Source organism: Dermacentor albipictus, chromosome 1, assembly GCF_038994185.2.
Source record: "Dermacentor albipictus isolate Rhodes 1998 colony chromosome 1, USDA_Dalb.pri_finalv2, whole genome shotgun sequence".
Taxonomy (NCBI): domain Eukaryota; kingdom Metazoa; phylum Arthropoda; class Arachnida; order Ixodida; family Ixodidae; genus Dermacentor; species Dermacentor albipictus.
This window is the reverse complement of record NC_091821.1, coordinates 432,641,952-432,714,040: the sequence shown is the minus strand read 5'-3', so window position 1 is coordinate 432,714,040 and position 72,089 is coordinate 432,641,952. Positions and strand designations below refer to the sequence as shown.

The following is a 72,089-nucleotide window of genomic DNA, read 5'->3' as shown; positions in this document are numbered from 1 at the left end:
CAGAATATCGTCCACTTGTGTGGCGGTTCATCACCAATGTAATGAAGGGCAGTAAAGAACACTTCGAGCTATGCGGCCGTCGATGTTGTCGCGTGAGCCGTCTTAAATTTGTTGGTTGTAACTTTCGCTGGCATTACGATTGCCGCCGCGGAGCTGCTTGGCAGGACAGATCCATAAATGTAGGTATGCGTAGTGTCACGGTAGTTCTCGTACAAAAGTAGTACGTGAGCTGTTTAAGGGCTGGTGATGATAGATCAGCCTTTTTCGTGATGCCAGGTATTGTGAGGTTGATTTTTGACTCAGCGAGGCACCATGGTGGAATCGAAGGTCTCGCAGCCGGAGTGAAACAAGCTGGCAAGGATTCACCATGTGAGGTTATCACTTGGCTGAAAGAGGTGCGTGGTCTGTCCGCTGGTAGAGAGTCTTGATAAGGTGCCTTATATGGGTCCTGAGCTTTTCAGTGTCAATGTGAGTCTTGACAAGGTGGCTGGTCTCTTGCGAGTGCTATCGTAGCCACTGTTGATACACTATGAGGCAGGCCTAGACAGATCCGGAGCGCTTGAGCCTGAAAATTTCGTATTGTGCGTAGATTCGTTTTACCTGTGTTGGTTATTGCTGGCACGCTGTATCTCAGAAAGGCTTGAAAAAGCAACCTGTACAGTTGTAACATGGCACTTCTCGACATTCCCCAAGTCTTGCCAGGGAAAAACTTGAACAGGTAGCAGATGCCTGTCAACCGTTTTTTCACGTATGACACGTGAGGGCTCAATGACAAGTCACTGTCGATTATGACACCTAGAAACTTGTACGATCAAACATGTGGTATTATTTTGCCATTCGTCATTAAGCTGTAGTTTCTCATGGGTTTGCGCAAGCGGGGGAAAATAAAGCCTACTACTAAGGCATCAATAAAAACGCCACGGAATGACGTTTAGCGAACAGTGGGAAGAAGTTCTCGAAAATATGTGTGCGAACATAAATTCATATGGCTGAAAAACAACTTTTGTAAGACATTCCTTAATGAACTGTTCCAAAGCGTTATACAACCCGTTAACACTATGTTTGCCAGTGTCCCATAAGAATTCTACGATGCAGAAAGTTTATGTTCAGAGTAAAAAAGGGGTACGTTATAAGTTAGGTATGTGTAGGTAAAATTCAAATTGTTTAGACTAATCAAGGTCTGTGCAATAAATTACGTATTCAAGCACTGCACAGCTTATATGAATAAATTTTACGAGCAGCGTAGAGCTTTGGCCCCAGCCTAGGCATATGTTTAAATGCCCAATTAAACTTAGTAAAAAAGATCGGTGCCCTGTGGCACGTCTGTTTGTGAATGTAAATTTGTTAGAATAAAATATAGCTTTTACAAAGCATTTATTAATCCACCGTTTGAAAGTGTCATGCAGGCAGTATAAGTTACGGTTCCTCATGTCCCCAGAAAATTCAGTGGCACAGAAAGTTCACATTTAGTAGAAATGAGAAGCATCTTACGATAAATTTGTCCCGCGATTTTAACGTTTCTTCCTCTATTAGGAGAACTAAAAATGTTTATTTAACCCGTGTTTTTCGGATACTTTCATGCGTTATACGAGGTTGCGCTGGTTTCCTCAGCGACTTAAATATGCATCTTGTTTATGCTTCGTGAAAATAATGACCAGGACACAGATATAATGCATAAAAAGTTCAGTATATGCGGGTTAACCGGGTCCTTTGCAATAAGTTACGTGTGCGAAATCTCCGGAGGATGATTTCCCTGGCAGACTTACAAATGCCACCAAGATTTAATTTAACGATACTGGGGGGGGGGGAGGCTCTAGCAAAGCTTATTGCGAAATTTTTTTCTCGATCAAATAAAACCTCTCTAAAAAATTCCAAAGGGTCTCTTCGGAAGTGTTATAGGGACATTTTATACCATTTCTTCAGCGTCGTGAGGGACATGCTGTATTAGAAAAAGTTTATATTTTGCGAAAATTAGGGCTTTGGTATGGGTTATGTGTAGGCAGAATTCAAAGTGTTTGGGTTTAGTATGGCTTGCGTGGTAAATTTCACTTAGCAAATTCCGACACCCCGTAAAGCATGGGATTGAGTTCCAGAATGGGAAAAATTTTGTCAAGCCGTCAGAAACGAACCAGTCACGTACGCTCAACGTGTCAAAGTATGTGAGGATATGGACAGAACTTAAGTTCTCATTACAACTTCTGGAACGATACAGCTTCGCTGTAAATTGGGTTGTGATTGTGCAAGGTCCTAGAAGATTGCTGTCAATTGTTTGTTTGGGGCTGCTCAACATTCTACTATCTATCTATTGCGTTATAATTTGAAGTGGCGCTTGGTCAGCGTAAAATATATCGAGAACTTGCAGAAAGAAGTTATATTTTTCTGATTCCATTGTTCAGTGGGACAACATCCAAGCACGTTCCTGCCCGACAGGACAGCAGAGTGGCGTTATAGATAACCTTCATTTTTTTCAAGTCGCCGTACACCAATTTTTGAAATTCACTGTTTATGTGAATGTATGTTTATGCGGCAGGTGAAGAGTGTCGTTGATGCGGTAAAGGATTTTGCGTTTCAGGTTCGGTGGGTCGTTTTGAATGCGCCACCTGGGGATTATTCAGCTCTCAGTCAAAAAAATTTGTTACAGCTGATGTCACGACCGAAATGACGCAGTGCCACGCACGAGATTTGAGAGATTTTTCCAGTGTTCATTTACATTGCTGCTCTATAAGGTACTTAGCAGTTGTGAATCCATTGAGCTACTACTGTGTAAACTACATGGCGTTATCACTGCGGCGTCGCTGCAGGCATTGTAGGCTGTTGTCCACGCTTTCGGCATTGTTGTCCACCAACCGCATGACCGTGTACGCATCCTCTGTTGTGGGTGTCATTGCCTCAAACTATCATAATTGCCATGTAGGCTTTGTTTGTGCGGCCAGTGCTGCTTTTAGGGGCAGGAGAACGAAGGCACGCAAGCACATCGCTATCTTGAGAAGAACAACTTCTTGGTCATGCAAAAAATGTCCATCTTGTCCACTACAGCACCACACATTCTCTCCTTCGAAATACGTGCATCTAAGCAAGTGCTACCAATGTCTCTCTGGAGCGCAATTATCCAGAAACGTTGTTGCGTAATAGCTCTGTGGTATGCAGAATTCAATCAACATATCTTACAGTAATGCAATAGTTCTTGTGTGTACGCTATCTTGTTAATTGTACTAAATACCATGAACAAAAAAGAATAGGATATATTGGTAGTTAGTGCTGTAGACTCAGAAAATAGCATTGCTTTACTAACAAGGGTTCAAATCCAAAAGGCGGTGTTAGAGAAATTCAGTTTTTTCTTCAGCTATGGCAATGATGGTGCTGGACATGACGAGATGGCATGACGGTGACAAAAAGCCTCGTTGTGCGTCATTGAGGACAACAACGGTCCTCATCAGCACGACGGAATGGACGCACAGACAAAGCAAACACAATGTCAAGCACACACTGTCACAGTAAAAGGCTGGCAAATATTCCTTCACCGGCTTCTCTACGTGAAATGAATTCTGAGTTTATCCAAGCACGATTACAGAAAGCGATATAAGGACATTGCGGCGCAAGATCAAGGCCTGAATAATACTGCAACAATCCTTTTTGAAGTTATTTTTCTTTGCACATTTCAGCATTGGCATCAGCGGCACTGCGCCCCCGTTATCAACAAGATTATTCAGGTGTAAGCGATTGACGATAAGAAATGAATAGAATTGAAAAAAAAAATCGATATATTCCTGCCCGTTTTCGTAAGCTTCATTCCTATGAAGCTTAATCCCGGTACGCTTAGCAGTTTGCAAAGACGAAACCTCTTATTCTCCTGGCAAACAAATGGAAGCATGCACCATAGCACAAATTCGATAATTCCTTACAACGTCGCCAGGGACGTACAATTTTATAATATTACCTGCATGTTTCTCTTTTGGCACACTTCATTCTCTTCAATTTTCGCCTTGAAGCGCACGATGAGCAATAACGTCACGTTTTTAAAGCTCCAAAGCAAGATTAGCATAATTTTATTTACTTCTCTCAACGCGCCTACTTACGCTTCACGCTTGTTACGTTGCTGGTACATGTCCCTTAACATCCGCAGCATCGGCTGCGAACATCACTTTGTTGGTTCCTAATGCCACTCTTAATGTATATTTGTCCACATTTAGGGCTGCTATTCCGCACAGCATCTATTCGCTAAAACAGAACTTATCGTCCTAAAAAAGAAGAGAAAAGAAAAAAAAGTTAATCGACTTGGAATTAGGCGGTTAAGACCAAAGATATCTCTTTTCATTGGTACAAGATATTTTACCAGTGTTCTTATTTTTATTACCAAATTTAAAGAAGAACCTCTACATTTGTCCTTAGCATTTCCTGCTTGAACCTAAAGCCCTCAAACATGGTGTAGCACTGAGTGCCACACTTTCAGCGTGTTTCACCAGTGGGTGTCACATCTGGTAAAAGTGGCCGCTTCTCACAATGAAGCTTGCTTTATCTGCAGTGCTTTGGCAGAAGAGCCATTGGGAGTAGCATAAATGTGGTGATGCGGATAGGCACGGCAGACATGCGAAGAATCCATTAAAGAATCTCTCTCTTTCTCCCTATCTCTCTTCTCGCTATTTTAGTTGCAAATCTGTAAGTATGAATAAGTTGAGGTGGACGTGAAGTGTTTTTTTTATATTACAGGCTTTCTTATGGGTGCGCAAAGCACCGATCATAAAGCCCACCAAATTGTTCAGTTGTAAGAATTGAAAAATAGATAGTGTGCCATGCAAAGCTATGTTTCACGTTATTACTGAGTGTGTAAAATTCACAACGAACACACAGCTAATACGAGATGTCTAAGACGTTCTTTAGACAATTTAACTGGGAACTCAGTTAAATACAGCGATGTACAAGGACACCTACTGCCAAACCCTTTCAAGCTGTGTGCGCCAGTATTATTCTTGGCCAGCGTTATCGATTTCTTGGACTATGAATGAGTGACTGGGAGGAGAACGCGACTATAACGATTGTGTTGTGTGATTATTTCGCAGGGATGCATTGCAGCAGTGTATTTTATGCGACTCGTTATACTAAAATGTCGGGCGTAATTGCGAATGACAGATATACGGATATGACATTGGCATGCCCAAATTGAAGTTATTCTAGCGGTGAAACAGTGTGGTTTGCACTGAATACGAATCTTCCATAACTCTCGGAGGTCGATAGTCATTGTTTGGTCATGCGTCAGTGATGTGCCAGTCATGTGTCCATCAGTGCCAGTTGCATTGCAAAAATTGCCTTTTCCACCGTGAAAAGCGAACACATTGGAACGTTTACAAACACACCATGCTTCAGTTTTTCCAGAGTGTAGGTGGTGCCCGAATCCGCACCCAAGCGATGGCTCTTTCCACATATGCCAAACAGATCTCGAATGCCACGCTTTTGGTAACTGCATACACAAGAAGCGACTCAGTAGCCGGTGATACATGATATATGCCATGCCTTGGATATCTCCTATTGACACTTTCGGCAGAAACAGTCAGTAGAGTTGATATCGCCATGAAACCTATATGCAGCTATAATTGCACGCACGTGTGCAGCTTTGCAAACGTTGTTCGAAAAGCTTCCGTGTTCGCCGAGTGCCCTTAGGGCTGATCTCTCGGCGATTATATCCACGACCGCCTACGTGGTACCCTATTAAATGTACGAATTTCACGAAGAATCGATGTTTGCGGGTGATACACGAAAAATATGTGTCTGTAGATTTGTGCCAGTGTCGTACCAGGACACGGAAATTTTGAATCGTCGGGTCCTCGCTCACGTTAGACGCATTGTGCAAGCCCCGCGAATTCTGACTTCAGAATTCAAAGAAACACACGTGCATGGTCTCCTCTAGTGAGGCATGACCGCTAAGTGTGCTTCGATAAATTAATAGGCCACCGACTTCCTCATTATTCCCCAATTTCAACGCCTACAGTTACAGAATAGAGCAATGGGGCCATGGTCCAAAGAAAGAAGCTCGCCAAGTAGCCCCTATGCAAGCTCTTCACGTAGGCGACCCCTTCTCAATAGTTTCGTAAACAGCAACGAACGCGAGTCAACCCCCATCAATTCAGGGTCACCAGTTGGCGAACGAAATTTATCGACCTCGGCCCAGCTGAGCTGAAGCTAGTTGCTCAACGTACTAGCCATTAGTCGACGAACAAATTCCAATGGCCCTATTGAGAACCATTAGCATTGCAGCCTTCGTACTTGAACATCTTCGACCGGGAGATCCGGTTACACTCGCCTTGTAGGTGTTGAAAGCATCGCCAGCGTCCTTAGCAATGCCATTCCTATCGCACCGCACTCTGCGTATAGCCGATTGATTATTCTTTGATACAGATCAGACATAGCAATCTTGCCGCCATAAATTAAACTGGCACCACGATTGTTATATGCAAAATATTCGGCTGTGTGGCGCGTGAAAGATCTTTCAAGCGACGCACGCAAAGGGCCAAGGAGAAATTAGCCTGATATAAGCAGTTTCATCAAAAGCGTGGAGTGCTCTGGACGCCTCAGCAACACATGCTGAAGCAGCTTAGGAAGCTCCCCTTTCAGCTATTACAAACCAAGCAACTCATGACAGGTTTCTATTAGGGTCTTACATTGCCCTCCTGGCCAAACACTGCTTCTTGTAATTGAGATAGATTCTTTGACAGCACTTCTTCCCCGTGAAAGCCTGTGAACTTGTCACCTGCGTCATTTATGATGCGATAGCGCGAGCTGCATTGTACAGCGAGCCATTACACGAGATTACACAAGGCGTGGCTACGCTGACTTGCTTTCTAGAAAGTTTCTCTTGTATTTCCGGTTTCCACCAAAGTACGTGTAATTGGATTCCGTGACCAGTATCCGTGCGATTCGATAGCGTGGAAGTACATTGCATCGTTCAGCATTAGGCAGCGTTACGCAGCTTCCCGCCACTCTATATGTTTGCAGGCGTACTTTTTCAGAGGTTCCGGCTTGACAACACTCCACAAAAACAGGCAGCATTTGCACTCATAAGGGACCCATATCTGTGAGAGTTTCTTCCCTTTTATTCTATATACATATATATATATATATATATATATATATATATATATATATATATCTTATTAGTCGTCGCTCCAAGTGGTCAAATCCAGCGACAGCAGTAGCCCAGCAGCATGTTAGCAGGTTGTGAAAAGCAAAAAGAAATCAAGAAGCATCGTTACAAAATGTGGCCTTGCTGGCAAATCGCTAAGCGACTCCCACAAGGCATTGCACTGAACACAATAGTCCAAGGCATTCGGTGGTTGATAACGGAAACAGGGGAAAAAATGCAGCGCTAGTATGTGAAGCACCTACTTCTTGTCGCTCACATCTGCGGTCGTCCTACTTTCGTTACAAAATAGTAACTGCCATGAAATGCACTCACATATTACGCAATATGTTCTGTAGACAGCCAGTTAGTATCGATGATTGGGTCGTGCACGAATAACAGTGTGAGCGCCTGAACAGTTCTGTAAGTTGTTTTCTTATATTGCGCCAGAACAGCAAGTGAAGGCTGTTGGTTAGTAGTTGTATCTGTATGGTTTGATCAGTCTGCTGAGCAAGTGGTAAAATTTCGCGATGAAAGATAACGATGTATATACTTCTTGTTTTAGTGGCGACGGTCGTCATTTTTCCGAATAATGGCAAGGCATGTTGTGCTTTCGGAAAGTGATGCAAAACATCGGACTATTGGCAATCAAGAACACTACAACACAAGCCCAAGGGTCTTTCTTGAGATTTACGTTACCTCAATAAGTCAGTTAATGTTCTCGAGAAGCTACAGTAGCGATGCACCTAGGCCCGACCCTTCCGTAACATGCACCCCTGACCTAACCACTAAACCTCCTAGACACACGCACACATTGTAAACCACCTCCGCTTTTGACAAATAAACAAAAGTAAGTCTGTCCGGCTCATATTTGTGCAGGGTATTCGCTGCGAAACTTGAAGAATGCTTGAGCAACATCAATAAAGGCTAGCGCACTTTGAAGATAACTTCGTCATCACATCTGCAACAACTGTGTCGACGTTCTGAAATGTGGCAATGTGATGTTGAGTACGGCCTGTCGGGAGCAATTAAAAAAATTTTTGTGATTGAGCGGTGTCCTAAGACTAAACTTTGATGCCTACGGAGGAGACATTGACTTTCGCAGGCAGCACGAACACCCAAGATTCGCTTATTAATTCCTTGCTCAAATTTAAGATATTCTCTTGTTACACCATCACCTCAGGTCGCGAAAGAGACTCAGTGGGCAATTTTCGTTGGATTCCTGGGCATGCGTTTAGCATGCTACAATAGCAGGGGCGTAGGCAGGGGGGGGTGTCTTATGGGGCTTCAGCTCCCCTGCCCCTCCCCGTGAAATGTTTTCGTGCTTTCATGCGCCGCCGACCAAAACAACCCCCGACGCCGGAAATCATGCTGGACTTTGTCTAGAATGTCATTTTCACGCTCGAAAAGACATTTCAGCACGAACATTGATAAATTGAGCTGGATTTCGCGGCAAGGCCCATGCTCCGGGAGTCACATATCGTAATGTAAGGAGCCCCATAGAGCACAAAGTTTTAAGGGTGCTTTGATAGAGAGCAGGATCGTCGCGGTATCCCACTGAGGCCGGGGAATGTACGGAGCGCATGGATTTCAATTCCGGAACTGTAGGCGTATAAAGATCTGAAACGTTTGATGCGAAAGGTGCACTGATATTTTCAAAGTCATGCTTTAGGTTTTCAATTCTGGAACTTTGTGGGTTGCTAGTTGCTATAAACACTTGACGCCAAAGGTGCATTCACTTTTCTCAAGTCGTACATCGGACCATACAACGAGACAAGCCAAATCAAAACACTAACAGACAAGGTGACAAAGCACGCGATGAGGTCCGATGAGACGAAGCGTTGTCCCTCATTTGTGCCGTCATGTAACAGAAAAGAATATCAGCATTTCTTTCACCTGCGCCAAAGCATCCATGTCAAGCCACTACAGGCAGCAAAGGTAACTTCGTTCCTAATTATTCTTCGACTTTGACTTTTATTCGCCAGGACCACATTGAGCCTCCTCAATTTTCTTGTTCTCGCTACCCGGGGGCTGCCAGAATCGGCGAAAGCGCATGCGTTTTCCTCTTGCTGCCCCGGCCACCCGGCGGCGCACTTCGGTGCGCGTTCATTTTTCTCTGGACAAGCGAATTTTTGCATGGCAGAGTTTTGGAGGCTTTCTGGGTAGCAGATAAAAAAAAGAAACAATGCATGCTCGCTCGCCGCGATCACTGTGGGGACTCGACGGATTGCAACGGGTTTGCTTGAGCGCAACCTCTCCGGAAAATTTTGTCTCGCTGGTGTAGGATAGCGAGCAGTATGCGTATGCTTCTGTGTGCCAAGCGTCTCCCGTTTTCTTCGATATTCCTTCGGTAGCCAGAGTATATAGTTGCCGAAAATAGGAATTCCATTGTGGCCAACATGCCTTCCTGTGTATTTTTCGTTTTCATGCCCCGCCCCACAAAAGAAGAAAGTCATTGTTGCGGCACAGCAAGTTGTCACATGGTGTAGCCTGCGGTGTAGCCACAGCCACCGTAGTCCTCCATGAAAAAACCAACAAAATCCCAATAAAGAAAGGCGTCAGGCGGGGGGATACGATCTCTCCAATGCTATTCACAGCGTGTTTACAGGAGGTACTCAGAGACCTGGATTGGGAAGAAATGGGGATAAAAGTTAATGGAGAATACCTTAGTAACTTGCGATTCGCTGACGATATTGCCTTGCTTAGTAACTCAGGGGACCAACTGCAATGCATGCTCACTGACCTGGAGAGGCAAAGCAGAAGAGTTGGTCTAAAAATTAATCTGCAGAAAACTAAAGTAATGCTTAACAGTCTCGGAAGAGAACAGCAATTTACAATAGGCAGCGAGGCACTGGAAGTCGTAAGGGAATACAGCTACTTAGGGCCGGTAGTGACTGCGGATCCGGATCATGAGGCGGAAATAATCAGAAGAATAAGAATGGGCTGGGGTGCGTTTGGCAGGCATTCTCAGATCATGAACAGCAGGATGCCATTATCCGTCAAGAGAAAAGTGTATAACAGCTGTGTCTTACCAGTACTCACCTACGGGGCAGAAACTTGGTGGCTTATGAAAAGGGTTCTACTCAAATTGAGGACGACGCAACGAGCTACGGAAAGAAGAATGATAGGTGTAACGTTAAGGGATAAGAAAAGAGCAGATTGGGTGACGGAACAAACGCGAGTTAATTACATCTTAGTTGAAATCAAGAAAAAGAAATGGGCATGGGCAGGACAGGACATGTAATGAGGAGGGAAGATAACCGATGGTCATTAATGGTTACGGACTGGATTCCAAGGGAAGGGAAGTGTAGCAGGGGATGGTAGAAAGTTAGGTGGGTGGATGAGATTAAGAAGTTTTCAGGGACGGCATGGCCACAATTAGTACATGACCGGGGTTGTTGGAAAAATATGGGAGAGGCCTTTGCCCTGCAGTGGGCGTAACCAGGATGATGCTGATGCTGCTGCTGCTGATGATGATGTATCCTTGATTTTGTTACTGCTTTTGCCGAAGGTAATTAGCCACGGGACGTTTCAGTTGCCGGATACTCTTATTATAATATTGCGATAGCAATTATATGGACCCTCCAGGCGCATTCCTGCCGTCACCGTCGCCCTCATGTTCCGTATAAAGTCTAAGGGCGATAACATCGGGACCGTGCAACACATGCCGTGTGTGCGAGTGAAAGCGTGGGGGGGGGGGAGGCATGCGTGAGCCGACGATGTTGGCTCAGTCTTGTGTGCGCAAGGGAGAAAAGAGAGGAGAAAGCGCGCCGCCTACTGTCGTGCGCGATACATCAGGGGGAGTGGAGGGAGGGCAGGCTGTAATCTGTGAATCTCTGGTTACGCAAGATGTTTATTTGCCTTGTTTGACGCATTATAAACAGTTACTTTTCCTTAGCTACGTAGATTTAATGGAGGCTTATACGTATATTTCAATACCTTGTTGCAGGGTTTTGTGTATACGTGCAGCGGACTTCGTTTCTGGTGACACCTTTTTGTTCTTTATGAAGCTGTATCTTCGCATTTGTATATTCCATTGTATCTTCGCATTTCTAATGTACGAGGGAGAGTCAAATGAAAGTGAGGCAACCCGCCCTGCGCAATAAACATTCGGTTCATTTTGTGCGAGGCATGCGCGTAGCACACAGGCATCTCTCATTTACAGAAGTGACACGCAGGTGTGAGGATAAAGTTTCTTTATAGCTCCCATACACTGGGTAGAACATGGTTGCGTGACATAATGACCACTCCAAAATTTATACAGCGTAGTGCCGTGAGGTTTTTCGCAGCAGAAGGTGTGTTCCAAAAAGAAATCAGTCGCTATTTGGCTGCCGTGTACGTTGAACATGGCATTTCATTGGGCACTGTGAAGCGTTGCAGGAAACGGTTCAAAGAAGGTCGTGAAAGTTGCCAAGACGATCCAAGACGGGGCCAAAGCCACCGTGCAATCACCTCTGACACAATTGCAAAGGCTGATTAGACAAGAACGGAGGATAATCATCGATGAATTGGCAGGGCATGTGAATATCAGTCACAGTTCGGGTCACACCATAATTTATGAACATCTTCGTTATCGGCTCTTGTGTTCGCAATAAATACCCAAGATTTTGAACCACCGCGGAAAGGAGAGGTTCGGCGCGGCTTTGACTCATCTTATCCGATATCAAAATGAAGCTGATGGCTTTTTGTCTGAAATTGTGACCGGAAACGAATCATGGTGCCGCTACTACGAGCCTGAAACACGACGACAAAGCTCGCAGGGTAAACATTCGAATTTACCACTCTCTAGGAAAGCAAAGGCCGTCATTTGGCCGGAAAAGTGTTGTTCACTTTTTTTCGATGGTTAGGGGCCATTATTGATCGAATTTGCTAAACCTGGAGAGGCTATCAATCGTTTCTGATATTGTGAAACGTCGGTTCGGCTGCGTGTCGCAATCAAGAACAAACGACGTTGAAAATTGAGGAATGGGGTCATCTCGCTCCACGACAATGCCCGTCCCCACATCGTTGATGTGGCTAACACAAAACTGGCAAAGTTAAAGTGGGAAACGCTGCGACATGTGCCGTACAGCCCAGACCTGCCACCTTGCGACTTCCACATTTTCGAGCACTTGAAGAAAAAAAAAAACAGCTCAAGGGAACCAGATTCATGTTGGACGATGACGTGAAAGAGTCAGTTACAGACTTTTTGAAGCAGCAACCCAAGGGTTTAATGAGACGGGAACACTCAACTCGTTTGTCAGTTATTTTCGGTGCAATTGCTGACAATACAGGACTCGTGACAGCTGCTCCTGTGCAATATATTGGAACAAATGACAGCGTGATTGAGATTTTTTCATGGTCGTTGCATATGTACAAAAATGTAAACAAGGTTCTTGAATGACAGAGAGAGATAGGTGCAAATGAGGGAAAAGAAGGGGGTTAACAAGGTTTCATTAAAATGTTTGTCCTCTACTTGTTCATTACATGACCTTTACATTTTTCATATCAGCGGCGTGCACTGCTTTGTTCGTCTAAAGCTAATATAGTTGTAAAGTCCACGTGATACTTTCATTACTTAATATATAGAAGAAAAGCATAGAGGCATTGACATCAGTTATTTCGGGTGCAGTTTTTGAGACATACTAGTATATTCCTTTATGAAAAAATACATATTTTACTTGTCCTGACAGTGCCTAGCATTCAAGAATTCGTTTGCCGCATCTTTGGCAATGGCAATGAAGTTAATATTAATGTATGTGATCCCTCGACAAATTCAATAAGGAGGAGGCCGAGCTGCCACGTGAGCCCCCTCACCCCCCTCCCGGAACAAAATTTCTGGCTACGCCACTGTACATGAGGAGTTGTATTAACAAAAAGGTCCTTACGCTAAAATTCTTTGTAAGAGCGCACGTCTGCTTATGACTATGTCTAACATATCTTTAGTCAAGGAGACCGGCCAATGGCGAAAAGCAATGAGGAACAAAGGCTTTTGTGAATTTTGTCCCGGATGACAAAAATTAGGCATAAAATGATTCATTCATGCACGCACATATCATACGGAGGCACACAAACAGATAACTACGTTGTGCAGTTGAGCTTGCGTGGAGGAAAGATCATAAAAACAAAGCACGCTCAACTTTAATTTTACAAAAGGAAGCTCTAGTAAAATCCATTTAAAGCTGTATGGCGACATTAATTCGATGAGCGATGAAGCAATGTAGAGACAAACCGTAGCGCCACCACCGTAACGCGTCATGCATGTGTGAGTCGTGTGTGCAGCAGGACTCCTATGAGGCTTATGGTTCACTTTCGACACGTTGTCATCTAGCGACTCCGCCGCGATGTGGGCACGCGCCACCTGTTTGAATACGTTCTCTGATAAGTTCGACTCCGCCCAGCACCGAAGAAATTTTAAAGCAATCTAAATCTTAAAGCAAGCAGTGACGCATGCCCAGCGCATTATTTTCTTTTTCTTGTCTTTCTGGGAGGCCCTGAAATGAGCCACTTGAACGCATCCTTTCGTTTTGGGAGGCACTTGCTTTTTATCCGAAATCACGGTATTTGCAGCGTTCATTTCTTTAACTTTTACCAGGCAGAATTCCGGTTGGTATCTACAGGTTCTTGTATCTAATGTTTGGGGCATCCGTTAATACAAAAATTTAGGTGTCCGAGGGTCAGTTCAAGCGATGGTGCCAACCCAAAAGTCCTATGCTATACCCCTTAGACCACAGAAACATTTTTTTAATTGTTGGTCATCGCCTAGCACATGTCAGCCCTAACCAAAACACAAACCAAAAGTTGTACACGAAACATATTACAGAATCAGTATAGAGTATCAGCCATCATTCTAAATGAGCTGGCGTTGTCATTTAAGATTACTGAGTGCTGTCAATGGCTCTACCCTTGACAGCCACTGAAGAACAATGTCTTGCAATCTCTGCATTTTTACAAAGAATTTCCTGCACTCCCTGAACAGCAGCGGAACGACCCGTAACCCCGGTTCTTAATAAAACCCCGCCATGCTGGTTGGCCAAGCACAGTGCAGGCCGGTCAGCATTATCAAGTCGTATGGTCCTCTGCCGTCACTGGTAATGTTAAGAAAACATGTGTCATACGAATCTAGTGGACATTCTTTCTTCCGCGTTTTCTGTAGCACGTCTCAGAAGTATGCACCCTGTATACAAAACGCGAAGACCAACGCGATCAACAGTGTCCGGCATGTTACAGACAACACAGTTGCGTCGTCAAAGTAGCAGAGCACTTGGCAACATGTGATGGTCCATGTAACGAATAAAAGAAAAGAGGAAACCACGTTCATAAAAAAAGGTTCTTACGGTGTGGCACTACACAGCTTCAAGAAAAAAAAAAGGATTTTTCTCCTAGAGTAACCGGCATTTGTTTTTATTCGTTCTAACAGATCCCTGTACTCGCCTGCATTGCCCGTGGTCCTATGCATAAGAACAGGGAACACTTCATTACATGCACCCCGACACAGCTTCTGTTTAGCAGCACTTAACTAACGTTCGTTCACGAACCTTGCAATCAAAAAGCTCGTGCGCTTGCCAATAGACTTCTTAAATAAGCGCGAATTGGGTCCGACATGCTATCGGTATTTCCTACAGACTGGGGTAATGCACATTTGGGCCTCACCTTGCAAATAGCTTGCAAAAAAGGGCCCATTAGATGTACTACACAATAAAACGAATCAGTTTACTACTCACTGTTTAAAAACGTTTTGTGCGCAAACAGACAGGGACAAAGAAGAGGGGCAACACAAGGACGAGCGCTTTCCCTGTTGTTGCCCCTCTTCTTTGTCTCTGTCTGTTTGCGCACAGAAAGTTTTTAAATAATGAATCTGTTCCAACTAGGCCGACTCGCAGTTATGCTTCAGCTTACTACTTTCCCATAAAAGATGTGTGAAACCTACATCCCCGTCATTCACAAAGAATAAGTTATATGCAGTACCCTTGACAAATATGGAGAAGTGTCCCGCTATCCACTTATACACTTCTTTAATTGTGCTTGGCTAATTTTGCAAATATTCATGTTCTTTATAACCCTCTGGTGCGACATCGAGACACTTGACGGGAGTTCCGACACACTTCACGTTGGCGAAAGTGTCATAGGTCAATGGCAACTTGCCACCCCATAACTCCAGGCACTTCGCCCAGTTTAAATGGGAACCAGCGACGTACCAAAGCTTTGCATAATACTTAAAGACATCTGAATGCCCTCGTTGTGCCAACAGCATACGACAACATCATCTGCACACGCCAAAAAGTTAACATCAGTGGCTTGTCCGCAAAACACACGAATCGACTGATTTGTGATAGCAACCTTGCGCCGTGCTTCGATATATACTGGGTGTCTAAGGTATTATGCACCGAATTAAAAAAAAAAATGTACGGATCGTTCCACGTGAACATGACAGCGTTGGTGTTATTCGCAGTCCTCTTGAAAGACCACTAGCAGTATTTTAGCCCACAACGTCCAATTATTTGTTTAAAGTACTCATCTGTCTTGTTACTTATTACTGTAATTATAAAGATGTCAATTATCCGATTGTAGCGAATCTTAAGACGCCTGAAAATAACGCGTTTCCAGCAAGGTACGCCGCAGGTGTTTACTTCTGCCGGCCGATATAGAAAGCCCACGAAATAACAAAATACCATGTGACTGCTCAGCTGAGCGCACTCACGCACACACAGAGAGAGACAAAAAAACAAAACAGAAACAGCGCCATCAGAGAGCTCCAGTAGCAAAGCCAGATGGTCATTTCAGACTCTCTATTCGGAGCTGCACATTTCTTTGATCTTGATGCGCAATAAGATCCGGGAAGTCTTCGCACACCGTGCAAATAACATATGTGAAGTTATCACGACTGTTCGGCCCAGTGACAGATCAGCTGCTTGCTTTTCCACTGGGAATGCTTCGGGGCACTGCTGTTGCGTATGCACGGATGTGCATGTCACATGGTATATTTTTTTTATATTTCGGCGGCTTTCTTCATTTGCCAGAAAAGGTAAACACGCGATCTGTTACCTTGCAGAAAACACGTCATTTTGACATGTCTTATGATTCTCTACCATCTCTAATTAACAACTTGACAATTAAAACAACCATTAGAGAATTGTATAACTACGTTTAATTAAACCTATCGGTATCGTGGACAAAAAGTTACTGGCGGGTCCCCCGGAAGACTCTAAACAATGTGCTGTTCCTCTTATTCCCAGTGTGTGTCTTACTTTTATTCTTATACTGCAGTTCGGATGGTCGCACTTTCTTATGATGGACCTACGTGGCCCGACTAGGTGAACATTCTTCAACACGGTGAACAAAAGTCCATGACCCACACAGTCAAAGGTATTTTGGAGGTGCGTCGGAAGGACTGCGACACGCATGGCATCAAAACACTCAAACACGGAGCGCACGTTGCTCAAGTTTGTGACAATGTGACGCTCACGGATGCCGCACTACTTATGTGGCTCAATTATATTATTTACAGAAATTTCTGTAATTGTCGCGCCGGAACGTTAATAAAAGGTTTACAATCACAGTTTGCAAGGGATACTGTCCTGCAGGATGGAATATATTTAGATTTGTGTCTTCTGCCTTTAGAATCTCGATTGTGCGCGCTTACTTACGAAATATGGCCTACGCTCATTTTGAGTGTTTCGTACAACACAGCACAAAATATGTCCGCACCGGAGGACTTTGCGTAATTCGTGTTCTGTCGCCTTTTTCTCTTCGAGTTCTGTTCATTCCGCCCCCAATTCGGCCTTTACTTCCTCCGAAAGCCTTGGCACGCGATCAAGGAACAGCATGTTTATACTTTCAAGTCGACCGGCTTAGCGGCAGAAAGCAACTCGTAGTGCCGGGAGAACCCACGACCGAAATTCTCATTTGCGACATTTCAACTTCGTCATATGTGATAACTTCAATCATCTTCTGTTGGAAATGCGTTCCCTGGAGGTGAGTTCGACCCAGCCGCAGTAAGGGCGTGTATTTCATCGTGAACATAAAGGGCACTGCAATAGTAGTCCCTTACGTTATAGTTATCATATTGTAACTACAGTTCTTCAAACAGCGAGAGCTATGAACAGTTTACATGAAGTTTTGATGCTGGTCGTTAGGAGTAATGTATACTGTAGTATGCATAGTATATTATGGAGGCGAAATGCGAAAACACCCGTGTACTTAGATTTAGGCGCACGTTAAAGACCCCAGGTGGTCAAAATTTCCGGAGTCCTCCAATACGGCGTGCCTCATAAAAGAAAGTGGTTTTGGCACGCAAAACCCAATAATTTAATTTTATTACATCGTATATTAATGCAGCCAAGAGAAGTAGTTTCATGATTAGAAAAAGTAGAAAGGTCAGCCGAAAATGCAGCATCTGGCCTGCTACTCTACGTAAGGGAAGAGGAAGAGGGGAAGAAAAAGGTTCACAATGGGGGATGATAATGGGAAGAGCGAGGTGACGGCCACATTGTATAAATATTTATCACAAACGTGAGTCCAGGCCCGTGTCGCCTAAGAAACGTTTATTGCAGCCAACTCTTTTACACAGATATGCTCAATCGATCACGACAAGCATGTATAATAATTGATGTGTTTATTGCATTCTCGCCAAGTGCAACGAACACTGTTTTGGCGGTGGGCTAAATAAGACAGAAGTTGGTTAGAAGATTGAGGCTTCAAGTGATTAACGTTGCCCGGAAAGCAGATGTGGCTGGAGCCGTCACTCGGAGAAGGAATCTTGTCTTTTTCAAGGCAGAAACTGCTCTGACAAAGACAAGTCGTCTTGTCAAAACGTTGGCTCCAACATCTCTTTTTCGATTACTGTTACTCCCTAGCGGAGGGCATCAATTTAACTTCGGCCACTTGAGAAACGTCGAGCGGCATAGCGGCCCAGCAAAGGCACTGCAAACGGGAATTTTCGAATTCATCTCGCCAACAGATATAGCTTAAAAACCGATAATTGCTCTACCTGTTGAGTTGAGTGCTGAGATAACGACTGTAATTAGGGCGCCATACCCTTACGAAAATGGGTGTTGAATTTCCATTGTCGATTTGTTGTACTCTAATTGAGTCAAGTCAAAGTACATGGAATTTCAACACCAGTTGACTCACCACAACGAGAGTTCAACGGAATTTCCGTTGTGCACTGCCAATGATTTTTCCGTTGAATGCTTTCCAATTGATTTCCAATTGACCGGTACCACATGTTCACTTTAAATCGTGATCTTGCTCCATTAGGATCAATAATACGCGCATCGCGTTCGAGCCTCTTTATCGCGATCATAGGCTGACTACCATTTGTTTGATACAGTGTCTCGATGCTTAGCCAAAGGTTAGTGTGGATCCACGCACTATAAGTAGCATTGAACTTTTTTAGGACAATTGTTTACATACTGAAGACTACTGAAATCATAAATATAGAAATGAAACAGAAAACTGAGAGAATGAAGGAATAGCATAATAGAGCGAATAATAATGAGGAGCAAGAATATGTCGAGAACAGTGTCATACAATCAGCTGATGATAACGGCCCTATTCACAATGACAAACGAAATATTTTCCTTTAAAAATGTTTTATGTTGAAATTTTTACAGCACATTAGACAAATTTGACAAGTCCCTTGGACCTGCAACACCTGAAACTCCATGAGGATCACTTAATTGGACAGTGTTATCAGCTGTCACTGTCAATTGCAATCAAATTTGATCCATATCAGGCTTGATTGCAATCGAAAGTGGCTCTGTGACACCAGGTATTAGATGGAATGACGAAAGCCAGGCGTTCTTCAGCTTGTGGCTGTTTGGGCTTGTTGTTCCACATGTTGACAAACTGAGCAGAGAAAACACAGACAGAAAGAATGATACGAATGCTTGTTTGTCATCTAGTTTCTTTTGTCTGTCCATGTTTTTCTGCACTACATTTTCTCAACAGGCATCCATGTTTTCTTAATATTCCAGAGGTGTAAATTAGGATAGAGTACAGGCACACTGCAACAAGGCAACAGCAACCATCTGCAAATTACTGACAACCATCGTGATTGTTGCCCGAGGATCAGCTAGGTCACACTCGTTAGAGTATGAGTATGCATCCTATCCTAAAGGGAGTCAGGATAGCCGTCTGCTACAATATGAAAGAAAATACGCCTCTCACTCTATTGCACTGCTTGTTTCTTATTAAATGTAAGTGTCTATATGCAGATTTACAAGCCCCCTGCTTGTATTGATACAAGTGCAATGCTGTTTAATGATGTTTGTTAGCATGCTGCAAGTGTACATTTCAATTACCCTAGCTATTTCACTAAGTGATTGTTGAATAAGAAACGTGTTTTTGTCCTCATAGGAAAAAGCTCATTTGAAATATGTCACACTGCTTGGACTTATAATATATTACCCAATAGACCTATATTTTGCAAGTTAGATCTAGCATGCAAATGATGACTGCTGTTGGCCACACAGTGTTGCTGCACCAATTTTTAGATTTGCAGACGTGGATAAGCAAATGAAGAGAAAATTAAACGCATGTTCTGTGCCACCCCATGATTCCAATGTATTGCTTGTGATAATATGAGGGGCCACTCGTGAACCTGTGTGCTACTCCCCCAAGCAGCGATTACTCAAGGAACCAGACATATAATGCTCTTTATTATTTAAAGGCATCGCAAAAGTGTACAAAAGCATACTATACATGAAAAAAATCTGTATATATCACTTTTGCTCACAGCACACATAATAACAAAGCATAAAAATGTGGCACAACATCACGTAATAACTTAACAAAAGCAAGCATGGTTAAATAGGATGTGCTTAATTCAAAAGAGTCCATAGAGCTTTCCAACAAAACTGAACTCTGTTGCAAGGTAATGTAACATTTTCTATGGTGTTGGAATATCAAAATGCAGCTGCAGTATTCATTTTGTAACAAGCGATGAAAGTGACTGTAAGGTCTTGTGAGCAACTTCCAGACAGCGAATAGCTAAAGCAAGTCTAAAGCCCTTTGATGGCATCTCATATTACTCATCTTTTATTATCTAGTTTAAGGAAAATGTTACTTCACCATGCCAATTGGACAACTATCACTCACTTATCTCAAACAAAATATTACGCAAACATCTAATTTTGCCAGCTACAGTTGGCAATCTGAAATTGTGGATATCTGATGCCATTGACTTAGCGTCTAAGTGTACCATTCATAAATTCAAATGGAAAAAGAGGGTGACTCCACAAAGGACCCCAGTTTACGGCACTGTCGACAATATGCAAAAGAGGAGAGCATTATATGTCACGTACTCGATACCGTACAATTCCTGGTACTCAAGAAGAAACTTCTTCATCTTTCTCCTAACTGTAGCAAGCTCCTGAATGCAGATGCAAGGGTCAAGAAGGTAATGCATGATCACAAAAAATTTCAACTAATGGTTGTACTGTCTTTCTAGAATGCGTCCTATTAATGTGACTGGGGAACAAAACAGCAGCCGATTCCTCCAACCGGCAGCTTTCCACTCCTTTATGTCCTTTAAACACTTTGGCAGCCTCATGAGCTCCCATATGGGGGCGAGGCTCAGAAGACATTTGTCTGCATCAGGAAGATGTCGGCATAGATGAAATCGGTGGCACTGTCTGGACTTCAGCCACATAAACATTGTTGCCCGAACAAAACCAGAACAAACGGCATGCACGTAGTGTACTACAAAGGCCTCACTAAATGAAAAAAAAAATGAAAGAAGTGTCAGCACACTTGCTACTTTGATGCCACAACTAGGGGCCTGCACGGCCTTTTGTGCATGGCACAAAAATGGCTCGTGTTCTGAGCTTGTTTGCAGAAGCACTTGGCAGACACACACGACAAAACCCATTTCCTTTTGAAACAACCTGCCCAGAGTCCTCGCACGATGCACAACCATAAGCACTGTTGAATTGTGTCATACTGGTTCACATTTGGAAACGCTGTCTACTGTACGGGGACCAGGAAATGTCTTTGACGTGTGCGATACACCCCTGCTGTCCCTCCAAACAACTCCAGTGGATGATATTTCATTCATTCTTTTCACAAACTGTATCAAAAAAGAGTTCATTGATGGCCTCCCTGTGCCAAACCACAGCCCAGACAACAAAAGAGTCTGTGCACATTCTTTGCATGGCAGTTCACTAATCATCAAAAGAAGAGAGCACATGCTCGCATCAGAACTTTCGAAAAGGGGCACACCGTCAGTATTCAATGTCAATGTAATGTCATTCGAAGTCACAGGCAACTTGTACTGATAGCTTTTTGTGATGTCACACACATCAAAGGAAGTGCCTGTTCTACTGCATTGCAGCTTTCCTGATTCTAACACATCTGGAATTTGGCCCTTCAGATCCATTACAAGAAAAAATGATGAGCTTTTCAGTAAGCTGCCACTCGCATAGTTCACATTGCACTGACTGCCAACCACATCATTTCCTGGTAATTCTGGCAGTTCACCAATATACCCAGAGCACACACTACAGTATAAGTGCTTAGCATACTGCTTTTCGGATCCGGCAAAGTGTCAAAAAAGAAGTATACTTTGATGTTGGGTACGTGACACCTTCTGGCAAGTGAGCTCTGAGAAGCTGCACTAAGCTATCGGTGGCTTCTTTTGAGCAGCCATGGCGCAAGCTGTGGGCCATGACCATTAAGAGGCTTTCGGCTTTCATAAGCTTGGCTCCAGGAAACAGGTCTTCATCCTAAGCAGAGAGGAATGGTAGCAAACAATGGTGGTGTTAGAAAAAGTACAACATTACAATCATACACTTGTAGATGCCTGTTTTGTTACCTGCACAGTAAATTGGACAGAAAGTCCTGCCATGACAAGGGCTTCATAGTTCATGAGTTATCTTGTGGCACTGAGTTTATACTGGCTAACATGTTACTTAACCTGGCAACTAACTTTAATGCACCATTTTAAGCTACCCCTTTTACTTTGTGAACCTGCCTCGAAATAATGCAGATGCCAACTGTGCATGGTGAACACCAGATGGCCACCAAAGAAACCTCTTTAAAGCAGCCATGGTACAGCCGCCCTGATTTTTAATAATATAGCGCGAGCTGAACTGCTGGTGAGCGCCTTATAACGGCGATAAGCGTGCAACAAGGCGAGTGCAACAAGGTAACAAGGCTCGTGCGCGAACTCTCGCCTTGTTGCACGCTTATCGCCGTTATAAGGCGCTCACCAGCAGTTCAGTCGACGCTCGCGCTATATTATTAAAAATCAGGGCGGCTGTACATGCAGCACAGTGAGACTAAGCACTGTCTTGCCATGAAATGTGTGCTTCGGGACAGCAGATATTTTTAACGTGTACTTTTGGAGTACTATTAAATAACGACAGATGTTCAAGGAAGATTTGAGGGCTTCATTTACAAACAACCCCAAAAAAAGCAGGCTTTGGCCACAACACGACAAAATTACACACACACACACACACACACACACACACACACACACACACACACACACACACACACACACACACACACACACACACACACACACACACACGAACGCACAAACGCACGCATTATGTATATATGCTAGAACAGGCGCCAAGATAACGCCTGAACGTTAAAGGAAAACCCTAGGAAATTCCATCAGCACATTACGTATTCTAAGGCTCTGCGGTGCTCTGTTCCTGCCTCAGCTCCACTTTACCAGCACCGGTTTACTAATGCTTTACCATCAGTAAACACAGTTTACTGATGTAAACTGTGTTTACATCAGTAATATGAATTTAACAGCGCGGTTTTCTCCTTAATTGGGAGAAATAACTGCTGCGAGCAATGATCGCATCGGTACGCTCCCTACTTCATTCCATCTATTATTTTCACTATATGACTCGGTCACTACGCTGCATAAGCTTCAGGAGATAACCTGCGGCAGGAGTTACAGCGGGGCAAAATAAGACGTCACAGCAACAGAATAATATCTGGAAATTACGCCTGACACCACAACGCTTACCAAGTCATCCTTCCAGCCTCTCGGAAAATGCTGCTCGCCGGGGTCAGGATACACGTCAGCGCAATCAGCGTCACATTCCGATTCGCTGCTCTCAGACGACGAGGTAGACAAGGTTTCATGCGTGCTTTCCAATGGATGACAGTCTTCAGTTGCAGCGTCAATTGAAGGGAATGGTGCGATGTGGCCTGCGTCAGCGTCTGCTTCGTTTTCGCAGAAATTCTGTTCACTTGCATCAGTTGAACCCAGTTCACTGTCCAACGCGGCAGACGGAGCGGCCCACTGATGAACGTTTTTGAACCTATTTTGAGCGTATGGGCACGTCGATGAACGGGTCCCATAAGTAATTTCCGAATTGTCTTCTCGGCGACATTATTCGTGAACGGCGCTGGGCCTTGCACGATTACTTTACGATAAAATATAGAGCGCAACACCAAGTAAAACATAGCGAACAGCGAATGCGGAGTACAGCGGAGTAGTCATACAATCACGTAGTAGTGCACCCGCTGGCTAGAAAACCTAAAGCGTTGCCAGACGGTCAACTGCCTCGACGCTCAATGACTCAACAGTGAAACGTTAGATCAGCGTATCCAAGAGGTAGGTCTGGAAAATACATTTTATATTATTAGGAAATAGTGTGTGGCTCACAGGGCCGCAAACATTTATTAAAGTTTTGTTTTAAGCTTTTGTTATGAGTTTTTTAAAAAATAATTTTAAGCCAAACACAGCCATATCTAAAAAGTGAGCAGGAAACACTGATACCATCTCTTTCGTTTGCGTATAGTTTGCGTCGTGTTTGCATTTTTGCGTCGCCATTTCGTACGTATTTTTGTTAGTTGCCTCCCGTCAAGTTGGTTCTTTATTTTATGTTCCGGCCTCGGCACGTGCGTTTGTTTGCTCGGACAGCTGGAGCGATGTCTCACGTCCTTGCGAAGTGAGTTGACGATAACAAGTGGGACGTGTATCCCGTGAATGCTTTGGCCGACACGGATGTGGCCTTCCGTCTCATATCGCAGCAGGGGTCAATTAAAGAAGTATTCAACTCATCAGTTGGAAAGAAGGAGCGCCACCGGACCCGGCAGTACTCCTTGCCTTCGGTGAGTACATCTCGTGTTTTTTGACGGCTGTCCCTACTAAAGTAACATATTTAACAGGGAGAGGCGGGCTAGTTGGTGGTCGATATTGGAATGCATCATGTAACCGCGAAAACGACAACGGACGATGAAACATCCGCGCCTGTCCTGTGTGTTTCTTTCGTCGTCCGTTGTCGTTTGCGTGGTTACATGATGCACCCCAACTAAAGGCACGTTACACGGAACCTGTCTCAGAAAAGTTTATGCGCTGTCCAGGTAGCCGGTGTAGCGTGTTGCACGTACAATCAATTGATCACTAAGACACGGGAAAAAAAAAAACATCTCATAGCGAATATGATCGACGCGACCAGTTTGTGTGCTGGACCTTGACATTTTTCATACGTACGCCCGAGCAGCGCAATGTAATACAGCCTAGCCACAAATTCGTGCCAGCTTGTCCGCTTATCAGTCATTCTGCTCGATATTTCAGCAAAGTTCTGACTGGTGTCGCATAAAAGTCGCGGGCCGCTTTTATCGTCGCGACAAGAGATTGGAGGATTTTTTACAAGCACTGCTCCCGGAGGGGACATGTAACCGGCAAACGAACGCTTCAGAAGAGCACTTGATATTATAACAAAAGAGGCGGCGCAGGTTCTCCAGGGCACCCAAGGGGTGCGGGAGGATCAAAGCTGGAAGCAGGGCGGCCCGTGAGTTGGGGCCGCGGAGGCCGAAGCGTGTCAGGGGCATTCACACTGTAAGGCATTCGTATTTCGAGCTGCCGGTCTTCTACAGGTGGATGGTCACGCATTTATGAAAAAGAATATTTATTTATTCACAATATCGCAAAGGCCCCAGTAAAGGGATTTTACATGAGGGGTGGGCTATTTACAAATGCATTAAGTGTTATATAAAATTTTTTTTATTACTGTATTGAAGTCGGTGCTACTGGAGAGGAGCGCAACGTCAGAGTAATTCAAATCTTGCAATGTTTTGACAAAAAATGAAGAAAGATTCACAGTGGTTCGAGCAGATGGTGGGTATACAGCTGTTTCGTGATTGGTGCTGACTTGATGGCAGGAGTACAAGGTGAAGTGTGATAAAGCTTGAACAATAGGCACAGACGTGCTATTCTGCGGCGTGCTGAAAGACTTCCAAGGTTTGCACGAGATTTTAGTTCGGTGAGACTAGAATGGTATGAGCATTCTGAGAAAATGAATCTGGCTGCATGGTTCTGTACAGATTTTAGCATTTTATTAGGGTTACTTTGGTGAGGGTCCCAAACAGTACATGTGTATTCCAGTTTGGTCTGATTATTGTGTGATAGGCCAGAAGTAGGACAGAAGGATGTGGTAGATAAAGGTTACGATGTAAACAACCAAGAACGCGGTTAGCTTCATTAGTAGTGTGCATTGTATGAAAGGACCGTGTTAAATGTGATGACAAATGAACACCTACGTACTTGTACGCACCTACACATGAAATTGCGAAGTTATAGATCAAATAATTCAGTGATGAGTAATATTGCTGGCAATGAAAAGAAAGTAGTGATGTTTTATTTGTGTTTAGTGACATGAGCTACTCGTTGCACCAGATTTCGATCCGTTGAAAGTCAGACCGAAGGGAGTGAATGTCAGACAGGTTGTTAATTGGACGATATATGTAGCATGCAGTCGTCCGCAAAAAGTGTGATGTTAGAAGAAATATCACTCGGTAAATCATTGATATATATTAGGAATAATAGTGGGCCTAGGATCGTGCCCTGAGGCACGCCCAAGCTGACAGGAAGGTAGGCAGAAGACTGTTTATTGGCGCGCACGAATTGCTGGCGGTTAGTTAGAAAGTCACAAATCCACTCAAAAGCAAAAGAATTAACGCATGAAAGCTTTAGAAACGGGCGTTCATGAGGAACGTTATCAAATGCTTTCTCGAAGTCCCCCCCCCCCCCAAAAAAGGACACACTCACACGATATATCTCACGTGCTCCTTTCTTCCGCATTCCAAAGAAAGCCTGCGAAATATAAAAAAATACCATGTGACGGGGCAATGGTGCACTGTTATTGTGTTGCTTGCTCTCAAGCATGCGATGGATGAAGACGTCGGCTGCAGCGAGACTGGCCCGTGACAGGGCGTTACGTCTGGTGTAGGTATCTGGGCGTGCGGCTTTTATCGCATGACGGCACAAATGCATGCTGCTGGCTGAGCGGTGCCGAAGCGATAAAGCATCTAAGGAGACGAAAGAGAACAAGAAGATAGCTTTATTTCTTTTTTATTCTTGAAATTGACACGAGCTGGCGGCCTGCCGATGGAGTGTAATGGGGTTGGGCGGGGAGGCGGCGTTAGGGCCGGATTGATTTTGCAGTGACCTTCAATCCAAAAAGTGCCTTTCGATTATAATGCGTGTTCGAAGAGGTCACCATCTCATAGGCACATTTTCCAAGCCGTTCTTGATCATGGTATCAGGGATGGAGTTGTAAACTTGTCTTACTTTTTCTTTTAGGTTCTCTGATGTTGTAGTTGGTGTCCGGTATACTTGATCCTTGATGTAGCCCCAGAGAAAGAAAGCAAGGGAGTTAAATCTGGCGACCATGCTGGCCAAGCAATGAGCCCATGCTGTCCAATACACTGCTGCGGGAATAATTCATGCAGCCATTTGCAAGCTTTGCTGCTGCCGTGTGCATGAGCACCATCATGCTGATACCAAATATCCTTGATCCTAGCCAATGGAACTCGGCAAAGAAAATCCTCAGGCGCCCCATCAAGGATGTCATTCATATGTTTCGCCTGTAAGCATGTTATTAAAAAACAGGGGGCCAATGATAGTGCCACCGTAAATTCCACACTACACGTTAACCGACCGCTGATATTGGTAATGTCTTCAAAACCCAGTGAGGGTTTTCGTTGCTTCAATAGTGAGTGTTGTGGATGTCCACGTGGGCATTACATGAGAAGGTAGCTTCATCAGTCCACAATGTTTTGTTGGCAAAGCCCGGTGGAAGATAATCTTCCACCTTGATTATAATCCAGTTTGCAAAGTGCTTTCGATTTTTGAAATAGCGGGGCTCCAACATCTGGTGCAGCTGCATGTGGTATGGATGAGGCTGCCTCTTCTTAAGTACTCTTCACATTGAAGAATTTGGCACTCCAGCTGCAGCACCCACACTACGAGCACTTGCACGTGGGTCTGAAGAAAACTGACACAGTATCTATCTCCACGTCCTCGTCCAGGATTGAAGATTTATGTTGCTTCTTCGTAAAAGTCCCAGTCTGTCTCAGCGTTTCATATGCATGCACAATCATCATTGAGCTCAGATGCTTACCTGGACGCCAGTGTGGAAATAGCTAAAGTGCACGCCTTCTATGTCCACTTGACGCACCTAGAGCCAAAACCATATCTTCCCTTTCCTCATTGGAGTAAGCCATATCCGCTGCTCAACGCTGGTCACAGCTGAATAGCGTTGCTGTAGAGAACACACAGGGATATGTGTGTCTGAGGAGCTCTGGATATTGGGGTCGAGCTCCACCACTGGAAAAGCTCATGCCACCATCGGCGTGACGTGACATATGAGAGGTCACGTGGACACAGTGGCCGCATCGGCTGCATTGGAAGCACCGAAGCGAGCTGAAAATGAAAGTTTAAAGTGCCACCTGTGCTACAGTTCTGATTAAGTGGTGAGGCTTTACCGCTTGACAACATTTGAAAGTACTCTAATAGGTAGTGGCTGCCTTTGGAAGCGTGCAGCATGGTAGGCTGCTGCTCGGTGCCGTTGTGCCGGACGTACGCAGTGGAGCCTGGTGTCAGCCTTATTCACACGTAGCTACAGAACAAAGAGCCACATGAAGCTTGACTCGCGAAACTTAGAAGTGGCAGACAGCCATCACCTACAACTCCGGTATGCAGCAAACAGGTGCGAGGAAGATTTCTGCTATGGTGTCAGGACTGCGCGATGTTCGGTGAGTAGCAGAAAACGCACACCGAGACGCTTGCCCGCGCCCACTGCCTAGCTAATGTCATGACGGTTTTGGTCTATGAACTTGTTGACGCTAGATACTGGCAAGTTCACTGGAACGGAAAGGGAGCGGCAAGAAGCACATTAAAGAAAAGGCATGGCATATGGTCACGTTTGTGTTATGAATTATTGCACTGGATTACGACGAAGAAGCACAGGGAAATCGCACGCTGAGAAGACCGATAAGCATACAGTGCGATGCAACTTGAGAAATAATATTGGAACGTCCAAGAATTCAGAAGACAAAAAAAGATTTAATCGTTGCGATGGCACATCACAGTCACCGTAGGTGTCGAAATCTCTATCACAAAATTATTTTTGAACAGTTGTGATAGCGTCCATGCAACAAAGATTGCCATTGTACTGTAAAATGCTCATATGCTGCAGCCTAAAGCTCACGGCACGGTGCAAAAACGCGCTCACAGCGAAAGCAAAACATTGTTCACAGACATGCATGCAGACGTGCAGTCGGTCGCTGCGAACCCGTGCGATCGCTGCATTGAGGCTTCATTCTGTTATGCCCGATTTGGTTACACAGACAGCCCACTATAAGAACATATTTCGCATAGTTTATTCGCAGCATTTGCCTACCTTTCACGCAATTAAGGAGACCATCCTGGCGACCGCGTGCAGTGGCGCTCACTGTACATATGTATTCGGCAAAGAGATAGCGTCTGTAAACAATTCTGTGCTTTCAGTTTGCCCAAGATTATTATATCGACAGTCAAAAACTTCCTTCGTTGTGAGAGTACTTACATAAATGTTGAGGAGGGCCGCCACGTGGTGTTTTTTTTTTAGCGCTGTAAGCGAAACCTATGAGGAGCGCGCCGCGTGATCTCATACTACGCAAGGGAGGAGCTTCTGACAGATGGCGACTCCGTAAGTCCTCGCCCCCAACATTGCAGTTCACTGGAATTGGTTCAGACGAGGCACATAAGGTATGATCTACATCCGGTAAACTGGAACACCCTGTGGGCGCACTCTCTCGGGGACTGACACGCTGGTGACGGTGCACAAGTGTGAAGCCAGACGCGGCCACCCGATACTGCGACCACAAAGTGATGTGTATCCGTGGGGTGCGAGATAAAAAAAAAGTCTGGTAGACAGTAAGTGCGAGAAGGAGAGCAGACGGGGCCAGTATGGAAAGAGTTGTCTGAAGAATACATGTGTAATCTTCCTTGAATATAGCCAACGTTTTTTTACCATTAGTTAGTTTTGTCCGCATGCGACTTATCCGCTGTTATTCGAGCCCTAAGGTTTAAAGTTGTAGCATCATCGTTCAATTTGAAAACTTTTACAAGGTCATTTGTGTACAAAGGCAAAATTACAGCAGCAGTAATTGCTCTCCATCATTCCCACGCACTTCGCCCTTTCCTTCTTTCAAGCAGAATCAAAATGCTGCTTTCATCTTTTCTCTTTTGTGGCCTTAGATGCTTTATCGCTTTGGCAACATTTGGCCAGCAGCATGCATTTGCACCGTCCTGCAATAACAGCCGCATGCCCGGATACCTACACCAGGCATAACACCCTCTTGCGGGCCAGTCTCACTGCAGCCGACACTGTTCATCCATTGCACGCATCAGAGCAGCACAATAACAGTGCACAAGTGCCCCGCCACGTGGTATTTTTTCATATGTTGTGGGCTTTCTTTGGAACGTGGAAAAAGGGGCCATGTGAAATATACCGTGTTGAAAACAATTTATTGAGAGGTTTCTGTAAATGCTCTACAACTTTGCATCTCACATTTGGGGTCTGCAGAGTTGTAGAGCATTTGGGGTCTGCAGCCAATACTTAAAAAGTTGATTAATTAAACATAAATAATCCGTTAGTTAAGGGGAAAATAAAAAAACAGCCTGAGTAACTCTAGAACAGTGCCAACATTATGAATTTGGTTCAACTTGCGTCCGGAGTGCCTTTCATTTTTAAAACTTTGGCTCAAGCTATGTGGGACAAGCTGTACAGGAGGGAGATTGAAAGGTTAGATGACATAGCTGGCTGTTCATTACACTATTACCAAAAAAGTTGTTTGTAAATTTAATAACTAACCCTCATTTATCACTAGTTGCGAATAAGCTCATTATGTAAACTAGGTTGGTACTTAACCAGACTTACTTAGTCAAGACAAGCATGGGCCGGTTTTTGTAGCAATGCCTTTTCCCATGGAGGAAAGAAACAAAGTAGGAGGGCTTGACGTCACATTTTTGAAGAAGTGACTAGCGCAAGGGTGGACATGAGACAATGAGACACTAAAAAGATGACAAGGACAAGCGCTTGTCCTTGTCGCCTTTTAGTGTCCACTCTTGCGCTAGTTACTTCACCATGGAATACCAACTAGCCCGGTCTCGCACCCCACATTCAGAACAATGCCTGTGAAACTTCTTGATCAGTTTTAGTGAAGCAGATGCGATCCTGTGCCCATCTGGGGCATGTTGAAGAAGATGACAAAGACCTGCACCGCAAATACTTGAGTATGTCTGTTGCTGACACTTGCACTCACAGACCCAAAACATCTTTCAAGCTTACACACCTCGCTTCAAAGTCAGCTTGTCTTGCGAGCATAATGTGCTGCGAGAAAGACGCGGGTTGAACAAGTTTATTTTACTTTTCATAGGCCTAGCACAGCAGCGAGAGCTTAAGGGGCATGGTTGCTATGGCAAGATTTTCATTTGGGGCACCATTACCAGTGCTGCATTGCGAAAAACAGCATGCGACTTCCGTCACACTACCTCCAACACGTCTGTGTTGGCCGGCGCCTCTCCTACGCTCTCCTTCCTCCATGCCTTTTCCCGATAACAATGCCTTTCAGTTCTCTTCGCTTTAGTGAGTGGTCAAGCGAGGCTGTGTATCGGGCGGAGCTTTAAAAGAGGCCACTCATAAATGCGAAAAGCACTGAAAGGCATTGGCATCGAGAAAAGGCATCGCTAAAAAGTACTGGCCATGCTCGCCACTTCTTTCTGTATAAGTAAATACAAATAAAAATTGGCTCACAAATGTACAGGACTTGACACAGCATAAGAATTGGGGATAAGAGTTAATGGAGAATAGCTTAGTAACTTGCGAATCGCTGATGATATTGCCTTGCATAGGAACTCGGGGGACCAATTGCAATGTATGCTCACCGACCTGGACATGCAAAGCAGAAGGGTGGGTCTAAAAATTAATCTGCAGAAAACTAATGCTTAACAGTCTCGGAAGAGAACAGTAGTTTACGATAAGCAGCGAGGTACTGGAAGTGGTAAGGGAATACATCTACTTAGGGCAGGTAGTGACCGTGGATCCGGATCATGAGACTGAAACAATCAGAAGAATAAGAATGGGCTGGGGTGCATTTGGCAGGCATTTTCAGATCGTGAACAGCAGGTTGCCATTATCCCTCAAGAGAGAAGTGTGTAACAGCGGTGTCTTACCAGTACCCATCTACGGGACAGAAACCTGGAGGCTTATGAAAAGGGTTCTCCTTAAATTGAGGACGATGCAACGAGCTATGGAAAGAAGAATGATGGGTGTAACATTAAGGGGGATAAGAGAGCAAGTTGGGTGAGGGAACAAGCACAAGTTAATTACATCTTAGTTGAAATCAAGAAAGAAATGGGCCTGGCCAGGGCATGTAATGAGGTGGGAAGATAACTGATGGTCATTAAGGGTTACGGACTGGATTCAAGTAGAAAGGAAGCGTAGCAGGGAGCAGCGGAAAGTTAGGTGGGCGGATGAGAGTAAGAAGTTCGCAGGGACAACATGGCCACAATTAGCACATGACCGGGGTAGTTGGAGAAGTATGGGAGAGGCGTTTGCCCCACAGTGGGCGTAGCCAGGCTGATGATGATGAAGCAAGTGATCATTGTTAGCATTGTGTTCAGTGGGGCTGTTTGGTTCATGTTTAGAATAAAGACAGGGACAGCACATCATGGAGTACAGGACAGCGCTCTGTGCTGTGCTCTTTACTCGCTCGCCCTGTGTTGCGCTGTTCCTGTTTTTATTCTAAAGGGATCATTGTCTGTGTTTATATATTTTTAAATAAGGTTTCCATTGAAACCGTTCAACGGTGTGGAGTAAACAAAAATATCGGGACATCTGAACATTCGAATATTATTCATCAAACAACCATGCAGGCTGACTGATCACTGGTTGTCCAGTTTTAATCTTTGAATAAGTTGGGAATCAAGCAACCAAATAACTGGTATTGCCAAAGGCCTGATTTATTGGTGCTTTTATAGTTTGTCAACTACCATTGGCAATATTGAATTAAGGCGTGTTTGTAAGAAGGCATTATGTTGATAACTTCAATGACAGTCTGTGAAAATGCACTGCCCACAGATAATTTTCGTGCGCGTGATACTGCTAAACCAATTGTTCTTGTATGTCTTTAAAAAAATAGATGCTTTCTTTTATTTCAGATATCAACCCATGCAGCACCTGTACTGTTCAGGTAAAGGCACTTCAAGAAGAAAATCGGGAATTAAAAGATGAAGTGGAACATATGAAGCGGATGGCAGAAAAACACGATTACATTTATGGTAAAAAGCCTTTAAACATATGTTGCCACAACATTATACAGTCAGCAGCTGTCCTAACCTTGGTGCTTGACCACTTGCCATTGCTTTTGAAAAAGTTGAAGACCCTTCAAAATAAGAAAGAAGTTAATTTCATGAAACATGTTTTTCAACGTAAAGGTTTTTGCTTCCGTTATTACCATGTGAACTTGGTCACAAAGTGCCAAACTATGTCATAAAAGGCGCTGGTAAGAACACTCTTCCTTTCCTATGAAAGCACAACAAAATTTTTCAGGTAAATGAAGAGAAAGAAGTTTTACACCATAATGCATTCGTCGATTATCAGCCATTTCTAACATTTTTATAGGCCATTGAAAGGCAGTAAAATGGCCTGTATTTAGAATTTTTTCCAGTAAAAGCTTAAATTTTGCATCAGGCAAATGGTCAGGACCTGTACAATGCTGAAAAAAAATGCTTGGACGGAATATGATACAATAGTGTACACATGTGACGACCACTCAACAAAGCTGATACGGTGTGCTAATTTAACAATGAATTGAAAAAAAATATGCAAACACTGCCTCTTGTGATAGCTCATTGTGTTGTTATTAAACTGAGAAAGCTTTGTTAGAATAATTTTTTGCTTAAAGGGAGAAAAAAGGATATTGAAGTGCTATTCCACCGATCTCAAAATGTACATCTTCTCACTTCAGGAAGCCTCTTGGGGCCAAAGACGGAATGCATGGGTACGAGTGCTCCTGTGCCAATAAATAGAGGTTAGTCTAAACTGATTTTAAGGTAATTGCTTCATTGCTAGGGTGGTTATGAGCCTCTTCAGTCAAGCAGGGCTGCTAGATTGCTTGTGTTTACCAGCATGTCACTGTCTGCTAATTTCCTGCTTGGTGCCCTTACACAGCATTGGGCAGTGCATTGATACCGACGTATTTGCTACCCGACTACTTGTGCCAGTCTAGTTAGAATTGGGCAGAATGCAATAAATAAAATAATAATAATTGCAGATTCTCATAAATATCAAACGAGTAAATTGGTGGGAATGAGCTGCCCGGTATTGTGTAAGGATGATGAGCCGGCCATTAGTAGACAGCGACATGCTACTAAATACACGTAATCTAGCAGCTCTGCTTGACTGAAGAGGCTCGTAACCACCCCAGTACTGAAGGAATCAACATAAAATCAGTTTGCACTACCCTTATGGCATAGTAACGCTCGTGTTTAGTACTACAGGCTCAATATATAACAATAGATCAAAGGACGAGAGAAAAGAAATTAAATGTGCATGCATCCGCTAGCACAAAAACTTGGAAAAGGACAGCAGAAGCACAATGAGATAAACAAAGTGGCAAGTGATTGCTTTTTCATTCTGCGTCACTTGTGCATTTATCCACTTCCAGTTTCATTTCACATGCTGCCATGGCTCAGTGGCTGCATTTTGACTGTGGTGCAATCCAAAAGCACCTGTCTGTTGTGATATACTAAAGAACCATAAGTGATTGCTTTCATAATTTCGTAACCAATTAATTTTGCAGAAGCACCCAAATTAGTCAAAACGACCTAAAACAGCACTTGGCAAGGTTGTAAATCAAGCCAAACAAACAGTTGGACATTTTGTTGCTTGCCCAAAGGTGCATATATCTATCATATCCTCTGTCTTAGCTAGCTAACATAAATGCATGAAATGGTACTGTCTGAAAAATGAATTTTTCGCACTATCCTTAAACTTCAAGCAAGCTCCAAGTCTCTTCAAGTCAAAGGCAGGAACATGCACATTGGTATAGCAATGCATCATCAGAAATTGATGTTTATTTAAAAAGGTAGTAAGCAGGATGACCTCTCATTGATAGGCTGCATTTTTCATATCAATTTTGTCTGTGAAAGCACACATTAGGGTTGATGCCTGAGGAAACTTGTCACTGTCTTCACTGTAATTATGCATTTATGTTTCTGGCTAGAAACGTCATTTATAGTCCTAATATAATGTGTGCTGTGTAGCATCCATGTCTGAACCTGTACTTACTATTGCCAAAAAGCACTCGTCCTGTCTCCCTTTCTCATCCGTGTTTTCTTCGATGAATTCATAACAGTGAGCTTGCGTTCAAATCCTTTTAAGCCACTGATAACTTACACCATCACCAGACAGTAACTTTAATGTCATGAGCTTGTACAATTTCACTTGATAGAGGTCACTTTGGTGCTACATGACAAAAAAGTGTCACCTGATATTGAGGGCTATGGTGCTTATCAGAGTAGTATGCACTTGAGCTTTTCCTGTGCCTTTATGCTGTGTGTAGATATTATGAATGGATATGAAAGTGCCAGAAAAACCAAACTTGCCTCCGATGGGAACCGAACCCACAACCTCTTCACTACAAATTGTGTTACCGCGGCAACTGTTCCAACTTCTAGATTCTTGGGTATTTTGTTTATGTGTAACCGTGGGTGTGTTAGCCAGTTCTATTCATGCCAATCCATTGGATGTGGACCATCCTTTTGGCCAATGGTGACGCATATGTGAACTTTATGAGCAGGCAGCTGACCAATAAACTCTTGTATGCTATTTGAAGACATCAAACCTGCCTGATTCAAGACCCTCATTATGAAATTAAAGACAAAGGGAACTGAGGGGCCCAATTTTGTTAAACACAATCATGTGAAACCAACAGATAATAAGCCAAATAAAGCATAAAAGAAGTTATCTGTATTTTTTTATTTAAGTGTAGAAATGATAAAGCAAAATGATAGTCGATGAAAAACAACTTGCTGCTGTAAGTCATGTCAGTAACTGCTGCAGGTTACCGCATTGTTTCTCTCCTTTAAACTTAGCTATTTGTTCCTAGATGTGTCACCCGCTGTGGTTGCTTAGTGGCTATGGTGTTGGGCTGCTAAGCATGAGGTTGCGGGATCGAATCCCGGCCACAGCGGCTGCATTTCAATAAAGACAAAGTGGAAAAGCGCCAGTGTACTTAGATACAGATGCACGTTAAAAACCCCAGGTGGTCCAGATTATTCAGGAGTCCCCACTACAGTGTGCCTCATAATCAGATCGTGGTTATGGCATGTAAAACAGCATAATTTAATTTTTTGTTAGGTATGTCATTGCCAGCAAATTCTGAATCTTACTCTGCAAAAGGTTATGGGCTATACAGCTCCCACATGATATTTTTTTTTCATGTTCCCAGGTGGACATTGGGGCCGGTGTGAGTGTTGAACAAGGCACCCTAGAGAAGCTATGCTGAGCATGCGAAAGTGGCCTTGGCAAATTTGCCAGGGCTCTTTTGTGGAATGTATTCACCTCTGAGGAGCTACGGGACGAACCGCTCCTGGGTGAGAAGAGCAACAGCCATTCAAGGAGGCCTTGGACCCTATTCGTATCCGAGCTGTGATTGGTATGTACGTCAGTCCTAGTGGTACAACTCCAAATTACAGTCTTGGAACATTATTTTAAAAATTCGCATCTCCTCGTGCGTTACTTAGCAAGAAATATGCGCCAGCACAGCAATATTAGCTTTTAGTTTGACTGGTCAAGCTCGGCACCACCAGGTAGCTGGACCGTACAGAGCGATCAGGCCACTCACGCACGTCTAGGCTAAAAGCTCCTTATCACAGCAATAGTAGCATGGAGAGGATTTAGTGTACGCCTCCACCTATCCATCAAAATCTCCAAATCTTGCCTGTGGATAACAGAAAACCAAACACGCTTGGCATTGCGACAGAATGCTCGCAACACATGCTGCTTCGACAGCTCGCTTGGGATCGACTGCCAGTCAGCTGGCGGAGAAGTTTGAGAGGCTTGGTGCGCTGGCTCAAGACAACTAGAAGGAGATGACAGGATGTCCCATCACGATGCAGAGCCAGTGAAGGTGGAGCTTAGCTTGGCGAATGAGTTGGAGAAAAAGCATGGCTATGGAGGTGGGTAACTTGTAATTGGCTAAAGTTCTCTTAAAGTGCCCCTGAAACAGTTCGGACAAATTTTGTAGGCGCGTAGGATACAGCTAAAGTTAATCATTCACACCACAATTTGTGTGAAGCCTTGCGTATTAAGAGAGCCACTGACGATTACAAGTTACCCTCCTCTGTAGCCATGCGTTTTCTCCTCAACTCGTTTGCCAAGTGATCAGGGCTAAGCTCCGCCTTCACTGGCTCTGCGTCAGGACGGCACGTCGTGCCGTCTACTTACAGTTCTTTAGGACCGAGTGTGCGAAGCCTCTCCAACCTCTCCACCAGTTGCTTGGCAGTCGACCCCAAGTGAGAGCTATCGAAGCAGAGTGCATTCTGAGCAGTCTGTCGCAACGCCGAATGTGTCTGGCATTCCGGTAACCACAGCTGAGCGGACTGATTGGTCTGCACGGTCCAGCCACCTGCTGGCGCAGAGCTTAACCAGCCAAACAACGAGCTAATATTGCTCTGTCTCGGCGTAAAACAATTCAAGCATTTACAAAAACATGTTAACGATTACGCTCGTGCAAAATATTTACACCAGCAGCAAGGAAGAATACACTTTGTTACTGTTACTGTTTTTGGTCAAGCTCTGTGCCATCAGGTGGCTGCGCCGTGCAGTTTGCGCTTCTGCTCATCCTGTGAAACGGCACAGTCAAACGGCCAGGCCCTGTCTCCTTGTGCTTGCATTTACACAAATACCGGACTCGCGAAACACTATTGTGGTTTTTAGTAATCCTCCGGTGTAAAGTGACGGCTGCAAACGTGGAAATCCTGGCGCCGATTCGATATCGACAGTCCGATGCACTGCAGCCACTTCGCTCGTCTGCTGCCTTGCAGAGGGACATGGTGTCGCAGCTTGACATTGCCAGTTACTACGTTTTCAGCCTTCAACGTAACAAAGGCGAATCGTGTTTCTTGCGAAAGGACTGAGACTGACAATGACTGTGGAGCTCTCGTAAAAATGGAGCACGTTGCAACACAAGCAGACGACACTTGCTGTGCGGCAGAAGTGTAGTGACAAATTTTTCTTGTGCATTCTCTTTCTGTTACTTTCTTTTTATATAAACAAATTACCTAACATTCCAACTATTAAGAACAACATTGGTTCACCATAAAGTTAAAAAAATTATTGATGAAGCGCGCTGGGCGGCCAGTCGGATAGCCTGCCCTACCAGCATCATTAGGACAGTTTACATCAAATGGTTAGATGCGGCTGAAAATTCAGCCGAGTGGTGTGCTGTGATCGGCAGCAATGTAAATTTTTGAAATTTTATAATAAATTATGTGCTTTAACCGGAGCACTTACATGTGTCAAATAATGATCAGAAGGACCTATCCTCTAATGGCTCAGTATGTTTGTACAGAATCATCAAAATCATTTCGGGGTCCCTCTAATGTAAGCTGCTTTACACAGATTGTTGTGCGAATGTTTTACTGTAGCTGTGCCCCACGTGCCGACAAAATTTGTCAGGACCATTTCGGGGACACATAAGTGTCTTAGCAACAAGGCTGCATGTCAACGCTTATTAGCCTTCATATAGCTGTGATACTTTAGTGTTGCTATCATTGCTTCCACTTTTGGGATAAGCTTCAACTGTTTTTGTCATTGAAATTCATTTTTTCTGATTGCCCGATAATTTGATAAGGTTTATGCACCCTTTTGGGTAAGAGAAATTTGCTGTGAGGATAAATGAATTTATAAAAGGTCAAATTTTCATTCAACGAAATTTTTATATAACGAAGTAAAGTGCTGGTTTTACTGGCTTCGTTATAGAGGATTACCTGTACGTGCAAATGAATTATATAAAATTCAAATGAATAGCAGCTAACACACTGACCTGTTCTTTATGCATGCCAAAGAGCTTGGTGCCAGTACTGAGATGTTTATCTTCATTCTGCCTCTGCTCTTTACAATATTGTGGTGCACACTTGATAACTGCAGACCCTGGCTCAAAGTACACAACGTAGCTAAATTACTCTGTGATGATGTTTTATGACTGACACTAGCAGTGTGGCCTGCACTTGAACATAGCATGAGGCTTCAATTTGTTATTATTTTATTAGACAGCTAGAAAATCTTGTATGCATCGGTAATCTTATGCTGTATTTCTTTTCCAGACTACACATGCTCCAAGTTTCCCTCTGCCAGCCTCTCCTACATAAAGGACATCATCTCCTCAGTACTGGCAAGAGAAATGAAAGAGTCTGAAGCTCAATAAATTTGTGGGCTATTGTATGAAAGGAATGATTCACATGCTTTTTTTTAATCACGAAGTTGTTTCTTTTCATAACACCACAGGGAAAGAGGCCTTGCAATGGAAAGCTGGAAAATGCACCTTGAAGATGTCACGAGGCCAAGCCATGCCTCAATGGCGAATATCAACATTAGTTAATTTCATGTTGCATTGCACCTTACAATCCATAAATTTAATATTGCATTCCACTTTACAATCCATAAACTTAATGTTGCATTCCACTTGAAAATCCATAAACTTATTGTTGCATTCCACTTGAAAATCCATAAACTTATTGTTGCATTCCACTTTACAATCCATAAACTTAATGTTGTATTCCACATTACATTTCATGGAAATACAATTGTTCGTCCATGGGAATTCCATAGAAAGTCAAGGCAATAACTGGTAAATGAAATTACAATGGTTTCACGGTGGCCACTTTTCAATGCTGGTCAACAAATCTACAATAGTGGGACAATGATATTTCAACAAAAATTTTGTTGATTGAGCAATAGGACGGCAATGGAATATCTACTAAAATTCAACACTGATTTTCATAAGGGTACTCACTGCGGAAATTTATTTTTTATCAGTGCAAATGTTGTAAGTGGAATGACGCATTTCGGCTCATATTACTCGCCGGATAATCCAAGCGGAGCCTTCGGAGAGGATGCTATGAGGCCATATTGTTGGACGGGACCATGCGCGACCCGCGCTCCAGCAAGCTTCTACGCTGGCTGCAGCTTACTTATGGGGCCCTGCTGAAGGGCTTGACAGCAGGCCGATTTGATTTGGCACCCTCCGCTCGCCTCTTGCCAGATGCGACACCCGTATCGACAAGCTCCAGTGGGCCTGTTGGAACGCCTTTTTCACTCGGGCGACAGAACGCGCCAACGCCTGGTTCGGGGTCCCGGTGAACCAAAGCGCGAAAGGCGTCCCCTGGAATATAGCATTAAATGATTCGCGGCCACGAGTGAGGCAAATATAAGTCGCTTTGCTGAACTTCTAGCACCGCCACTATACGTGTCCGCATCATAGGCGTCCAGAATTACAGATGCTTCCCATAAATAGTCCTTTTCCCACTTTACACACACACAAAAATAAATCGTAGGGTAGACTTAATTTGCACCACACCGCACACGCTCCACTGCACCAAACTGTCGGAGTCGGTCGCTCACAGTTAACCGAGTTAACGAATCTTGAGTTCCTACTCTTTGCGCACGACTGCCGCGAGCCATCGTACTTATAACAAATGTCGCATTGCATATCCCAGAACTTCTACTACGGTCTAAACTTTTACGAACACGTATGGTTATTAAGTACGTTGCCAGAAGTCCCTGGGTGTTTTCTGTTTGTCGCTGCGCTATCTGCACTTCTGTGCGCCAAATCTTTTCCGGCACTTCTGCAGAAGGGGAACTTCTAGTCTCTCGACATCTCGCACAACATTGTAGTAAATGTCTTTCCTTTCTTTCTTTAGTTTCTCGAGCAATTGAACGAGGTCTCTTAGCGCGTGCCTACTCGCATGTAATACGGAAGACAGGGTACCCAGCTTACATTAATTGCGTTACGCCTAACCCGATTTCCCAGAAGAAGGAAGTTGATATTGACCTGGGGCTTATTACGGCCAATGCCAGCTTTGCATACCACTTTTTCATCATTGTTGTGACCTTCTCCTCTCCATAACTTATTCGCGGCCTGAGGGTAGTCTCAGGCCGCGGTATATAATTTTCAACACCTGCACGTCTGGATGCCGAGATAACTCTAGAGCACATAAGCATGTCTCAATGGCACTGTATGCCGACGCCTATGGTGCCTTGTATACCTCGACAGTTCTCAGAAGTGATCGAAGCAAAAGAACTCTCGCCGATGATGTACGATAAGATCGCGGTGCGCTATACTCAGGGTTGCCTAGACCTTGACTGAGGAGGCGAACCGCACGAACGTCGTCAAAGACGCCTCTCACTTTGCCTTTTGCACCTGAGGGCCCGTGAGTGGGAGGGCGTGTCGATAAAGTTGCGTCATCAACGGCAAGGCAAAGTATAGAGCCTCGAAAATTGTGGCAGCGCCATTCAGTAAGCCTGGAGAAACTGGCGTTTCCCATAGATGCGTACGAAGATCGAATGCTTGGATAGAACGTAATGAGGCGTCCTCGATTAGGCACAATATCAACGCCGGCACGCTCACGGACAAAAAAAAAAGTTGTCGGTGAAGCAATCTGCAGGAATTAGTAATTAGGATACACGAGAACACGCGCAAAATGCGCGAGTGCAGGATGAGCGCACAACCATGTAAGCGAGCTCACTGGTTGCAATATAATGTCACGTAGACGACTCAGTGTAAGTACAACGGTCATAACTATAGCGCTTCCAGGAGGCTTGTCGCGCTCAATGGCTCGAAAACGCTCTTGTTACTGATACTCCAATGATTCTCACCCATAGCGCGTAGCCTTGAAACACGTACAAAAGTAGTCACGTGGAAGTAGAACATGAATTATAGCGAGTGCTGCATACATAATATATACAGGGCGTTTCGGTGAACACTAAAAATTTTTTAAAGTTGCCTGTGGCAGATGTCACAATTGTAGTTCATGAGCTGGTCTACTCGAAGCGGTGGACAATGCTTGCACAAAAAATTAAGATCCAAAATCGACTAAATAATAAAAATTAACTAATTGAAATTTTAACTAATTACATTATTGACCATATTGCAATTCACAAATTATAGCCGTTGAGTTTGCAAGGCAGTTCCACTTGGAAAGAATTTTCAAGATGACACCAGCTTAGAATATAAATCCGCGAACTTTGTGGAGAAATGCATTGGAATTCCAGTTAATTTGTTAACAAAATGTCGTTTCATGCACTTCAGTACACAAGCAACTGGAACTCCCATGCATTTCTTCGCAAAGTTCGGGAATTTATGCCTCGAAACTGGTGTCGTCCTGAGAATTCGTTCTAAGTGGATCCGCCTTGCGAAGTCCACTGCTAAAAATTGTAAATTGCAATATGGGTCATAAGATAAATACCTAGGAAGTTAATTGGTGAATTCTTGTTAATTAGTGAATTTCGCATTTCAATTTTTTGTGCAAGTATTGTCCCCCGCTTCGGGTAGACAGGGTCATAAAATAGAATTGAGCTATCTGCCACAGGCAACCTTCAAAAAAATTTTATTAAAAGTGTTCGCTGAAACACCCTGCGTATGTATGAACCAGAAGAAGGGAAACCGAGGGGCCCGGTTTCGATGAATCATAATCTCAAGAAAGGCGAACGGATAATGACATCTCGGAAAAAAACTGGGAATTTATTTTGCAGTTTTATTGGAACTGAAGAAGTGATACATAAATGGAATTGAAAGTGAATGGAAAAACAACTGGCCCCGGGTGACACAAGAATCCACGTCTTCGCATTACCTGTGCGATGCTCTTATCAATTGATCTATACCACGGTGCCGTCTGCCTTGCCGCTTTACCGGAGACACACACACACACACATATATATATATATATATATATATATATATATATATATATATATAAAGTAGAGTAGGCCGTGTGGGTCCTATATGATAACCGCAAATCTCTGCGCGAACTCCGCCGCAATTCTGGCAGCTGCACTTCATTGTCTATCGTCCTTCTACTTTTCATTCTAAAAAAAAAAGTTGATAACATAAGACATTTGCTGACCAAACATACTTAAACAGCACAATTTCTCCAAACATTTTTTACATCTCTTTCCGACAGAAAAGCCACTTACGGGATCAGTTCTCATTTCCTTCATTTCTCGCTAATAGTGCAAAGCATGTGAAAGCGTAGTAGCACTTGAACTCTGGGAACTGCGGAGAAACGGACGAAAGGCGGAAACCCTCATCACCGCGTCTACACGGGACGATGAGGGACGTTTGTGTCGTCCGTTGAAATTGTGCGACTGGAAAAAATGTTCCTTCGGGTTGCAGCCTAATTTAATACTGCTTTTTACTGTTGGGTGAGCCCCCCTTTCAAAATCCATTAATTCCCTGTCCTTTTCTTACCCGTTTGTTACCCAGCACAATACTAGAATTTTCGACGTCGATTGTGTGTGATGTTCACAGCTGGCCATATTTGTTCGATGGGAAGTTTTAGGGACGTCTTTAGAAAACGTTTACCCATTTTCGAAGTATGTCCACACATAAACATTCTTGACAATGACAAATCTTCAGAAAACGAGTCGTTGCGGCGTTCTGACTGCGACGAGGCGAAAAAAATATATATGTCGCAATAACCGTCCTGCAGATAAATATAGGTCGCTATATATTTGTCACTGCGCCACCCCTTATTAGTTGCATTTCCTTCCTTTCTACCTAAAGATACAAAAATTTACAATACCAGTGCAAGTCTCCACATGCCTGGGTATAGCCGGTAACTGTAGCTTTTGCGACAAAACAAGCTCGAAATGCCATGAAGGTTATAATTCGCGCTAGTGGTTTGATATCCATCCATGTGGGTTTCAAGGAGGCAGCAGATAAAAAGCCAAACAATCGGAAGACACAAAGAAACGGTTGTTCCGTCTTTGGATGCGTCATCCCCTCTTCCTGTGCGTGAAATGTTGCGCCTCTTTAATCCCACAGAGACAGGACCAATGCCACCTACCTACAAAATTTCAGGGGAAATAAGTAACAGAAACTAGCCCGGAAAGTCTCGTTTACCTTGTTTTCCGCCGTATTACAACATTCAGCACAAACTTCTACTTCCGAATGCACAACATTTCTGGGTTGATTCCACAACTATGGCTGCAGGTAGTATATTACAGGTAGTGCAATGCCTGGTAGCTTTATCGAATCGCTAACGAGTAATGGCGAAAGAAACGGGTTGTCGATGGAAGACCCTGCCTGACCCGCTTTCAGCCTAATTGCAGGAAGTCCCAGTTTTGGTCAATAGCCTGCACTTAATGGGCCATCAGTAAAGGCTCCACCGGGCCACCCCGCTCTTCTCTCCCCTTTGTCTCTCGTCCACTCCTCGCCTGCTAGCAGCGCTAAGAATGTCGAATGCCATACACAAGAGAGGGTAGATTGGGAGATATAGCCAAATGTGAGTAAGCAGCGGAGTGTTTGGAGAAGGGCACCCGGAGGAAGCCGTGCGAGAATGCATCGCGTAAAGCTCCGTTGCACATTTTCGCTAACAGGATGCCCTAATCACCGGCTGTAACCACCGTTATTGGCTATTAGAACAGTTGTTACAAGGCTCAGCTTTGTGCCATTGCACGGCCGCAGCTATATATATGTTAGCTGAAAGCACTAAAAGAGGCGTGACCGACTTACACTTGTCCGCTCGGGACAATAACAAGTACTCCGCTGCCTGGAAAGTACCGCGAAAGCAGCTAACAGTTAGCTGTATCAATTGATTTGTTGCTAAATTTGTAGAAAAATTTTATTGTTATCGTAACCAGTAAGACCGACCTTGTTCAGCCGACGCAGAAAGACACGCCCAACATGAAAAAAAAAATAAGAAAGAAAAGATAGTAAACACCCGTTAAATAGGCTGTGTCTTGTCCTTTATTTTCGATCGGTCACTTCGATGCAGTACCTCCATCGCCTAAATCTGAAAAGGCCATTCACATCCTAAAGCATAATTTATGCGATGCTGTGGGGAATCTCGTGGACCCGCCGTGGTTGGTTATAGACTATGGTGGTGGTCTGCTAAACACGAACTCCCGGTATCGGGTCCCAGCCCCGGCAGCCGCATTTCGATGCGGGTCAAATCCGAACACACCCGTGTACTTAGATTTAGGCGCATGGTATAGAAGCTCAAGTGGTCGAAATCATTCTGGAGTCCTCCACTGCGGCATGCCTTATAATAAAATCGTGGTTTGGCACGTAAAACCCCATAATTTTGTTTAATTGCGTGGCGTTGGTCCGGTAGTAGCTATATTATTATCAACATCGAAAACGACGCAGCACAATGTTTTGGGACTGGCCGAGCATCGTTGATACTCTCTTGCGTTGAACCAAGCCAGGTGAAGCGTGTTTCACTGTGCGACAATATGCTTAAATTTCAGATGTCCCAAACCTCTTGCCCGGCAGCATGAGTTGGGAGGCCCGCTCTTCGCTTGCCCGCCCAACTCTGTTACGCGCAAATGGCACTGCCGTAGATAACCGAAAATGAAGCAGTTACTTCAGCGCGAGGTATTGACAGGCACCATTAAGGGAAACACTTACCTCGGACCGAGCCCCTGGGTGCTATAACGCAAAACTACTCCAACCTTTTCTATTCCAATTCTGCAATCAGCCCACCGCATTTGTTCAAAAACTTTTTGGGACCTACGCCACTTCACCTGTCTGTCACGCAACATCACGAAAACCGCGATAGCTCCCCATCTGATACAACATGTACACACTGATTATGCATAACTTGACCAAACCAAGCAAAAATAGTTATTGCTAATTCGACGACTTTTTGTCATTAGCTCTCGGTTATTGGTCAAAAGTTTTCGGGCTGCAGCCACTTTACCTGCCTCTCACGCGACGTCACAAAACCACAAAAACTTACCGCGTTAAAGGGACGTGTACGCGTTAAAGATTCATTAATATGTCGAACAAAAGTGAATTTTCTTCTGAACAGCCACAGGTTGCCCCTTTGCGAAAGGAATAAAACATGGCTGCCTCCGCTTGCTCCGGCACTGGCTACTCGCCCCCTGCCTGAGAGCATCGATTTATTTGCGCGTACTGAAACATTTTGCGTGGCCGTGTAACGTTTTCGACAACTTTCGGCACGTTTACGACCTCTATCTGCCAACTCTTCTTCATGAGCATACGTTTTAGCGTCATTCTTAAGCTTCCATCGCATGCCGCCGCGATTGTCGACAAGCCACCGCAAGCTAAGAGGAAGCGGACCAATCGCAGACGCCGGCACCACCCTCTTGATCCGGTTATCGACTTTCAGTGCAGTGGCTCGGCCCCATCTAATACCTCTTCACTTGAGCATGCTCCTCAGCTCTTGTGAGCCAATTAGATAAGACAAGCCGCTCAGTGCAGGCAATGTTATTCGTTTTTCAAGCAAACAAAAGTGTCCTCCTATGAACGAGAGGAGCATTTGAGTGGTTTGTTCAGACAACTCTGCTAGTGACCGCCCGATGCTTGCGTCGGTGGTTACGCAAATTTAACGTGAGGTTATTGGAATAAAAACATATTGGAATAATTTTACGTTGTACGGCCCCTATTTCTCATTTTGAATCCATGTTAATGATAAATGTATACACTTCTTAAGAAACCGATAAAGCAAACTTGCTTAATCTCTGATTTTAATTCAAGGAGTCAGTTTAATACCATTCGCTGATTGTGGCGGAAAATTATTTTTTTTCTTTCTTTTCTTGCTTCATACTTTCTTTCTTTTCTTTTGGAATAATTTTACGTTATACGGCCCCCTATTTCTCATTTTGAATCTATGTTAATAATAAACGTATACACTTCTTAAGAAACCGCTAAAGCAAACTTGCTAAATCTCTGATTTTAATTCAAGGAGTAAGTACAGTACCATTCGCTGATTGCGGCAGAAAATTATCTTTCTTTCTTTTCTTGCTTCATACTTTCTTTCTTTTTTGTTCAAGCTACTGGTCTTCATAAAGCATTAAAACAGCAAACCATGAAGCGTTTAACTGTGTGACCTATAAACAAAACTTGAAAGAAAGTGGGAAGGCGAATTTACCCTCACCAGAGGTCCCGGCCTAGAAAAAATTCTAAAAGTGATTTCGCTTACTGCTCGCTGATACGTTTTGTTGAAGCTTTCCCTGCATGATTGCATGTTTTTAGTCCACAATTCAGTTAGCATTTTGCTTCCTAGGTTCTTCCACAACATTGGAGTCAATTCCTACAGTGATCCATTAATCCCCTGCTTTTATTTTTCTTTCATTTCACATAAATCTCTAAGTCTCACTCTTTCGCCAGTCCAGGAGAGCCAAACCAACATGCATTCTCGGATAATATGATTGACCTTTTGTCTTTAAATATTTCTTCATTTATCTCTACATCTTTTCTCGTGAGTGACAGCCTGATAATTAGGTCCTCGTTGCTACAGCAGCTCGCTGATCTATTGGATAAGGAGCGCACAAAACTAAATTTCCTTTGTTTTTCGCGCTAATCAGGCAAGGAAAGAGGACGAGTATCTTGATAAATGCTGCAACCAAACAGAAACCTTTAAAATTAACGGAATTCGGTGAAGAAAATTAACGGAATTCGATGACATTTTTAACTTTTCAACAGCATTCTTGAATTTCAAATCTGTCACAAGACCTTCTGTTTGCCGCTTAGGTCACACAAATGCAATTGGAACCGCTCCATGCATTGTCTGTTAAAGCGTTTCTTTCCCCGTGCAGTCTAATGGGAAAGTGGGACTCCTAAGTTTAACAAGAGCTTTTCTTCCATTTTTTGTTTGTTTGCTTTCGCCCCGTTGTCTTATGGGAAAGTGAGAATTGGTCTCGTGGAATCAAGACTTTCGACTAAAGGCGCTCGCGAGAGTTATTACAGCGTGCGTTTCCCGGAGTGCAACGACGTTTCTCACTATTTGCGCAAGCCCGCGAACAGCTCATTCTTTTCGCGGAGTCTCCGAGCTACGTTGCAGCTTCTCGCTTTCAACCGTCTGCAAGACGGAAAATTTACGACAGCGACAAAACAGAAGCAGCGAAGGTGCCATCGCACGAGCATTAGGCCTGCGAGACAAACCGTTGTACCCTGCAAAAGAGACTTCGCGACAACGCGAGACAGAGTGGGTGTAGCAAGTGTATCTACGTCGCGAGAGAAGATACACATAAAGGAAGCAGCCAGTCGGTCGGAAGTTGTGGCCAGGTTTACGGTTTCCCGCGGCCATTAGTCGTGATATATATATATATATATATATATATATATATATATATATATATATATATATATATATATATATATATATATATATATATATATGTATATATATATTAATGGTGTAACATTAAAGTACCCTCACTCCTCCTTCCTGTCTTTCTCTTTTCAGTCTCAACCTTGTTGTTTTTCTCCAGAACAAACACTGTTGGCAAGAAATGCAGAATTGCCGATGCTTATGTCGTCATCATCGCTATCCGACAATTTTCCAGTATAATTTTCATTATCAGCCATTATCAGCCAGTGCTCATGTGTGTAAACAATAGTGGTTGGTGCTGCCCGCATCACTGACAGTGCGACACTCGCAGTCTGATTATTCTTAACTTTTGTCGCACCAACAGGAAGGGGGAAGAGTGAGCGAGCAGGACTGTGAAGAGCGACAAAGTTATAAAAAAAAATTCGCGGCAACAGAAGCTCGGTTTAAGCGCATCATAAGAAAGGGTGGGGCGTGGGGAGGGGTTGATTGCAAGAGCCCGCCAGCTTCGATGTAGAATACAAAAACAATAGCACCAATGTGGGTGCGACTAGCGCGCTTGGAAACAATAAACTAATCAACAAGAAAAACCACCTGCAGTCTTCCCGCGACATCCACATCTTGCTCGTGCTCACGTTCTGAGACAGCTTTCAGCCTCGGTCTCTATGCTACGTACGTTGTCAAAAGCAGCTAGTCAAACGGAAGCATACGACGTTAGCATCTGGACAAATCTTCGAGTGCTGAATCGTCTTCGCAAATGCTATAGTGCTAGATTACGAGACGATGAACATTTCTTACAAACGCTTGCGAGGTGCGCTCAACACAGGACGCCGCTGCCACCCGTACTCGCTTCTATACCGGGTGTGCCACGTAACTTGAGCTGAACGTTAAAAATATATAAATTCCACTGAGCTGGACGTTGTTAAGTTACCGTTGTTTTCCGTCGCTTAGATATACACAAATTATTTTTTGCATTCCACCTGAATACATAATTAGTAATAATAATGTAATCATGTAATAATAATAAATGTTATTTCATAAAAAGCGTTAGTGACAAAATTGTAGAGCAACAAGAACAACTCCCGATAGAGTTTTCTGTTGCTAAATAGGGAAAATACCGGATGCTATTGCTGTTGCAATACCTGCTAGTGTTTTTACAGGCATGAAAGCAGTCCGCGAATACACGAAAAATTGCTGTGCGAGTTGCCGCTCGAAGCACTTAGCGTGCATTCGCGGCCTTCTCTCATGCTTGGAGATACACTTTTATGTAGCACGCATTGAGCAACAGAAAGCTGTATCGGGAGTTTTTCTTGGTGCGCAACAGTTTTATCATCGACACTTTTCATGTAATAGTAATATTTGAGAAGGTGACTATTTATTGAGTCTATTTATGTAATTAGGCGGAATGCGAAATATAATCACAGTATCTCGAGGCAACGAAAAACATCATTACGTTATTTCTGTCCAGCTACGTGTCGTCTGCATATTTTAAAGTTTGGCTGAAATTAAGTAGGACACTCTATAAATCTATACGAGATCTGCTAATAGGGTGGTACAATATGACCGTACAATGCTTCGTGCAATACAGAGCTGAATAGCGAACGGCGTGTCTAGATAGTAGATAAAAGATGTCGTCTCTGACAAAACGCCGCGCACAAGGCATGTGTTCAATGGTCTTTAATTACATCTGCTGAATATCATACCACACCGAAGACGCATCATGAATTAGATGAACTGCCATGGGTGAAATCTTCATCAATAAAGGCCTGTGAAGGAACGTAATTAGTTTCGGTAGCGAATGACGACGATATTGCCTTTTGTATCTTAAGCGCCTATATCTCTATTTGTCAGCCGCCTGGTCATTCGGTCTATCTGAAGCAACGGGAATAAGTTTCGAGAAAAGGGAGAGGGTTTATGGTTGTATGCTATTCAGCGTCATTTGGCCAAAAGGCCTAGTTGAGGCCTAGTGATGTATATTTCAATCTCCAGCCGCCCTTCGATTGCTAAGGGCCGATTTACGCTCGAGCCGCCCATCGCCGCAAGCCGCACCGCATGCTTGCGGTCACGCGAAAAATTAAACGTATGCAGCACTTGTGCACAAATTACCATTTACACTGTGTTCACAGTGTATGCCTTACACATTGGAAACCGAAATTTGTGCACAAGTGTTCGATACGTGCAATCTTTCGCGCAACCGCACGCGTGCGGTGCGGCTTGCGGCGATGGGCGGCTCGAGCGTAAGTCGGCCCTAAATGTGTGAGAGAATTCCCGCAAGCATGCCAATTCCCAGTGCGAACCCAAATGTGGTTTTCTGAAGAATTCACCATAGCTGCTTAGGCCCATACTAACTTTTCTTATAATAGAATGTTTTTGTCGGTTACTGCCTTTCCGCCAGGTTCAACGAGATGTGCTTGAAAGAGCAAAGTAATGACCCCGACAAAAAGATCATTGTGCACAGGAACACAGACATTTCCGAGGTATAAAATGAGCCGTTCACTTTTTGTCCCTGTCGCCCAACATTTCGAGGAACTGAAAATTACAGTTTCAAGGCCGCCCCACAAGAAAGACATCTGGAGTGCGTGCAAATATCTATGTTCCACTGGTGCGCGGGCACGTATGACAAACACTGCATCCATGCTCTGCGAATCTGACATCCACGTATGTCATAGTATTTTTCAGCGCTTACATTACACCTTTAAAGTAGAACTATTTTTTGAACATACTAGCCGGCGCGTCATTCAGCACTTCTTCAATACGCTGTTGGTACAGGTACAGACTACCAAAGAAAATTGTATCTAATTGATCATGATGTTCTGTTTCACGAGTTGAAGCTTTCCCTAATGTACTTTCTTGTACGTTAATGATTGTGATTTACTGCACGACCTGTTCCCCCCACTTTCCAAATGTAATTCCACTGGAGCCATCACGGTAGATGAATAAACTAATACATGACAAGTAGAATATATCGGCGGTTCTTGTTGCGGGTGACCACGCAGTGGCCAGAATAAACAAACTGAATGAAGCCACCGCAGCTGCAGTGGTGCGTAATATGCAAAAAAATTGGCAGAGAGGAACCAGTGAGAGTTGCTTCTTGGTTGTTCATCACACAACTAGAGGTTTGTAGAGGGGGCAGGGAACAAGAACACTAGAAGGCACAAAAGAATACACACACGTAGCGCTTACGCCTATTCATTATTTCGTGCCTTCTTGTGGCCGTGTTTCCTGCCCGCGTTACAATTCGCTCGTTTCTAGAGAATAAACATCTTTTATTTGTATGTGATTCCTAGTGCGAGCTGCTGAAGAGGAATGCTTAGATTATGTACATCTTGTGCGGAATCTTTGTGCAGTATAACCGGCATGAAAGGTTCCATCATCGACGAAATGAAGTCAAAAAGAAGAAGGGTTTATGCTCAGACAATATCTAAGCGATGAGGTGCCTGAAGGAATTTACGCGCTTCTATTTACACTATGCTCGCTTTGAAAACGAAGTGAAGCCACCCTCCTTCTCCTCCTCCGACTTGCCGAATGCGCGAGTCATACGGAATGTAACTTCGTCGTCGCGTAGTCGTCGTCGTAGAATTGTGGTTCCTGCTGCCTGTTGGCTACAGCCTTTGCCGGCACCGCAAATACCGAAAACAGACAGCGGATATAGTGCTAATTGAGGCAGACCTAACCATCTGGTGATGTACGTAAGCGTGGTCGTGAGCTCCAACAAAAACACGTCGTTGTTTATTCTTTTATTTTATTACACGCCATTTTTATTGTTATTGTGCCATTGCCATCACTTCCTCATTGTCATTTCATTAGCATCCTTTCTCTTTCTGTCCGTCATCGCTTTTTTGCTTTCACTTTGCTGTTATATCGTAGCCATCACATCGCCATCTTCGAGACGTCGCCATCATACCACCATCATTTTTCCATAGTCATCAATTAATCGTCGTCGTTCCATCGACGCCATGCCGTTGTCACCCTTGCGCCGTTCTCATGCAGTCGTCGTCATGCGTTAATTAAAAATTAAGTTACGAGGTTTTATGCGCAAGAACCCCGATTTGTTTATAGGGCACGCCGTATCGGGGGACACCGGAATCACTTTGACCGCCAGCGATTCTTCAACGTGCACCTAAATCTATGTACACGAATGTTTTCGTATTTCGCCCCCATCGAAACGTGGTCGCCGTGGCCGTAATTCGATCCCGCGACTTCGTGCTTAGTAGCCAAACACCTGAGCCTCTAAACACCCATGGCGGGTGTCGTCATGCCGTTACGCTCGTTCCATCACCTTCAATTTGCTGCAGTGATTGCATCGTCGTCACTTATTTGTCGTCATGCGTGGTGCGTTCATGATCGCGCGCAAGATATCGAGCGAGGTGATTTCGAGGAAAAAGAGTATCCGACTGGGACGTGTAGTCTCTACTTGCATATGGTCTCTAAGCAGGAGCGACATTAGTTACTAACACCAAGGAAAATGTCGCCTAAATCGACTAACCAACGCGCATGGGATCTGCAGATTTTTTGTTTCGTGGCACTACTGCGATCGTCATAATAAAGCGGCAGTTGCGTGCAGTGTTGTAGGGAACACCCAATTAATAATAATAATAATAATAATAAGCTTTATTTCCATCACAACGATGGAGGGGCCGTGGGTAAAAGCTGCTGAACAGCTTGACTAGAGCCCACGGTCCCCTCTACAAGGCAGTACAGGGGCATACATGAAACATACAGGAATCTAACAAAAGACAAACGCAAAATTGACTCGGTTTAATATATCACAAGGAAATCAAATATTACATTTGTTCAAAAACATGAGATATCACGTGGCGCAGTTCGCGAACTGTAGTGCGACCTAAATCAATTCCACATTTATTCAGATCATTAAGAAGTTTAGGCAAAATATACGATAGTGTACCCATAGAATAGTTAACACGGGGAGTGACCACCTTCCAGTATTGAGACTGACGTATATTATAGGATGCAGGCTTTATTTCTAGCTTGGCTAGGTTCTGAAAAAAATTTCGATTTTCTTTTAATTCGCACTTAAAGGCAACAATTAGTCTATAGCTAAACAATTTCCAGACGGGCATTATATCTGCTTTAATGAACAGAGCTTGTGTATGAGAATTGTAGGGGACATCAAAAAGAAGTCTAATTATCTTTTTTTGTAGGACGTACACCTTTGTTAAGTTAGTTACTGTGGTAGATCCCCATACTAAGAAGCAGTAAGACAAGTGTGAGTAAAAAAGAGAATTATATATCAGCTTTTTTACGCTGAAAGGTAATATCGACCTACATCTGGATAAAATGCCAACGACACTTGACAGTTTAGTGCAAACAGAATCTACATGAATATCCCATAGCATATTTTGCGAAAACGTTACCCCGAGAATTTTAATACTGCTTACTATTTCTATTTTTCTGGTGCCATAGATAAGATCTATGTTCATAATTACCTGCTTTGATTTCGGTCTAAATAGCACAGCCTTAGTTTTGTTGGTGTTAACCTCTAACTGATTTGCTACAGACCAGTCCAGAAGTTTTACGAGGGCGGAGTTAGCTATATAGCTGATTTGCTCACAGTCTGTAGCGGAAAAAAATATGCTGGCATCGTCGGCGTACAATATATATTTGGCTTCAGCGCATGTATTTACCAGATCATTTAAATAGATATTAAAAAGAAAAGGTCCAAGAATGCTGCCTTGAGGCACTCCTCTAGCAATCGGTTTTTGGTCGGAGCAGTGCTCACCTATTTGAACATACTGCGGCCGATAGCCAAGGTAAGATTTTATAAGATTCCAGCAATGGCCACGTACTCCATACAATTCAAGTTTTTTGAGTAAAATGGAATGAACAATGCAGTCAAATGCTTTCGTGAAGTCAATGTACAGGCCCAGTACAACCATCTTACTTGAAAACTGTGATAAAATAAACTCTTTTTGTTCTATCAAGGCTAGTTCCGTAGACCTATGCTTTCTAAATCCAAATTGAGCTGGGGCTAAAAGGTCATATTTTTGAAAAAAAAATTGAAAGGCGCACATGAATAATCTTTTCTAAACCCTTTGAAAATATGGGCAACACTGAGATAGGGCGATAATTCTTGATCTCATTTCGATCACCTTTCTTGAACAATACCGTAACCTTAGCCACCTGCATTCTTTGTGGGAAAACGGCAATTGAAAAACAAAGGTTAAATATATGGGTAAGACTCGGTGCGATAAGATCCATGATATGTTTAATAGGTCGAATTTGCATACCTTCAACGTCACAACTAGAGCTGTTTTGAAGAGACATAAAAACAGACCGAACTTGTTCTTCGCTAATGGCCTCAAGAAAGAAAGTAGATTGGTTACTAGAGGGCATGAATCTTGAAAATTCAGACACTGGAAAATAATCACCACACTGCACAAAATAGTTATTAAATAAATTTGCCAGGGCGCGACCGGATAACTCGACTTCACCGATTTTAAGGTTATCTGTTTTGGGGGAAGAGTTACTGCGATTTAAAACAGTGTTCAACTTTTTCCACAAAAGATCAGGCTTACGAGAGCAGGCGTCAAGTTCCGCATGAAAATAGTTTTGTCTGCTTCGCTTTATTTCTTTATTTAGCTGATTTCGGTACATCTTGAACTCCTTGAGTTTTTGGGGATTTTTAGTTTTTATAAACTGATGGTACATAGTATTCTTCTCATTTATTTTTTTAATGAGCTCTGGCGTGATCCAAGGCTTGCGTATTTTCCTCCCAAGTTTCAGTTGCTTAAGCGGAAAATGCCGTTTATATATTGCAGCGATGTGATCAACGAACATGTTATACGCCTTGTCAGCGCAATCAATCGCAAGAAGATATTCGAAATCAGAATTTAACACGTCATTCCTGAAGGCATCTAGGCGAGTAGGATTAATTATTTGAACATTTATAAATTGTTTTTTTACTATGATGATTGTGTCTATCTAATATTATGAAGGTAGGAAGGTGGTCACTCAAGTCGCAGGTCATTACACCCGCAATGATATTTTCACTGAACGAGTTAGTAATAATGAGGTCTAACAAAGTTTCGCTATGTTCTGTGATCCTAGTAGGCAAACTGATTTGGTTTGAGCACCCGTTTGAAGTAATGAGCGTATTCATAGTGGTTTTGGCTGCTGAATCTCCTAACAAATCAATATTAAAGTCACCAGCAGATAGAACAAAGTAACCAGCCTCAGAAATAAATGATAAGAACTCTTCGTAGAACGCAAAAAAGTTTTCAACATTTCCATCGGGCGGGCGATAACATACAGAGAAAACAGAATTGTTCACTTTTGCAGTCAAAACCTCGTAATCACAGCAAGAAACACAGAAACGAGAAAGCAGTTCACACTGTATCCCGTCCTTTAGTAGCATCATTACGCCGCCGCCACGACGATTTGGGCGATTTAAGGAGAATGAGTGATAAGGTATAAACCCAAAGTGACAGTGATCATTTTTACACCATGTTTCAGTGAGCATTATCACATCAAACTGAAATGAAAAACTCGAAATAAAATGCTCGATAGAATCTTCTTTGTTACAAAGGGAACGAACATTTATGTGAAGGCATTTCAAAGCGCTTATTTGATAGCCCGAGACAACAGCATTCACTTCATGCGGCAAGAGAAAGTTGTGACGTGTTGATTCACACATAAAATATTAAAACAAGCAATATGATCAAGATTGACTGTTCAGATAGATCACGTCGGAAGGTCACGTTCACTGCGCACAATGACAGAAGAATCACCGTCTGCCTTACGCAGATAAATCTTGCCGTTTCTGAACCAGACATATTTATAGCCCTTTTTCTTTGCCAACTCTTTTGCTGTTAGAAACAGTTGCCGACATCGGGTGGTGATATTCTCTAGTATAAAAGTACTGCTCTCATTGTCTCTAAGTTTCCGCCTATTTTCCAACCATTTATCCCTGGTGGCTTGTCGGGCATATCGAACGATTATTCCTGGGACCTTGCCTGCTTTCGCACCATTCAAGGCAACATTACTTCCATACCTCCAATATCGTAGAACGCAGCCCAATATCTTTTCAACGTATCGACCTATTCGTAAAAAAGAAGTTCTTGATGGGACCTATTAAGCAAACCTCTAAAGTTAATTAATAATCCCTGAAGTTTTCACATCAACCAGGACGTGTAAGTTGTCCCGAAAGGCCTATTTGCTGCTACCTTTAGCAGGTTATTCTTTCTGAACTCCATATTTTCATTTATATTCAGTGAGAATGTTAATTTATCCTGAAGGTAATATAGACTAGGCTTCCCTTCCTATTTTTCCTTTTTTTCCCATAAAAACCTCATCGCCGGAATGTCAGTGTCAGCCACGAATTTAAAAGCAAATCTTTCTATATAGACACTTCTAGCGCACGAAAGCTTTCAAACTTTCTTGGTTAAGTCATTATCTACTTAAAAATACCGTATCGTCATTCCTTACCGGCAAATAATTACTTAAACCGGAACTAAAAAGGAAAACAAGTCAAACTGTGTTAGCCAACTATTCTCCCGCAATAGAGAAAAAGAATGCAGTGGTGATTTAACGGTAAGAAAGAAAATATCTTCACTATCTACTTTTTGTCTATCAATATTTCGTGAATTTGCCAGTCGCGTTCACTAGGTCTTCTTGCCACGGCACTGGTTTGCATTAACTTTGACATTTTTAGGCAGGTATAGAAGTTACTGCCCTTTTCAAAGTGCAGAAAAAGTGGTAATTTTGGCTGCGCACTCCTCGGCAATGCGTGCAATATGTGAATTTGTCGATGTTCATAGGCACTTCAGTCAGCAACGCACACCACTCAACCAATTTAAAAAGAACCGCTTGAAGGAGCGTGTAAAGCAAACGTACGAATAAAGAAGTGTTCGCTGCTTAAATCCGAGCCATGCCATTTGTATAATGAAGTAATCCCGGTTACTGACCAAGGCAATGTGTTTAAAAGGACAAGCGTATATACTTAATCCATGCAGCCGCCTTGGTCAGATTTCAAATAATGCGGTCGTTCTAATAAATACGTTAATTTGCGCTCGACGTCAAATGCAACACATGTCAAAACAAGGAAGGCACTGTCAAAAGGAGCGCTGCTGTGACCGTAAGTGCAGATGCTTGGGGACAAATGCGCAAACTTAAAAATAAAATACCCAGGCTCTCGCACCATAAAAGGTACGGTGTAGTGCTGGACTCCTAATTAATTTTGACCACCTTTGTTCTTTAACGCGCACGCGGACCTAAAGACACGAGCACAATTGCGTTTCACCCACACCGAAAAGCGGCCGCCGTAGCATGGATTGAGCCCATGACCTGGAGCGCAGCAGCATACCACCATAGCCACTGCGCTATCGCGGCGAGTCGACGAAGAGATCGTATTACCATGCAAGCTTATTACTATTATTATTATTTGTTTTGAGCACATATACACATATACACGGGTAACAGGAAAGGGAAAGTGAGGAGCAGGCAGGCAACTGCCACCGGAAGGGGCACAACGCCAGCCTACTTTTCTGAAGGGAGGTGACAGCACCACAGAAATGGAAGATAGGGAGGTGGGGAGGAAAAAGGAAAGAGGAAAGGAGAGCAGCAGGACAAATCCAAAGACCAAAGTAGAACACTGCAAGAGGACAAATCTAAAGACTAAAGTAGAACTCTGCAGCCGGAATTAAAGTGACGCCGCGTCGAACAGCCTCCACAATTAGAGATCTATCAAAATCTATCTATCAAAGTGAGGCGGTAACCATTCCTCACACACAATGTGCTCTGACTGCCGTGTGTCACACACAATAATAAAAAAAAAAGGACATTTCTACAAATACGTCAAAGCTTAAAGCTGGGTGTGTTGGTGTGTTACCATCTTAACAAAAAACCAGCGCGAACAATACGTCGACGAGCAAAGATACGACAAATACGGGCCCATGTTTGTCGTACTTTGCTACAACGCAGATCACTTAGGAGATGAGCCCCTCGCGGGCGCTCACATTGTCCACATCGGAGATGGCGTGCAAGATATGGTGGCCGCAAAGCCGCGCCGTAAGCAGCAGCCGCCGGAGTAGAACGCGCCCGCTCCCTCCCCTCCTAACTCCCCCCCCCCCCCCTCACTGTGCCTCGCGCGCTACAGAAGACGGCGCGCTTGAGCCCTGCCTTCCTCTCTGGCGCGCGCGAGATTGAACCGCGACCGTCAGCTTACCCTCGCACTCTTACACTTGCACATACAGCGCACGGCGCGTGGCGACGACGTTATCGTGTTTGGACTTTATACGGAACATCACGGCAACGGCAAAAATGTGCTTGTGTTATTTTTTTTTTTCTGAAGGAAAGTAAAAGCTTTTATAATTTAGCCTCCAAAGACGCCTCAGCTGGTCGCTTCGGTATGACTTGCACGACTTGGATTCCGAAATACTCCAGGCGGCACGAGGCTTTCTGCACTTAATTCCGGCCTGAATGCACCCGCCGCGACCGGCAAGATAACCGACCATCTATTGCTCAAACGCACAATGTCTCAGCCAGTGCGCCGCGATTGCAGGTGTTATCTAAAACAGCTGTATTTCAATAAGACGCCCGTGTGTTGAATTTCGCGCCGTACATTTATTTCCTTGCTATATTTCATTCTGTATGATCGATCAACCTCTCTGTGATCATAGAAGAGACCCATTTGGCGTATTCTATAAGCGCGCACCTGACCACAATATATTCTATCTCTCCTTCTTTTTCATGTCTTTTTCGTCTCTCTTTGCTTTGTGTTGTAGGCAAGCAGACGGCACATCACGAATGATGTGCCGGTGTTTTCTCTATCTATGCGCGTGTGTACGTGTTTGTATTTTTGGTCTTCATAACAAAGGAAAATCATAGGTAGACGTGATACGCATAGCATTGTGATCACGTGTGTGCGCTCTCTTTTCTTGTCTCGCTCTACTTCCTTCATAAGTTTATACATCCACTTACCCCATTTTTCAGTGCAAAACAGGAGGCTCTAGAGTTCTGGTTAACCTTTATGCTTTTCTAGTTTCGTTCACTTCTCTCTCTCTGTCTCTCTGTCTTATTTACTGGAAGCACGGTTATAAGGAAGCGCTGCTCAGTCGAGCGAAATGGTGACACACATGAACGACACCACGCAGGGTCGCTACAATTAAGTGATCGGAAGGCACCAACTCGTACGAGTTCGCCACACTTGACCGACACACAGTGAAGCGGAGAGGAAAGCGCTACCCAAACACGAGCCTAACGGGCCGTCTATAAGGGTATCCTGTTGACTCAGCAAGCGTGCGGCAGAAGAAAAACACGCTCTAGAGGACATAAAGCTGTGCTCATTTTTCGCAATATTGCGACTGCGCGTTTGTTCACAAGCTTCTGGAGGAGGGGCAAACGTATTTGAGCTAGCGCCCGCGCCAGGAAGAGCGCCAAAACATGCAATTTACCGTGTCATTCGTTCATGTGAACGTGTTTCTTGTTACAACAATGCCCTTGTCGAGTGGCGTTCACACGGTGCTCGCTTAAGCTATAGGTGGGCCAAGTCTACCGTAACATACACGTTTTGTCGCGTTTATGTCTTAAGCTTAGGATAAAAACAAAGCGCTAGATAGTGCTTGAGGGCTACTAATAACAATAGATTGCTTTCACCATGGCTATCTTTGATGTTTCTATGTTACCTTCTTTTCCTAAGAGCAAATGTTCACAGACCAGTGGTCCCGACTTGTATGTTTACGATTCGTGTGGGACAATTTCTTTTTTTTTTGTTTCGTTTCGTCTTTATGCTCTCGAAAGGACAACATAGTTGTGTTCATTTTATTACCGGGTTATACACAGACTGAACGTCAATGTGAAGGCTTGAGACTGTGCTTAAATTTTATGTCAGTTTAGAACAATATTTGCATTCGTACCCGCTTTATACGATACTGAGTGCAGTTTCTGGAACATCATTATACGTTCATATTGAATCTGAGCTGTGCATCTTGTGCCTTAATCTTGTATGTATTCTTCTATATTTCTTTTGTCGTTTTCAAGGAACAAATCCCTCCAACATGTTCTATAAAAATACTCTCACGCGCTTCTCGGTCAAACCATGGCACAAACCGGAACGCATTACTCGAATTGGTGACCGATGCATGCCTTGAAGATTTATGGTTCGGTCTTTTTTTTAATTGCACGTTAATTTTTCTTCTTTCTTTCCTGTTTGTTTCTTTCTTCTTGATTTCAGATGAGTTTAGGGAGGCACTCCTTCCTATTTAAAGCGTTCATCTGGCTTTGTGAAGGAAAGCGGTTCTATATTTAGACACTTACAGAATTCAGGCAAGCAACAGTGACATACAACTGTTTAAGGGGAGAGTGCCTTCCGTGTAAAAAGCTGGGTGGAATTTCCTTCCAAACCATTTGATATTCGCCGCGCGACGTCTGTGGTTCAATGAAGTGGTAAAGGCTGCAAAGGACAAGATCAATCCTTAATCTTTGGGAAATTAAGAAATAAGCAAAAAGTCGCAGTTTCGCCATAAGGGCGAAGCATCGAGTGCGATAGCAAATAAGTAGACAGCTATTAGAAGAAAAGAAGTACATAGCTTTATCGAAGTAGTTTTATACGTAGTAAGTCGTTTTATCGGTAATATAAACTTGTAAACATTCGCTTTCTAAGTAAATTAACAAGCATGTTGTCACGCATGCAAAAACAAACCTGAAGCTTACACATCTCACTCGATGACCGCGGGCACTAGCTCTAAGAACGCTGGCAACAGGAAGCGTGGTAGCAGCAGCGAGCGAATTGACCTTCGTGCTGCTTCTCACTTCGACGCGAATCAAGCGGCGCGAACACAGCTCACACAGAGCTATCAGCATACGGCGCATTCTGTTGCCATCACCGATCGCTTTCAAGATAGTGTCCACTCGGCCGTGGTCGGCCGCGTAATACGCAGCCGTCGCAATAGTAGAACGCCCCCAACCCCGTCCTGTCCCGGTGCGTCGCGCACGATGTAAGACGGCGCGTTTGCTCCCTGCCTTCCTCTCTTGCGCGCGCGAGATCGAACCACCATCGTCGGGCCACCTTTGCACGCCTTCACTCGCGCCTGGAGCATACGTTGCGTGGCCACGATGTGATCGCACTTGGACTTAATACGGAGTATCGCGGCGATGCCGACAGTGGAGATGCGCGTAGGGTGTCCATGTAATTGCTATCGCAATAAAAAGTTGGGCGGTGCAATAAATAAACCCATTGGCTCCACATGCCACGTTTTGCCGGTAACATCAGTCGGGGACGGTAATGCCCTGGAGTCAAATTGAATAAAAAAAAAAAACGGGCAGATCCCACGTTCTGTGGGAATCCATTTTAATCAAAACAGTGCGGGGAGCCTACCAAATAAACTAAACAAGCATGAGAGCACAAAGACGCAGGCGGCTGTTTTACGGCCGTCATGACATGACACGCATGCCATGACATTTATGTCATAACCTATTATTTCTGTTTGTCATAAACTCTTGTCATGCTACGCCAATTTTGGTACATATCAATACGTAAGCGGCCATTTCATGACTTGCATGACACGCATGTTATGACATTCATATCATGACCTATCATTTAGGTTCTTCATACTATGCCAATTTTTGTACATACCAAGTAAACGAAACGACCATGACAGCACCAAGATGTAGGCAGCTGCTTCATGACCTACATGACAAACATGTCATGATACTCATGTCATGACCTATCATTTCTGTTCGTCATACGTTCTTGTAGTACTACGTCAATTTTTGTACATACCAAGTAAACGAAACAACCATGACAGTAACAAGATGTAGGCAGCTGTTCCATGACCTACATACAAACATTTCATGATACTCATGTCATGTCCGGTCATTTTTGTTCTTGTTATACTCTTGTAATACTACGGCACTTTTGGTACCTACCAAGTTAACGAAACAACCATGAGAGCACCAAGACGTAGTCAGCTAGATCAGTGTTATGCGAAACAGTACTTACTGTCAAAGTGGCAAATGTTCGCCAAGAACTGCTTCTCATTTAATAAAATGAGCGCTATGTAGCGAGCTAGAAGCACAACATAGTTTCGATGCTGAAACCTCATGTCGGTTTCGGCGTTAGACACAAAGTGTTGCAACCACGAAAAAAGAATGACCTAAATTTGATGGAGTAAAGGGTTAAGTATGAGGTCTAAACTAAGTGAATACAAATATTTGCCAGCCCTTACAAGCTGTCTAAATGAACAGGTGACACAAAGAGGAATATTAGTTGAGCTGTGTTCGCGATTTACTCTTCCGCAACGCCAACAAAAACAAAAGACACTATTACCGCGCGAGGAGATTGCATAGGCGAGAATAGACACTCATTCAGATGTGCGATCTCACTACTACAGAGCGCGGGATCTTTCGTCTGCTGCGTTTCCGGCCCGCGTTGCTCCTCCTTAACATCCCTAGAGGCCGCCGTGTGCCCCTGGGTGAACCATGCCGATGCCCAGTTTGGCGCGGCATGGTTCTAATTTCCATGACACAAACGCAAGTAATTTCCATGACGCAACTAATTTCCATGACACAAACGCAGCTAAAGTACTAAAAGAAAAGTTTCGCTTTAAAAACTAATTACTATTTCTTTTCCGTTAAGTCTCATTGTACAAGACATTTAAGGCTTGCGTGCTAAGCACTGATTAATAACTGTTTGAATGAGATGTTGCTTAGAATACGTCTGCCCCTAATTGTCTAGTATAAATTCCAGTCGAACAGCATTCAGCACCTTTTTCTGCTTACAATGCTTCGGTGGTTGAAAAAACTGCCCTGAACGCTGTTTTCATTTTTTTTTTGCTGTGACGTCGTTGTCGCGTCAGTAAACATGAAACGGGTCAGGCGTACAGGTACAGTTTTATAATCTTCGAGCAGAGGTCACCGACAAGGTTGCCATAAGGTTCCTGCCTAACTACTGAGCCATACTCGGTAAAATAATTCATTAATAAACAGTTGAGAAGATTTTTTTCAGGTTCTTTTACGTTCATTCTTATAGCTTAGCGGTTTCATATATTCGGCGTGGTTCTTTTTTGTTAATTGCGATATTGAAATGAAAATAAGGAAAGAATGATTGTTCGTCTGTATGGGTGATATTGCTTAATCTGAGAAACAGCAAATAAGAAAGCACGCAGAAACACCTATTTATTATATAGCCAAGGCCCCGAATTCGGCACTGACGATGACATGATGTAGAAAACGAGCGTTTATTGCACAGTTGCCTGGATTTAAGTTGACGCACTACGCTACACCATGCAGTTCAAAGGATGCTCCACATTCGTCGTCAATGTCATGAGTGGCGCTGGTTGCAACGCCCCGGGTTAGCTCTTGAGAGAGACGCCGATACTAGAACCTTAACTTTTGGGAGAGATGCTGACACAAGACAGGAAGCTATAGTAATAAAATACATAAAACTGAATGGAAAGCAAATATCAGAAACTGCAAGAAGCGTGAAGAAGGAAATGGAGGCCTTTCCTAAAGTCCGGGATCACAAGGAACTCGTGGACGTTACACATGGCTAAAACATTATTGGAGTGGGAAGAAAAAACCGCGCACGTGGTGAAACAAGGAAATAAAGCAAGTTGTAGAGGAACGTAAGCAGGCGACTAGGGATTATAGAGAAGCCTGCACAAAGAAGAGGTACTGCTTAGATGGAACAAGTACCCTGAAAAGAAAAGGGTGGGGAGCAAACTAATGCAATGATAAACAAAATGTGCAGTTGAATGTTCGGTGCGTGACATTACCGAAAAAAAAGGCAAATGCACACCGAAAAGATTCTTGAATCATGTAGGAGCACTCCATGCTCCAGTAAGGTCCACAAACGGCTTGAAAGGAGGATGACGGGGAGCTTTCCAAAGAGACGACGCGCTGCTGTACATGAGAAAGGTTATTAGGGATAACATTGGGAAGAAAAAGAGCGACTTACAGACTCAAACAGCGCCAGAATCAAAGAAGGCCGAAAGATAAAAATTTTGCGTAGACAGCATTTACTAGAAAAAAGAAGAAGTTATCCCTTACAACAAGGCCGCATGACCCGATGAAATCTCAATGCAGTTAGTTAAACTGCTTGTTTTAAAAACCAAAGCACTTCTGACTAATGCCAGGAGCAAGTTAGTAGGACGTAGCGAATTCCGTTTGAGTTTCGTGTAAACAGAATAACCTTATCTACAAGGGCAAATGTCATAAGGTTAAGCTGAGCTCGTAGAGCCCAGTTAAAGCAATGCCGCTGATATATAGAATGACAATGCAAGACATAAAATTGGAACTGTTGAAGCGGGTGGAGAAAACTTATATACTAGGGGAACTGCCAAGCGGGTTCAGACCAGGCTGACGCTTAGAGGATATCTTTCTACTCACAAAGTGCACAGAGATTTCAATAGCTCATTGAAGGGGTTCATGAATAGCATTGCCAGAAAGTAACGGAGCTTACGACAATCTAGAGAGGACATTGCTATGAGTTATTCTAAAGCACGAGGGAATAGGCGATGTTTTCGTGGAGCTGTTCAGCGAGGTATATGAGAGCAACGGAGTACAAATCGTATGCGGAGGCTGGAAACGCAGTGAAGTTGTGGATTCTCACCGGGGACTGATACACCGGTGTCTTCCGTCTCAATTGTTGTCCATGCTTCATGTTAGGAACATAGAAAGACGGCTGGAAAACCATTAATTAGGTTTTAATCTATCTTATATCCATACACAGCAAAAGTTGCACCAGAAGTAGGCTGGGCTGATGCGTGAGCACGGTACAGTTCTCCTATAGCAGAATATATACACGAATAAGCAAAAAATTGCATATAAGCGCCAGTGCAGCGACGGATCTATGCGTTAAGATTAGCACTGAAAAATCGGGAATTATGATATTTAGGGAAGAAACGAGTGATGGCATTGTATCAACATAACAGGCAGTCATACCTATGGTGAAGCAATATAAGTAGCTGGGTGTATGCATAAAGAAAGGAAAGGCTCACTCCAGCGTCTACCAAACTAACATAAAATTGAAAGGGATGCGTAATGCAGCAACAGTGAAGCGTATAGCACCTTAGGGATACAATAAGTGTGACGTTGCGAGAGGAATCTCGCAAGCACTAATATCGCCGTGCCAGCGCTAATTTTCGCAAATGAAGTTCTCTGCTATAAATCATAAATATTGTCGCAGTTAAAGATTTACATTTACTGCCGTCGTTTGGCTAAACAAATAGGGGCCAATACTTTCTGATTCGCCCTCGTAGAATTTGAGTGTTTGCAAGCGAACGCAATGGTACAATCTAGAAAGATAGGTTTTTGATGATAAAATTACGTGCAAAGCCAGGCGTCCAAGAGGGCCCGTTGTGTCTTTCAGCGAAGAGACCCAGATAAACTGTGGGGATCTGTGACGACAGCAAAAAGGTTGGTTGAAAGGTAAGGACGGAACATAGCTATGGCCGAAACGATGGCAAACCATTATTCGAGAAAAGGCGGCTAGCGTAAGTGATTACGCGATATGCGCCCCGTTGATGCTGGGAAAAGAAAGTACCAATGGCATGGACACTTCCACCAGTGTAAACTTCCGTGTATGCGCATAGATCAAAATGACCCAAAGTGGGTCCATTTACGAGGCGAGCAATAAGCGTTGAAACTGTCTCAGCTTGTTCGCGTCCACAGCAGAAACTAATTTCCTTGAGGAGATTGCTGGGAGAACGGGCGATGTCGACAAAATCTTTAATGAACCGTCGAAAGTATAAACGGAGCCGCAGGAGAGTTCCGACATCAGCAGGTGAATGAGGAAGTGTAAATTCGCTGACGCGCGTATTTTGTCAGGGTCATAGTGTGTACCGGTAGCGTCCAACAATTCATCCGAGTGCTGCTGTTTGACGACAGCCAAAATGACATTCGACAGAATCGAGCTGTAGGCTGGCCCGTCGAAAGACGTCCAGAATGTGGGAGAACCAGAGGAGATGGTTCTCGAACACAGGGGCAAAACAATTACGCTATCAAAGGCATGGGGACCATTTCCAGTCGCGTAAAGTAGACTCCATCATTTGTTCAAACGTAGCGAGCGAATACATAGTCAAAAAGGAAAATGTAAAGCAAATTAGTTCTCAGGAAACCGGCAAGGTGGAGAAAAGTACATGAAATTGAGAAATTCGCATCCACTCGAACCCTAGAACGAAACTACAAAGAAGACCAATATGGGTTTTTGAGAAAGAAAGCCTTGCAGTTAAAGAAAAATTCATCCTGGTCCGGGACTCGAACCCGGGACCGCTTCCACGGTGGTTGCCCTAACATCTGAGCTACCCAGCAGGCTAGCCGATCACAGAGCGGGGGTAAACTAATCGACAACTCGAGGCACTGGCTCATTGAATATGACAAATCAGTCCTGCAGAAGGCTGAAAGGTAGAGAAAGTATATGAAAGCGAAAAATTGGCATCAATCTGAATTGTAACACGAAGCTACCAAAATGGGGACTTTCATGTACATTCTTCCACGTGGCTACTTGGACGGCAGGTGGCTCAGCCAGTGCCAGTATTTTCCGCGGAGAACTACAAAGATCTGAGCGCTATGCTGACACTTTAGCTCCGGTTCGAATGAGGGCTGTAAGTGGGCACACCATCAACAACTTCGGTTAGGTTCGGTCTGAGAGCTAATGTCAACAGGGGTTTTTCAGTCCGGGTTGTCAATGCAGCCTCACTTCCGGGAGCTGCATTGTTTAGTTTGCCGTTCTTCGTTCTTAGTTAGTCGTTCTTCATACTCAATTTTACTGCGAGCTGCCCTCTCTTCAAAACTAGTCCAGCCCATATCACTCTGCACACTTCATTCATAGTCTTCCCGTGAGCGCCCAATGCGAGGCGACCTACTGACCTTTCATACGCACACATATACACATACACACATCGCGCTTAGCGCCACCTGGAGAGGCTTCAAATTACTAAACCGTATTGTTACTGCGCGGCCCGATTGAGGGTGCTAACAGCTGACGAAAAAGAATGCGTTTCTTTTTCTGCTTTTAATACGGCAAGGACCTGGTCACGACATACAAACACTTTCATGCACATAATATGCACAACAGAGCACACGCAGCACTTTCCTTCGTCCTATACACAACAGAGCAACCAGAACACACAAACGCAAAGCACATACACAAACGCTGCTCAAGCTGCCTACATTCACATGCCTTGCAACCTTTCTATATAGCCATGATGTGTCCACCTCCATTGTAGTGCCAGTGAGTGACTCTCCGTTATACGTAATTCAGCAATAAATTTCAACAAAATACTTGTTTGGGTATAACGACCTGATAGTAACGCCAACCCCACACAGACCTGGTAATATAAAACCGCATTACATTGACTGCTTTGGACTAGCGACTTTCAATCATCGATACGGTGGCGACGGCGATCTAAGCCTTTCACTTCGAAGCCGTAGCAGATTGAGGTTCATGAAACGCTGACGTTTACAAAATGCATTCTGTTGAGATCGCTTCAACGTTTCGCTTAATACCATACAGAAATGGCAAATAACCTGCTATTCGCGGCCTCCGTACGCCGCTGCAAAGCGGGTATGTGCGAGCCGGCACGCGGTGTGCAGGTGGCTGCCGGCGGCGGGACCTGAGGCCGGGCGTGTAGCGCAGGGATGAATCTGACCGGGCGCTGAAGCCACCGCTTTCGAGCAACCCATCGAAATTATGTTTTGCCTTCCTGTCCACAGAACAAAAGTGCTCGGCTTCGCCGAGGGCGTCACTCGCTGCTACACGTTGAGCAGCTGCGTGTGATTTGTAAAGATATAGCGGTTGCATGAGAGCGGCATGTAAATACTAGCGTAGCATACAAGGAGGATATATGACACAAGTTATTCGTCGCGACATCAAGGTGCTACTTCATACGAGTACTAAACATTACTCACCGCGATTGGCGCGACTGGCCCCGCTCACCATTGACGATGTCCGAAGGCTAACTGCTGGCCTCTGTTGTGCTATATCCATCTAAAGGAGAGTCGTGGTAACGAAGATTGTTGCGATACAGTTTACTAGGCTACAACTACTATAACCATAGCGTAAATACAGTGGCACAAGCGTAACCGTCGCCACAAGGGACCGGGAAGGATAGCTCCGACTATGGGGTATGCTGCCTCTCTCCGAGCGCCTCTACTGCAAAGCCGCATCTGCGTCATGCTAGCCGTGCTTTCTGCTAGAGAGCGGGTGGTTTCGCTCCGTACAGATGGTCGAGTTCGACAGCGCCCAGCAGCTTTCCAGAATCCCGGCACTCGAAACAGCGCACAATGGTGCCGTCACCACGTGTGTCCCATTAGCTTCGTCCCCCGTTTATGTCTGGGCATCTCCGTTTGTATCGACCCTTTAGCCTGTCATTAGGCTTTTTGTACTTTGCTGTTTCAATTGTCAATCTACATGATATCTCTAGAGTGTCTCCTTTTCTTTACAGACGCCGACACCTGTATGGGCTAAGTTGCCACATGGAAGTCAGTAAAAAGGTTATTTTTCTCAAATTTATTTTCTTGGTACTTTTTGTTTAAACGTTTGCTTTTTCCTCGCCTTTTATGAAATATATCTTCTATTTTTGGTCAGCGCTTCCCATCTCTGTAGTGTCATGCGTGCTACACGATGCATCACGGAGAAGCAGCCGCTGGCGGGCGGAGGTGCAAACGAACCGGCACGCAAGTGATGCTGCATATATAGCTGTATATCTGGTTGCATGGTGCGCTCGAACGCCTCCTTGCTCTAGCAGCAGGGTTTGTGACCCATCTGTGGATTTGGAGACGCAGCTTGCAGCGGTGATGCGCTCACAACGCTCGGCTACGTGGCGACGGCGCCAGCAAACGTATTTTGCTGTCGCTTCGAAGCCGTCGAGGATCACGCTTCAAAACGACCACAAATGCATGCATTTGATATAGCTTAACCTTCTCCTCATCCTAATTTCACGCATCAAAAGAAGAAAGGCTGGCTGATATTTGCGGAGTCTAGGCCGAGATGCCTGAGTACGGGCTCGTCTCGATGTGCGTCAGCAGCCGGACACTGCTTTCGAGTTGAACTATTCTCGTGTCGCAGCTCCCCTTCGATCTAGAGGTTTGAAACTGATGGTCGCTTGTCATGGAAGGCTTAGACGTCAGGTTAGGCTACTTAGCATTACGTTCCGTCGAAAAGAAGTTGTTGTAGCCGATGTTCGTGTCACCGGCGACGGCGACACAAAATACGCACGCTAGGAAGAAACGTTCTTCCCCATTTGATTGCCGCGAGAGGGCGCGACATGTGAAGTGCGTGTGAAGGAGGAACTTAATTAAATTCTGGGATTTTACGCGCCAAAAGCACTTTCTGATTATGAGGCACGCCATAGTGAAGGACTCCGGAAATTCGACCACCTGGGGTTCTTTAACGTGCACTTTACTTACACGAGTGTTTTCGCATTTCGCCCCCATCGAAATGCGGCCGCCGTGGCCGGGATTCGATCCCGCGACCTCGTGCTCAGCAGCCCAACACCATAGCCACTGAGCAACCACGGCGGGTAAAGAATGAGCTCACCGGCGTGAAGGAGGAAAGAGCTGGTTCCTCCTTTGTTGCTCCCTCTTTTTTTAATATTGTACAGCAACATGGCAGAGCTTAAGCACAAAAATAAAACTAGTGCTCGTGTTGCAACTCACGTTGAGCGCGATGGTACGCAGAAAGTGTTGAAACTCTTATGCAGTATCGTAATCCACACGCTGCTAGCACCCAGAGTGTCTTTATGATGTGCAAAAGGTCACACTTCTTAGAGGCACATTTCTCCTTACAGGCCGACCGACAGTCAATATTGAGAAGTCATATGTCTTGAAGTTCAGACACGTGGCGACTGCTAGTGTATAGCGACAGGTTGAACACAAACATCTCTCCAGAAGTGTCCGTATTCCTTACAAGATGTTTGGGCTGAACAAATACCTCGTGCTTTATGTGCTATTGACTCCAACCTTTTGCCTTTTTGGCAAGGCGGGTCGTGCTTGAAGGCAAGGTTTCCTATAATTCAATACGTGTGTCCACTGTTCAAAATGTGCCGTCAGTTATTGGTTCTATCTTCCCTCAATTTATTGCGCTTATTAACTTCTTTGGGCACCGCCGCACTGCTACCATGGTCTCCAGCGTTGTTTGCGGATCCAATTTGCAGTTCGACAGCAGCGTACTTTTATAATTCATTGTTCTACGTTACGGTGCAGCCGACGCCGTATATTGACACGACAACGTTAAAGGGCAACGTGTCGCATAAAATCCCGTGTCGGCGTCGGCGGACTTGTCTGTGTGCGAAAATTGCTTTGTATATTTAGGTATGCGTATATGGTACGCCATGCTATATGACGTGCGGTATATCCGAGCTATATTGCCACACCGTTCTGTCACTAAATTTGCTCATACCTTGCCTTACATTCTTGACAAAATTATTCCTAGGAATTTCGAGAATGACAGCCCGAAAAGGAATGTCACATAAAAACGACTGCGAGTGCCTTTTATATTACATAATCTCAGACTGAACTATTAAAAACGTGAAGCAATAACAGACACTTGAAAATGATGTAATTTTTCGGCGCCGCTGTGCACCCCCTCCGGGATGGGCCCACGTAGAAGGCCGCATTTGTACCAAAAAGCTCGCATTTTCATGCACAGCGTTCGCAGCCAGCGTTTTCTGATAGAAATAACGGTTACATAAGCTGCAGTTGCCGGGATGCGCGAGAAGCAGTCAAGGATATTTGAATGCTATCGTATACCCCTCTTACAGGGGTGCAGACATGAAAATTTTCGTTCATGTGTTCTTCAATTCAAGCGTTGCGCACTGCTTCGGCCAGCACGATACACACCGCGTTATTAATATATACCTGATAAATAATTTAGTAATAGCAATATTATACCGAGCGATCTCGGTCTCGGTTTCTGGGTTCCGGGTGATGCTATGACGTCGTATACACGCAAGACGGTTTGGTCACGTGGGTCACAAAAAATGGCGACGTAAAACTATGCGGCGTCGTCTGCTCGTGCCAGCAGAGTTAAACTGGCCACTCGATGTGCATATCGCGATTATTATAATTATTGCGAAGACCGACAACAACGGTAAGAAAATATGGCGGCTTGTGAGAGTTGGTGATTCATTCCGTAGCACTGCCAGCTTTAGCTTTAAAGTGAACCGGAAAAGGCCTAGCGACGATATCGGCGCCGCCGAACGATCCGTGGTGGTGAGGCTGCCGTCGGTGCCAGAGTGACCACTCCTCTGACTCCTCAGTCGCTGATTGACCGCTTCGCCGTACGGCTGCAGGACGAATGGGTCCCGGTCCCAGCATCTCTGCGGCAAGGAAATCCCACCGTTCGCGAGCAAAGTAGCCGTCGCACTGCGGTCCGCGAACGGCAAACGGCGTTCGGCGAGTGGCCGTGCCGGTAGCGTGGACGGGCCTTTACACGTTGAGAAACGCCAAGCGAACGAGAGACCGCTCCGAGCTGCCGAACTATGCGACTCGCAGATGCTACGTCAAGTGCTCTCCGCTACAGCGCTGTGCATTTCTCGGTTAGCCAGGGGCCAGGGTTAGCTCGGTTACAGTGTTCTAGAAGCCTGTAGCATAGAGAAGGAATTTTTAGAATGACAGAATGCTGAGCTAGTTGGTAAGGATTCATAGTGCAAAGAAGGGGTTAGGCGTTCAGACACGGCCACAAGAGAAGTGGACAACACGAATGCCCCATTTCCTGGTCCCTTTCGGAGCTGGCCGGATATAGTGTTACACTCAAGGCCCGTCCACGTTACCGGCACGGCAACTCGCCGCACGCCGTTTGCCGTTCGCGGGACGCCGTGCGGCGTTCGTGTTGTCCGCTTCTCTCCTCTTGTGTCCGTGTCTGCACGCCTTACCCCTTCTTTGCATTAAGAAAGAATTTCTATATGCCTGCAGCTTGGTCATAGCGGAGGCTATGCTTGGTCGCTCGGTTCAGCAGGCTCCCTAATCGGCACTTCGTCGCTACTTATCACACGTCCCGTTTTTGTGCTCGTGTGCTATGACGTCAATATTTTCGTTCCTCCGCTGTGACGTCATAACAGCCGCGCTAGCGATGGGTCTCGACCACGAGAAGGAGCTTTTAATGATTTTGGAGCTGAATTAAAATTATTTTGAAATGTTTGCAGCGTCCAATACCTCGTTGTGGGTGTCCTCGCATACAGAAGGAGCCTATAACAGACTTTTCATAGTCTCAAAATTTGGTGTCTCCGTCCCATTAAGAGGGAGCCAAACTCCAACGCGGCCTATTCAAATACATGTAAAACGCCAATGCTTTTATGAGAAAACTCCTCGGCCGATTTTAATAAAATTTCTTGCATTTGAGAGAGAAACATACATTGTAGTGACTGTTGCAAGCACAATTTCGATTTAGCGCCTGAATTTTGTTGAAAGTATTTTCAGCAATTCGAAAGCTCGAAA

General features: G+C 44.1%; 2 long non-coding RNA genes across 2 annotated transcripts; one reads left to right on the top strand and one right to left on the bottom strand.

The window, feature by feature from the left end:
- Window positions 1-19,732: 19,732 nt before the first annotated feature.
- On the bottom strand, window positions 19,733-23,696 carry LOC135908435 (uncharacterized). The gene is made up of 2 exons (XR_010566329.2): window positions 23,085-23,696; window positions 19,733-21,816 (listed from the first exon to the last, which is right to left on the bottom strand). It is a non-coding gene; the product is annotated as an uncharacterized lncRNA (long non-coding RNA).
- A 181-nt stretch (window positions 23,697-23,877) lies between these two features.
- LOC135908443 (uncharacterized) lies at window positions 23,878-38,849 on the top strand. Its single transcript, XR_011513862.1, has 4 exons — window positions 23,878-24,178; window positions 32,556-32,675; window positions 35,849-36,055; window positions 38,727-38,849. It is a non-coding gene; the product is annotated as an uncharacterized lncRNA (long non-coding RNA).
- Window positions 38,850-72,089: the final 33,240 nt, after the last annotated feature.